Source organism: Zea mays, chromosome 5, assembly GCF_902167145.1.
Source record: "Zea mays cultivar B73 chromosome 5, Zm-B73-REFERENCE-NAM-5.0, whole genome shotgun sequence".
In the NCBI taxonomy this organism is placed as follows: Eukaryota; Viridiplantae; Streptophyta; class Magnoliopsida; order Poales; family Poaceae; genus Zea; species Zea mays.
Window position 1 is genome coordinate 143,999,817 of NC_050100.1, and position 72,089 is coordinate 144,071,905.

General features: G+C 44.1%; 2 protein-coding genes across 2 annotated transcripts; one reads left to right on the top strand and one right to left on the bottom strand.

Moving 5' to 3' along the window:
• Positions 1–24,625: 24,625 nt before the first annotated feature.
• Positions 24,626–29,582, top strand: LOC103626979 (glycosyltransferase BC10). Its single transcript, XM_008647338.3, has 2 exons — positions 24,626–25,606; positions 28,682–29,582. Exons 1-2 carry the CDS (start codon positions 24,857–24,859, stop codon positions 29,324–29,326), a joined length of 1,395 nt encoding a protein of 464 aa, XP_008645560.1. The 5' UTR covers positions 24,626–24,856; the 3' UTR covers positions 29,327–29,582.
• Positions 29,583–31,176: 1,594 nt separating this feature from the next.
• On the bottom strand, positions 31,177–32,235 carry LOC107326008 (E3 ubiquitin-protein ligase ATL41). Its single transcript, NM_001320998.1, has one exon. It carries the CDS (start codon positions 32,059–32,061, stop codon positions 31,429–31,431), a length of 633 nt encoding a protein of 210 aa, NP_001307927.1. The 5' UTR covers positions 32,062–32,235; the 3' UTR covers positions 31,177–31,428.
• Between the last annotated feature and the right edge of the window lie 39,854 nt (positions 32,236–72,089).

Consider the following 72,089-nt stretch of genomic DNA (forward strand, 5'->3'; position numbering starts at 1 on the left):
GGTAACTACTAGATATCGAGTTGCTCACTTCTGTGAACATTACTCTTTTGTTTCCTCTATTGAGCTATACAGGGTAGAGGATGCACTAAGAGATCCGGATTAGGTGCTGGCAATGCAAGAGGAGCTCGACAACTTCACAAGGAATGAGGTATGGCATTTAGTTTCACGTCGTAATCAAAATGTTGTAGGTACCAAATGGGTATTCCACAACAAGCAAGATGAGCATGGTGTGGTGACAAGAAACAAAGCCCGACTTGTGGCCAAAGGTTATTCACAAGTCGAAGGTTTGGACTTTGATGAAACTTATGCACCTGTAGCTAGGCTTGAGTCAATTCGTATATTACTTGCCTATGCTACTTACCATGGCTTTAAGCTCTATCAAATGGATGTGAAAAGTTCCTTCCTCAATGGACCTGTTGGGTGTATGCTTCGTCGCCGAAGGTCTTCAAGGGAGAAGCAGGTATCTTCGGACTTGTATCAGAAAGGGAAAAGCTACAAAGGTTGACACAGCGCCGAAGCTGTGAAGCAGGAAAGCTTCGGCATGTTTGCAGAAAAGGGAACCGACTTAAAGATGAAAAGGCCATTTAGACCTCGATAGAGTGCTATAGAATTATCACCAAATGTAAAGGGCATGAATGTAATTTTGTATGGGTTGTACCCCGCGCCTATAAATAGGTGAACAGTATCCCCGTACTGTTCACGCGGACTTGGCATCTTGCTTTTGCGTCACACTTGTATTTTCATCTCCTTCCAAGCCGAAGGTACATTTATAATTCGATATTGTCTCTATTTCTTTATGATGATATAATAAAGTTAAATGAATGATGTTATATGATTATTCGTGCCACCTTATATGTTTCATATGCTTCGTCTTTCATTAATGTATACTGTGATGATGAAGGTTCGTCCTTCATGACCTTCGTCCGGAGATCGTTATATCCTAAGGGAAATAATGCCTCAAAGGACGAAGGACTTTATCGTTTAACATTCTCTGTGTTGCCTTGTTCTTAACTCATAGCACTTGAGAACAAGTCCCCAACATTGGCGCCCACCTCCGGTGAACTCACTTCCACTTTTTGAGCTGATGGCTTCGTTCAACAACCAAGCTGGAGCTGCTTCGGACCCGAAGCTGGTGCTCCCGATCACAGGTGGCTCGTCCTCAGAGCCAGCTAACAAGAAACAGAAGAAGGAAGCACAGAGAAGGGTACAGCATGTTGGGGTGCAAGGACCCTTCATCAAGTCAAGATGGTCTCACATTCCTATTACCTTCTCCCAAGAGGACCTTCAGCTCAAAGATTACCCACACAACGATGCCATGGTTATCTCTTGTGTTATCAAAGGATTTTTGGTCCACAATGTCTTGGTTGACACAGGCAGTGCAGCTGACATCATATTTGCTAAAGCCTTCAGACAAATGCAAGAGCCAGAAGATAAGATTCATGATGCTACACATCCTCTCTGTGGCTTCGGAGGAAGACAGATTGTAGCACTGGGCAAGATCACCATGTCAGTGACCTTCGGATTCATCAACAACACTAGAACTGAGCAAGTTGTGTTTGACATTGTTGACATGGAATATCCTTACAATGCAATTATTGGTCGTGGTACTCTTAATGCCTTCGAAGCAATCCTTCATCCTGCTTATCTTTGCATGAAGATACCTTCGGATCAGGGACCCATTGCTATCCATGGAAGTCAGGAAGCCGCAAGAAGGGCCGAAGGCAACTGGACTGACTCAAAAGCAATCCATAATATAGATGGAGCCGAAGCTTGTGAACAGTACAAATTCAGAAGGGAGAAAGCAGCTTCAGCAGATCAGCCGAAGCCTATGCTCTTATGTGAGGACATAGCAGAGCAGAAGGTGCTGTTAGGCTCTCAACTATCCGAAGAGCAGGAGAAAACCTTGATAAGGTTTTTGTTCAATAACAAAGATGTTTTTGCATGGTCAGCCAATGATCTATGCGGAGTTAATAGGGATGTTATTGAGCACTCGCTCAATGTCGATCCATCCTTCAGACCCAGAAAGCAAAGGCTTCGGAAAATGTCAGATGATAAGGCCGAAGGTGCTCGCAACGAAGTCAAAAGACTCCTCAGTGCAGGAGTTATTAGAGAAGTGAAGTACCCAGAATGGCTGGCTAACACTGTTATGGTAAAAAAGGCCAATGGCAAGTGGCGAATGTGCATCGATTTTACAGATCTTAACAAGGCTTGTCCGAAGGATGAATTCCCACTACCAAGGATAGACTCTTTAGTTGATGCAGCAGCTTCGTCAGAGCTCATGAGTCTGTTAGACTGCTATTCAGGCTATCACCAAATTTGGATGAAGAAGGAAGATGAGCCGAAGACTAGCTTCATCACTCCAAGTGGCACATATTGCTATCTTCGGATGCCTGAGGGGCTCAAAAACGCTGGAGGAAGTTTCAGCCGAATGACTGCGAAGGTTCTTCAATCTCAAATAGGCAGAAATGTGTTAACTTATGTTGATGACATCATTGTTAAAAGCACGAAGCAGGAGAATCATATTGCTGATCTGCAGGAGACCTTCGCCAGTTTCAGGCAAGCTGGCTTGAAGTTAAATCCAGAAAAATGCGTCTTCGGAGTGAAGAAGGGGAAATTTCTTGGATGCTTGGTTTCAACAAAGGGGATTGAAGCTAATCCAAGTAAAATTGAAGCCATACTTCGGATGGAGCCACCAACTACAAAGAAGGGGGCTCAAAGATTGACAGGAAGATTGGCATCTCTCAATAGATTCATATCCAGATCAGCAGAGAGAAACTTACCATTCTTCGAAGTGCTGAAGTCAGCCGAAGTCTTTCAATGGGGACCAATCCAACAGAAGGCCTTTGAAGAGCTAAAACAGTATTTAATAGATCTAACAACATTGACTCCACCAATGCCAGGGGCTCCTTTGTTATTATATGTGGCAGCTTCGCACTCAGCGGTAAGTGCAGCGCTTGTCCAGGAGAAGCTTGATGGTCAAGTCAAGAGGCAGGCCCCAATATATTTTGTTTCCGAGGTCCTTAGTTTATCAAAGAAAAATTATACAGAGTTGGAGAAGATACTGTATGCTGTCTTGATGGCCTCCAGGAAGCTTCGGCACTATTTCCAAGCTTACAACATAATTGTTCCTTCATCACAACCTCTGAAGGATATTATGAGGAACAGAGAAGCTACTGGAAGGATTGGAAAATGGGCTGTAGAGCTCAATGAATTTTGTATTGAATATGTTCATAGATCTTCGATTCAGTCGCAGGCACTGGCAGACTTTATTGCTGATTGGACACCAGGGGCTCAGGAGGAGGAAACAAATAAAGACAACGAAACCTGGATAGTGTTTTGTGATGGATCTTGGGGAACCTTCGGAGCAGGAGCGGCTGCTGTGTTGGTTTCACCTTCCAAAGTCAAAACCTGTTATGCGGCAAAACTTGATTTTAATTGCACAAATAACATTGCTGAGTACGAAGCATTGATTTTAGGTCTTCGGAAGTTAAAAGCAATGGGAATCAGAAGGGCCATACTTAAAACTGATTCCCAGGTTGTTTCGGGTCATATTGACAAAAGTTGTAAGGCTAAGGATCCGAAGCTTGAAAAATATCTGGATATGGTTCGAAGAGTCGAAGCTTCCTTCGAAGGGTTTTCTGTCAAGAATATCCCTCGAGGACAAAATGAGCATGCTGATCTGCTAGCTAAGTCAGCGGCACAGGGGCTGCCTTTACCTTCGGATGTGTTCTTTGAAACAATAAAAGCACCTTCGGTGGAACTCCTTGAAAGAGCAATTCTTAATATATCTCCTGTTTTTAGCGAAGATTGGAGAACTGAGATCATCTCTTACCTTCAGGGTAAATTTCTTTCAGATGACGAAGCTTATAACAACAGAATAGAGGCAAGAGCTCGTCCATATGTCATGATAGAAGGGGAGTTGTACAAACATGGAGTTTGTGCTCCGTTGCTCAAATGCTTATCCAGAACCGAAGGTATAGAGTTAATGAAAGAAATACATGCAGGCCTGTGTGGATCTCACATCGGATCTAGGCCGTTACTTGGAAAAATTTTCCGTCAAGGATTTTATTGGCCGAAGGCAGCTTCGGATGCAGCAGAATTGGTTCAAAAGTGCGAAGGTTGTCAGAAATGTGCAAGAGATCAAAAACAACCTTCGTCCTTGACACAGCTCATACAACCCACTTGGCCATTGCAAAGGTGGGGCCTTGACTTGTTAGGTCCGTTACCACCGGCCCAAGGGAACCTGAGATATGTTGTGGTAGCTGTGGAATATTTTTCTAAATGGATTGAGGCGAAGCCTTTAGCAACAATAACTTCGGCCACCGTCCAAAAGTTTTTCTGGCAGAATATTGTTTGTCGTTTCGGGGTGCCAAAGGACATCACCGTGGACAATGGGACACAGTTTGACTCCGAAGCTTTCAGGGATTTCTGTGACCAAATTGGTACGAAGATCCATTTTGCATCAGTTAGGCACCCGGAGTCAAATGGACTCGTTGAAAGAGCCAACGGCATTATAATGACAGGAATAATGAAGTTAATCTTCAATCAACCCAGAGGAAAATGGCCAGATCAGTTAATCAAAGTGGTGTGGAGCCACAACACGACAACATCAAGGTCTACAGGCTTCACTCCATTCAAGTTGTTATTCGGTGACGAAGCAATAACTCCAGAGGAAGCTAAAACCGGATCAATAAGGATAGTAGCTTCGGCAGAATCAGATTCCGAAGCTGCTTATTCTATAGAAAAAGATGCTTTAGAAGGGATCAGACTGCAAGCCGTGGAGAATATCAATAAATATCAAGCTGAAACAGTCAAATGGCGGGATAGAAAGGTTCGGCTAAAAAATATTGAGCCAGGGCACTTGGTGCTTCGGAGGGTGGCCAACCCGGAAACAGTGGGCAAATTGCAATTGAAATGGGACGGGCCTTTCTTAGTAGCATCTTCGTCAAGACCTGGTTCATACAGATTGAAAGATATGGACGGCAATGACATTCCTAGGTCTTGGAATGCGGATGAGCTTCGACGATATTATGTATAATTCGATGTAATTTTTCACATTTTTATTTTTTCTTTCATGGCACCCTTTTCCTTTCCAAAGGGGGAGAAAGGTTTTTAATGGGGCCAGCATATGTAATTTCCTTTTTTAGTCTTATAAGAGCAAAATCCCCCAAAGAATGTAAATGTAAAAGCTGAGAGCGCACCATCGAGTGCCAAAAAGTAAAAACGAAGAAGCTCCAAAGACGTTCCTAAGGGAATGCAGAGCTTATACCGCCTAAGTAAAAGGCGAAGAAGCTCCAAAGACGTTCCTAAGGGAATGCAGAGCTTATACCGCCTAAGTAAAAGGCGAAGAAGCTCCAAAGACGTTCCTAAGGGAATGCAGAGCTTACAACGAAAAGTCAACGCTGATTCCGCCAAAAGTAAAGGCGAAGAAGCTCCAAAGTCGTTCCTAAGGGAATGCAGAGCTGAGGTGTGATTGTTTTTAAGAAAATAATGGCTATGAATATGGCTTCGGATACGTGTTTGGCCATTCATTTGCACATCACATTACATCATACCATTTGCATTCATAAACATTCATCTAGGCATATGTAGGATAATCATCTTCATCGCATAAAATGGTTGCTTCGGCAAGAAGAGAAAAAAGAAAGGGAAAAATTTCTATGAAGGAGAACTTCGGAGGAAAGGAAAATGTTGTTTTCTATGAAGGAGAGCTTCGGAGAAAAGGAAAATGTTGTTTTCTATGAAGAAGAGCTTCGGAGAAAAGGAAAATGTTGTTTTCTATGCTTCGTTGCGTACGAAAAGAAGGGAAGGTGTTTTTTCGCCTTCGGCTCAAAAAAGAAAATTTCGTCCACATCAAAGCATTTCTCATACATCAGTGAAAGGTTAAGGATATATTACAAGGTATGAACAGCATACATTAAAAACAAGTTTTTGTTTACATTTACAAAAGTTGTCTCAAAGGTTTTTCAAGTACTGTTTGCAGTCTACCATCTAAATCTCCAAGGAGCTTCGGCTTCAGCATTACTTTTGATCATCAGCTTCGGCTTCGTCATTCTACATGAATAAGGTCGTTGGAAGTAAGAATCAAGTTTACAAGAAAAGGTAAGCACAAGGTATGATTTCTTACTGGATCAAGGTGGCTACGAGCTTCGTCTCCAGCTTTCTCTCGACCACCTTTTGTCCATATCATCTTTACAAATCGATTCGAGATGCTTCGGGCAAGATCAGGGATGTCATCCAGGATTGATGGTGACAAAGTAAAATTTGGCCTATTGACAATTTTCCCATGATCACAGCCAGCCTTCATGAAGGCTGCAGCAGTCCCTCGAGAAGCCACCCAGGCACAGAAGTCACCATGCCCAGCTATGACTTCGTCGAGCTCGTCAATCTCCCCCTCAATGTGTTCGAAGGTTTTTGGTAGATCTTCAGCTGAGGGGGTAAACTTTTCGCTGCTAGCTCCAACCGAGTAAAAAATCTTTCTTAGTCGTTGAATGCACTTGTTGCTAAATTCCAGGCATTTTTCTTGAAGATTTGTCAGTAGTTTTCTCAAATCCGAATTTTGCTGAGCTTCGGCTTCAAGTTTTGCATTGAGATCTTGTCTTTCTTGTTCGAACTGCTCAGACTAGCGGAGAAGCTTCGAGTTCAGTTCTGATATTTTTGCTTCAGCTTCCGCCAGTAAACCTTCGGCTGCCTGGAGTTCAAAGTTCTTTTTCTCAAAAGCATCTGATTGCTCCTTTATTTTGTTTTCCAAATTTCCAATTATAACTTCATGCTTTTTATCTTCAAGATCTTGCTGCATTTGCAAGGCTTTGCTCAATAGCATACTCTACACAAACACAACCTTCGTCAGACATGTTTTTATTAGAAGCAATAAAAGTTAAGGGACAAGTCATTTACCTTGAAGTTGGAGTAAAACAAACTACCAACGACATGTTGTCGTCGGTAGCGGCTGATATCTGCTTCTAGCTTCGGGAATCCAATACTCTTGGACAGAGTACTAATAACTTTGGCCCCTGTTTGGTCCCGAATACACTCTAATTTCTCATCATCAACGCCTCCGAAGAGGAGTGCCCCAGGTTTGTATCCACAGGATTGGGCATACTCTTTAAGCTCTTCTATTTTAGCTTTTGTTAGATGTTCTCCAACTAAGTTTTGGAACGCGAAGGCTTCGTTTTCTGAAGTTTCGTCAGCAATTTCTTTTCCTTCCTTTGACGCTACGGTCACAGTCTCTCCGGCAGCAGTAGCAGCTTCTTCTGCAGCCATGTCTAGCAGCATTTGGTCAATATGTTCAATTGTGCTCTCTAAATTCAAATCTTCAGCTGAAGTAACTTCGGCGGCTGCGGCCTCCGAAGGTGCAATTTCAATATATGCTCCCTCTGCAGCCGCTCGTGTTTTTTGGGCCGAAGCTCTTGGCGGCGTTTTGTCAATTACCTCTGTCACGGTAATGATTCTTTGTTTCCTTGCTTTGATTGTTTTCTTCGATTTCTCGGGCTCCTTGTCCTTCTGAAAAAACTTTGTCAGTTGAGGACCCAGTGGACTTAGCTTCGCAGGTAAAGATTCAGTCATTACCTTCAGAATTTCCTCAACAACAGCAGCAGAAGGTGATGCGGGAGTTTCTTCTGCTTCGGATATTTGTTGCTTCGGAGAAGAAGCTTTCCTTTTCTTCGGAGTTTTCTTCGTTACTGGCTCTTTTTCACCTTCATCTAAGGCTTCAGTTACCCTTTTCCTTTTTTGGCCTCCGGCACCTTTGTTCAGATTTTCGTAGTCTGGGTATTCGAAGCCCAAGGCGTCCAACACTCGATTCAGCCTTCGTTTTGGACGGGTACCGAAGGCTGCGGTCATCAATTGATCTTCCTTTTTTGAATAATTGCCAAGTATCTCGTTGCACATCACTTCAATCGTATTCAGCCACTCTTGGCAAGGAGTTTTAAAGTATTTCTTAAATTTGAAATAGTAAGGCAAACGTACAAGTTCACCTTTTTTCTTCTCCCCCTCCAGCTTCGGCATTTCCCACTCTTTTACACTAGGGAAAACCTTGAAAGCCAAGAATTCCTGGACCAGGTCCCTTGTACTGATATTCTCTGCAATTATTTTGAATTCATACATTGCTTTTTGAGTCGGACCCTCTGGTAACATGTGGCACTGGGGGCGGGTTTCTCCGAAGGTCAGTTCAAGTGGACTCTGCACAAGCTTTTCCTTATCGTCATCAACCTTGACGTAGAACCATTCCGATTTCCACCCTGCTGCCCATTTGCTTCGGTAGCTGATCACAGGATACTTCGTAGTTTTCCGATAAGCAAAATTATAGCAACCAAAATTGTCATGTAATCCATCCTTTCTAGCCTTTGTCTGATAATGTAGTTCATGAACTCGGCAAAAGCTGTCCGCAAACGGTTCCACTGCCTGGCTTCGGAGTGCCCAGATATAAACACTAAGCCTAACGATAGCGTTAGGGGTGAGCTGGTGAAAATAGATTCCAAAATTCTTCAATATCTCTGCAATAATCCCATGAAGGGGGAATCTTAATCCAGCCTTTAGGAAGCTTTTAAAAATAACAATTTCATCTTTCTCCGGTTTTGGGGTAGTCTCTTCTCCCCCGAAGCGCAAAAGCTTCTTCTGATTTTCAGTGAAAAAGCCCGATTTTACCATCTTGGATAGATCACTCTTCGAAACAGTAGATTTCCCGAAGTCCAAATGGCTGGGTTTGCTTGGCGTGGCAAGGTGATAATCATCTTCGGGGTCAGTTTCCTCAGCATCTTCTCCTTCTGCTTCAGCGATTGCCTGTTCTGCATCATCAATAGGAATCTTTTCCGAAGTCACTAGACCCGATCGTTGCATGGCTTCGGAGATGGGAAGAGTCTCCGAAGCTTCAGTTTCCTCCCCCTCGCACTCAACCCTGGCGGTAGAGCGGACTCTGGCCATTTAATTATGAACTTGAGAAACTTTAAAATTTTCTTCCTCCGAAGCAGGTTTCAAACTGGAGCTTCGTTCGTTTCTAACAGACAAGCTTCGGCGATGGTTAAAAATTTTGGCAGGAAAACAGTGCAAATAGCAATGAATGCTGTGGTAACTTCACACCTACTCGTCTGTTTATATAGTGCTGCAGGTAAGAAGGCGAAGCGCCAGAGTTTTTACACCAGGCGCACACCCGCTTGCGCTCGCTGCGCGGTGGACCGCAGGGACAAACAGTAAACTCTGCAAGGTGGGACCGCTGCGTACTGGGAAATTAAATCGTTTCTCGGCAACGAGCTCAGGGAAGGTGTTTTTTGGACCTTCGGCTCCCCGAAGCTTAAGAGACTTTTTTCACGGATCAAGCTCGTTACGAAAAACGATCTAGCACCGCGAAAGGGGCTACTGTTGGGTCTATGCTTCGTCGCCGAAGGTCTTCAAGGGAGAAGCAGGTATCTTCGGACTTGTATCAGAAAGGGAAAAGCTACAAAGGTTGACACAGCGCCGAAGCTGTGAAGCAGGAAAGCTTCGGCATGTTTGCAGAAAAGGGAACCGACTTAAAGATGAAAAGGCCATTTAGACCTCGATAGAGTGCTATAGAATTATCACCAAATGTAAAGGGCATGAATGTAATTTTGTATGGGTTGTACCCCGCGCCTATAAATAGGTGAACAGTACCCCCGTACTGTTCACGCGGACTTGGCATCTTGCTTTTGCGTCACACTTGTATTTTCATCTCCTTCCAAGCCGAAGGTACATTTATAATTCGATATTGTCTCTATTTCTTTATGATGATATAATAAAGTTAAATGAATGATGTTATATGATTATTCGTGCCACCTTATATGTTTCATATGCTTCGTCTTTCATTAATGTATACTGTGATGATGAAGGTTCGTCCTTCATGACCTTCGTCCGGAGATCGTTATATCCTAAGGGAAATAATGCCTCAAAGGACGAAGGACTTTATCGTTTAACATTCTCTGTGTTGCCTTGTTCTTAACTCATAGCACTTGAGAACAAGTCCCCAACAGGACCTATCAAGGAAGAGGTCTATGTTGAGCAACCTCCCGACTTTGAAGATCGTGAGTACCCTAACCATGTTTACAAACTCTTAAATGCGCTTTATGGGCTCAAGCAAGCCCCAAGATCATGGTATGAATGCCTGCGAGATTTTCTTATCACTAATGGCTTCAAAGTCGGAAAAGCCGATCCTACTCTCTTTACTAAACTGTTGCAAAAGACTTGTTTGTATGCCAAATTTATGTTGATGATATTATATTTAGGTCTGCTAACAAGTCAACTTGTGAAGAGTCAATGATGGGGGAGTTGAAGTATTTCCTTGGATTTCAAATCATGCAACTCCAAGATGGCACCTTCATCAGCCAAACAAAGTATATTCAATACATACTTAAGAAGTTTGGAATGAAGGATGGCAAACCCGTCATGACACCCATGGGAACAAATGGGCATCTCGACCTTGACACGGGAGGTAAATCCGTAGATTAAAAGGTATACCGGTCGATGATAGGATCTTTACGCTATTTATGTGCATCTCGACCGGATATTATGCTTTTTGTATGCATGTGTGCAAGGTTTCAGGCAAATCCTAAGGAAGTTCACCTTAGGGCCATGAAGAGAATCATGAGGTATTTAGTTTACACTCCTAAGTTTGGGCTTTGGTACCCCAAGGGATCCACTTTTGATTTAATAGGATATTCCTATGCCGATTGGTCAGAGTGTAAAATTGATAGAAAGAACACATCAGGGACTTGTTAGTTTCTGGGGAGATCCCTGGTGTCATGGGCTTCAAAGAAACAAAATTCAGTAGCTCTTTCCACCGCCGAAGCCGAGTACATTGTCGCAGGCCATTGTTGCGCGCAATTACTTTGGATGAGGCAAACCCTTAGGGACTATGGCTACAAATTGAGCAAAGTCCCTCTCCTATGTGATAATGAGAGTGCAATCCGCATGGCGGATAATCCCGTTGAACACAGTCGCACTAAGCACATAGACATTCGGTATCACTTTCTGAGGGATCACCAACAAAAGGGAGATGTTGAAATTGCTTATCTTAATACCCAAAACCAATTAGCCGATATCTTTACCAAGCCACTAGATGAGGAAACTTTTAGCAAACTTAGAAATGAGCTAAATATACTTGATTCTCGAAACTTTGATTGAAACATTGCACACATAGCTCATTTATATACATTTGATCATGTCTCTTTCATTTGGTGCAAATGCATATTTCTTATTCTTCTTGTGACAAGGCTAAGACTAATGTGTTTTAAAGTGTATTTCTGTACTTAGTCTTAAATTAAAAGGGAAATAGAGTATTCGGCAAAGACACGGCTTCCACTCCAACTCTGACGGTATCATTTACCCTTTGTCGTTACTCCCACACACTCTCAATGGTATAACCCTTCACTCATATTTATATTACCATTTGAGAGAAAGTATTAGGCTCCAAAGGGTGAGAAAGATGCAAAAGGGCTCTCAAAGTCTCCGTTTTTGGCGATTAATGCCAAAGGGGGAGAAAATATTAAGTCGAAAGCAAAAGGACCGCACCACCACCATTTCAAAAAAAATTCAAAATGAAATTTTAATTGGTATTTTTCAAATGGTATTTATTTCAATTGATGTATTCTCAAATTAGTATCTGATATCAATTGGTATCTATGTTTCACTTAATTTGTGATAGTAAAATTTCAAATTGATATCTATCTCAAAACCCTCTTGAAAGCTAAGAGGAGAATTTCATTCAGGGGGAGTTTTATTTAGTCAAAGGAAAAGCATTTGAAACAGGGGGAGAAATTTCAAATCTTGAAAATGCTTTTTGCAATCTTGTTCATATACCTTTTACTATTTGCAAAATACTTTGAAAAGATTTTCCAAAAGAATTTACAAAAACATACATATGGTGCAAGAGTGGTCCAAAATGTTAAATAAAAAATCCATTCATACTCAGTGAGATTTTCAATTAGTTTAACTCCAAGTAACCTATGCACATTCTAAATGCAAACTAGTTACATTTCTGCTCTTTATATTTGCTTTGGTTTGTGTTTGCATCAATTACCAAAAGGGGGGAGATTGAAAGGGAAATTGGGTTAACCATTTCCTATAACTGATTTTGGTGGTTGATAATCAACACAAACATATGGACTAACTAGTTTGTTCTAGAACTCATATATTACAGGTACATAAGATTCAGCACAAACCAATAAAGAAATCAAGTTAGGGACTCAATTTGAAATGGAGCAAAGAACTTGAGTGTGCTGAGAATTGGCGCACCGGACTGTCTGGTGTGCCACCAGACAATGTCCGGTGCACCAGGACCGTACAAATGTCAACCAGCCACTCTCAGGAATTCCAGGGCGCGGCTCCGCTATAATTCACCGGACTGTCCGGTGTGCCACCGGACTGTCCGGTGAGCCAGCGGAGCAATAGTTATCTGCGCCTACGGTCGACTCTACAAAGTGCTACAGTAAGCTACAGTCAAAGCTGCAAAGTCAAAGGGCACCGGACTGTCCGGTGCCACAAGAAGACAAAGCTCCAACAGTCGACCTAGTTCCGAACCCTAATAGTCGGGTGACGTGGCGGTGCACCGGACAAGGAACAGTGTATGTCCGGTGGCGCACTGGACTGTCCGGCGCGCACATCGCTAGCAGCCTTGACCAACGGCTACCAAGGTGGTTGAGGGCTATAAATACCCCCCAACCACCACAACCTTTGGCATCCAAGTTTTTCAGAGATCACATTCAATACAAGAGCTAGTGCATTCACTCAAAGCCACATTTCCAAAGATCAAACCCTCTCCAAGTCTAGAATTCATCTCAACCATTTAGTGACTTGAGAGAGTGTGTGTTCGTGTTCTTTTGCGCTCTTGCTTCTTGTCTTTCTTCCTTTCTCATTCTTGTTCTCAAGTGACTTGTAATCAAAGCAAGAGACACCTAAGTGTGTGGTGGTCCTTGCGGGGTCTTAGTGACCCGAATTATTAAGGAGAAGGCTCACTCGGTCTAAGTGATCGTTTGAGAGAGAGAGAAAGGGTTGAAATAGACCCGGTCTTTGTGACCTCCTCAACGGGGACTAGGTTCTTTGGAACCGAACCTCGGTAAAACAAATCATCCTGTTCACTCGCCTCGATTCTTGTTTGATTTTTTCCCTCTCTTTCGAACATGAATTTAATTCTAACGCTAACCCCCGACCTTAGTGCTTGCTTAAGTTTATAAATTTCAGGTTTTGCCTATTCACCCCCCCTCTAGGCGACTTTCAACCCTCTGGTAATCATGTGGATGACCCCGCGGAAAGGCTGCTCGACAAAGTCCTCTTGTTTGGGTGCTGGTGGTGGAGGATTTTGATGATGTGGTGGTGGAGGGAGGACTTGGATCTCTTGGTGTTGGTGGTACATATGATTAGGCTGGTGAAGGATTGGTTCATTGTGGAATTGTTGTTGGTGGTACTGCTGGGGATGGTAAGTATGTGCGACAACTTGTTGGTTGTCAGTTGGCTGATTTCTGGTCATTCTATCTTTGGTGGCCTTGGTTTTAGGGCAATCCCTGGTGGGGTGTGCGCAGTCTTTGCCATGAAAGAGGAAATAGAACCTTCACGGCTGCGGAGCTCGGCCTCTGCCTCTTCCTCTGGTGTTGGTGTTGCGGCTCTGTTGTGTGGGAGACTCCTGGCAACGAATTGTGTCTCCGGTGGGGTGTTGGTTGGCGATAGTGTTGACTTGTTGCTGGTTGCGGTTTGGCTTGCTAGGTTCGGACTGCACCGGTCTGACCCATGTTCTGCTGGACTGCGGAGTGTCTTTGGGTTTCTGCTGAGACTCTATCTTGCACTGGTGTAGCTCTTTGGACCTGGCATGCTTTTCAAACAACTGATACAACTCTTGCAAGTTTTTGGGTGGGTCTCTTATGCAGTGGTTGAATAAGACACCGACGCGGAGACCATTGATTGCATAGTGGATGGCTATGTGGTCATCAACAGATGGCAATTGTGACTTGAGCGTGAGGAACTTTTTATAGTACTCCCGAAGGGTTTCTTTCTCTTGTTGTCTGCAGAGTGATAGTTCAGCCAAGGCATCTGTGTTCGGCCTGTACCCTTGGAAATTCAACAAGAACTTGTCGTGAAGATCTTCCATGACTCGATTGATAGTGGCGGCAGTCTGGTGTACCATGTCAGGGCTAGGCCCTCGAGTGCGATGATGAAAGATTTGGCCATGGTGGCGTCGCCCCCTCTGAAGGATGCAACTGCAACCTGGTAGCTCATGATGTACTAGGTTGGGTCTATGCTGCCGTTGTACTTGGGGTAAGTACTAGCTCTGAAATTGCTAGGCCAAGGTGAGGCCTGAAGCTGTGGTGCAAGTGGGCTTCGCTCGTCGAGGTAATTAAATCCCTGGAAAGTGGCTGGAGTGATGAGAGGGCCTCGCTGCATGTGGTATGGGCCTTCGCCTTGCATATCTGCGATTTGTTGCTCTAGCTCACATGCCTTGTGTTCCTCATCCAGTATCATTTGCCTGACTTTGGCTTGCATGTTGATGCGATGGCGCTTGACTACGAGTATTTCTTTCTGGTTTTGTAGATGATTGTTCTTGATGTGTAGGTGTCACACCCGGTTTTAGAAGGCAAACCGAATGCGAACCATGTACGTGCCAGGATCAGCAATTCACGTACACAGCAGTTACATAACATGGACATCATCACACAGTGCGCAAATAGTATTAAAAAAGGAAATAATAGTCGATTACATCATGATGTCTGAGACATCCACATAGTCCTTACAATAAATCAAAGTGCGAAAACGAAACGTAGATAACTGCGGCCTTCACAGGCAGCCGACTGGGGGTTGCCGCTAACCCACACCTAGAACTCGTCGTAGTCTTAGAACTCCTGGAAGTCTCCTTCCACAGCTTCATCTTCGCCTGAGCAGTGGTTGCAATGTTGACAACCTGGGGATGGGGGGGTTTGGTGTGTAGAGCAAGAGTGAGTACACATCAACATACTCAGCAAGTATCCTGTTTAGTTGTAGTGGACTAGCTTTATGTGAGGGTAAGTCAAGCAGTTGCTTTTAGTTGGTCAGATTATTATTTACTAGTAGAGGAAGCCAAGTTTTAGAATTAACCCACGTTATTAACCCAAACGTACTCTTTCCAAATGGAAAGAATACCACTTACCATTACCATAGTCAATACTAGAAACCATCGATCTCATTGCCACCTGCAAATCCGAACATCTCTGATCAAGTATCACTAATCACTGGAGCTCCCTTGGCCGCTCATAACCACGAGCACGGCTGATATATCAGTTTTCAAACACTCTGCAGAGGTTGTGCACTTTACCCACAAGCCGTTATTCCCTTTCTGCCTGGAGATCATGACTCTCCATTGATCACTACCAAGGTGACCCAGCAGGGTATCACTACGTAGCCTTTACAAAGATTCCCCGGGGCTGTAGCCGCCGTTAGGTTTCCTAAATGTACCGCACTCCTCCCCAAGGGACAAATCAACCTTGGCAGAGCGAGCCGCATACACCGAGCCCCATTGACGGCACAACGGCTAAGCGAACTACACCCCAGATGCTCTAATTATTCAGCTAAGGGCGTCCCACTCCACCCTCATGGTTGCACTGTTTTCCCGGGTGGTCATCCATAGAACAGGTCCTTACGGAGAGGCACTCGAGAAACCGCTCGAGCCCCCTTAAAGGCCACAAGTACAACATCATAATAAGAAGGGGGAAAACAGCGTATCATATATAATCTCATCATGTTCATTGATTAAGTGGAGCAATAGCATAAAGCTAAACAATAATAATCCAACCCAAATAGGTAAACAAGGATATGGATAACAAAAGCTAGTCAATCCTTAAGTATAAATGTGTAATGCGGGAGGTGAATTAAAGAATGAATAGGACAGAGATAGGTCAAGGGACACTTGCCTCCACCAACCGACTGCTGCTCAGGGGCTTCTCCTGCGAGTTCCTCGGGCTCTTCAACCGGATCGTTCTCTATGCGATTGCAAGCATACATACATCCATCCATTCAAATTAGGAAACAAACAGTACACCATACAAGAGAACAAATAAAGTAAATATGCATAGAATATCACATACGATAATGAATTTACCATGGTTAGAAAGAAATGGGGAAAGGTCTCGCGAGAGTTAAAGCTTATGCCCGAGACGCACTACGGGTAAACGAATAACTAAGCGTTACGTGCTCTAGTTCCAATTGGTTCTAACAAAAGGGTTAGCTACATGCACTAATGTAAACATGACCACTTTTAGTAGATTAACCTTGAATGAGATAGATGATTAGCTATACAAATTAACTAATGTAACCGATTTCCAAATTGAGACTCCTATCTTATTAATATAAACAACGAGATTAGCGCGCATAGGATACGGGGGGGGGGGGGGGGGTAGACGGGGCGTCTGGGGGGTAGACGGAGGCACGGCGGGTCGTGCCAAGGCACGCGCACTACGCGAGCACGCGCGCGATGTCGCACACACACGCCATGAACTAACCGTGCGCACGCCGGGGCCGCGCGCCAGCCGAGCTCAAGGCCGCGCGCCCTAGGCACGCTGGGCCGAACTCGAGGCCACGCCGGGGCCGACACGACGTGAGCAAGGCACGGCGGGGCGAGCGAGCAAGCACGGCGCACGGGCGGGGCGAAGCACGGGCAGGGCGGGGGCACGACCGAGGCCGGGCGTGGGGGCGCGGTTGAGCCAGGGCACGGGGGCGGGCGGTTGAGCCGGGGGGGGCGGCCGAGGCCGGGCGCGGGACGGCCGAGCGGGGCTCGCGCGGGGGCGGGGAACGCCGGGGCGGGGGCGACCGAGCCGGGGCCGAGCTCGCCGGGGGCGGGGCGACCGAGCTCGCCGGGGCCGGGCGGGGGCGGGGCTCGCCGGAGCGGTCGAGGGCGGGGCGGAAGGGCCGGGGCCGAGCGCGCCCATGGCGCGGGGGAGGGCGCCGACGGGAGGGAAGGAGGAGGGAGGGGAGGAGAGGAGGGAGGAGGGGGGGAAGAAGCCTCACCGGAGGGGAGGACGGCGCGGCGGCGGCGCCGGAGAGGGGCGGCGGCGGCGGCGCGGGGGTTGGGAGAGGGCGGCGGCGGCTAGGGTTAGGGTGAGGGAGAGAGAGAGGGGATGACGGGCGGGGCCCGCGGGGAGGATTTTTGGAAAAAAGAGAAGGGGAGGGGGCGGTTGGGCCGGCTGGGCCCAAAGGGGGGAGGGGGGCGCGCGGCTGGGCTGGCGCGAGGCCCACGCGGGAAGGGGGGGAGGGGGGCGGCTGGGCCGCCAGCTGGGCCGGCCGAAGGGGGGGGGGGGGCGGCTGGGCCAAAAGGGGAGAAGGGAGGGGAGAGAGAAAAGAAAAGGCTTTTCTTTTTCTAATTTCCATATTTTTTATATGCCAAGTTCTCCACTTCACTCAACCACAAACAAAAGAGTGCATAATCCGGCATGATGCAACAAACAGAAATAGTTCTAGGTTTTGCTTACACAAGATGTCGAGCTAATTCTCGCTATAACTTTGGAAAAGATCAAGGTTTAGCGAGGGGAAAAAGGGAAAAAGAAAGGGTGACGCCCGAATTTGGTGAGAGAAAAGAAGAAAAAATTCTACCCCCAAATTCAGGGCGTTACAGTAGGGCTCGCAACTTGAGTTGGTCTTTGGCTGAAATGCCTATGATTTCGCTGTCTTCGACGGTGTCTTCGCCTTCTGGGTGGATGAAGCCTGGCGGGGTGCCTGAGGTACCCCCTCGGAACTGCAGGTGCGTGCGGTGCCCTCCAGCGTAGGCAGGTTGTCTTGGCGTTGCCTTTTGCTATTGACTGCTTCATCGTCGAAGGCCTCCTGAGGGATGTCGTCTGCAATGGGAGCCTTGCCTTTCTTTTCAGCCAGAAGGGCCACCTTCGTTGTATCATCGATGGAAGTGGTGGCCTTCGAATTCGCTCTCTTAGGGGGCCATCACGAGAATGTTTTGTCGTAGCCCCACGGTGGGCGCCATGTTGGAACTCACTAACTCGCGGTCAGCCAAGCTCAAACAGTGAGAGAATGTGACACAATGTATTAGGCCAATAATGTTTTTTTCTCTGTCCCTCACAATGGTACAGTATGGGGGCATTTATAGGTAATCGAGGGTCGGCCCTACCCCGCCAAAGACGATTATACCCTTAGTTACCTACGTTATCCCCAGAATATTCCCCCTTAGGGGTTATGGAGGGTCATTACAACGTAATAAATTACAAACATGGGCTGACCCACTACCAGCCCTGCTCGCGTGGTGGCCTACGGTCGGGATCCTATAGCATGGGTCGACTATACACGACCCCCTATTACAATTAGTGGCAGGTTACAATGCGTGGTCTTCACAGTCCTGATTATTTAGTCTCTGGAGTCCTTGATAGTCTTCGCCCCGGCCTATCTGGGCGAAGGTAGCACCTGACTCTTCGCCTGCGCGTTCTCCCCGTGTACTTCATAACAGTGGCGGATGCAAGGGGTGGGCAATGGGGGCCACAGCCCCACCTTGATTTTTATAAACTCTTATACATAGACTTAGATATATAATGAAATAAATAAACTTTTATATAGTAGGTTGGACTAAATTTAATGAAGACGAGACTTTGATCTAACCTTTTCTTGGTGCTTCACTACTCAGCCCACTCCCCACCCAAGTCGTGGTGCTCGTCGCCACACGTCGGGATCCTGCACCAATACAGCTACTTTGCCTTCTAATTCGCACCGACGGATGGGTAGGCTATTAGTGGGATTCTACCTTGGCATCACAGCACCATCTGCCCTTGCTATCTCACAAGGGTCCCGTCGCGCCGTCGCAACGCGACAATGGCTGTTGCTTGCTGCCACCGCCTTTTGCCTTGTCGTCGCCATCTACCGTCGCATCGTCGCCTGCCCTCGCTATCCCACGCCTATTGTCGCCTCACTTTCGTCATTTTGCGGTGGAGTCACTGACTCTCCACACTAACGTGTTGATGCGCCCGCTTCGCCCTAACGTCCAGTCCCCGCCAGTCCACCCCTTTGTTCTCTCCAACTCTCCTTTATGGTGGCCAAAAAAAAGTTTCGATATTGATGTTATTTAGAACACTACTCATATTATCAATTAATCTTCATGTTATTATCATGGAACTATTTTTATCAAATGGTGTAGTATATTGATTTGTCTCCTACGTTATCGCCCCACCTGAAATTTTGTCCTGCGTCCGCCACTGCTTCATAATGTAGCTCAATCTTCAGGCCTTCGAGGTCTCCAATCTTGAATCCTCCGGCACTGGCCTCTCGAGCGAGGGGGAGTTGCGCCTTTGCCCCAACAAACATTATTGTTGGGTAAAGAAGGTTGACCAAGGGCACAGCTTGACTTATACTTGCGAGAACCTTGTAGTCCAGATGCTAACCCAAATGTTGGGCTTCAAGTTCCTTGCACCTCACCTCTATTCGTAGCAATACATACAATCAAGCAAATAATTTATATGTTAACATTACACCAAAGCACATGAACAAACCGCGTAAGATTATTCTACACGTCGCTACAAGGTCGTAGGTTTGAGAACCACTAAAATTGGGGCTAAAATGAGAAAGTTATGGGCTTTCTAAGTTTTAGTTGATTAAGCAAGAGAACTATAATCTAGCTTTGATTAATATACTCATGTGAGAAAAGATATTCCAAATAACTAACTAATTAAATCTTAATCTAAGTTATAACTTGTGTAGAGGTTATAATCATAAACCTATTAATTTTGATTAGCAAGTTTAATATACTAAACATAGATTTAAACAAGTATATGGTTAATAAAGTATGTGTCACGATACAAATTGTGTTGCTATTTCGTAGGTAATTTTACTATGGCTCTAACGCATTCGAACGGATCGAATCAGAGTTAAAACATAAATGTTATGATTTATCTAGGTTTCTACACAATTTTATATTAATTTATACTCTAAAATGGCTTCCAGGGGTTGTTGGGGGCCTTCGTCTTCCGAAGGTCCTCAAAAACATGATTTAACAATGTTTTCCAAGTGTAACACGTGAACAGGTACCTTTGGACTCGGGTTAAAACCATATACGATGTGAAAAGCATGGTCGAGACGAAGGCTGATGTCGCTCCGAAGCTACGCGCAAGGGAGCTTCGGCGCAATGGTGGAAAAAGGAACCGACTTAAAGAGGAAAAGGCTATCTAGTCCCCATTGGGTTGTCCATAAGTCAATAGTAAATATGAAGGGCATGAATGTAAATTTACACAGGCTGCGCCCTGTGCCTATAAATAGATGAACAGTACTGTTGGGGGTCTGCTTCATCGCCGACGGTCCCGTAAGAAGAAACACCTTCGGAAGATCTACACGGAAGCAACGCCGAAGCTACCATCCAGGGAGCTTCGGCATAGTGACGCGCCTTGAGATGAGGGGTTGCACCGACTTAAAGATAAAAAGACAGATTGACCCATGATAATTTGTGTCATGATTGTAACCAGTTGTAAAGGACATGAATGTAATTTCACACAGACTGCACCCTGTGCTTATAAATAGATGAACAGTACCCCTGTACTGTTCACGCTGGCTTGTATTCACTTGTGCATCACGCTTTTGTCTTTGCCTTCTGTCAAGCCGAAGGTATCAATGTAATTCAATATTATTCTTATTCGTAATTATATAATAAAAGATATATTATGATGACATTTGATTATCCATGTTATTTTCCATATTTCATATGCTTCATCTTTCATTGATTTATGTTGTGATGATGAAGGTACGTCCTTCACAACCTTCGTCTGAAGATCATTATATCCTAAGGGAAATAATGCTTCAAAGGACGAAGGGCATTAACAATTAACCTATTTTTGTGTTGCCTTGTTCTTAATGCATAGCATTTGAGAACAAGTCCCCAACATTGGCGCCCACCTCCGGTGAACTCACTTCCACTTTTGAGCTGATGGCTTCGTTCTTCAACCAAGTCGAAGCACCTTCGGCTACGAAGCTAGTGCTTCCGATAATAGGCGGCTCAGGTTCAGAACCGGCTAACAAGAAGCAGAAGAAGGAAGCACAGAGAAGAGTACAACATGTTGGGGTGGAGGGACCCTTCATAAAATTGAAATGGTCCCATATCTGAATCACCTTCTCCCAGGAGGACCTTCAGCTCAAAGATTACCCTCACAATGATGCTATGGTCATATCTTGTGTCATCAAGGGATTTCTGGTCCATAATGTTCTGGTTGATACAGGCAGTGCAGCGGATATCATATTTGCTAAGGCCTTCAGACAGATGCAAGAACCAGAGGATAAGATTCATGATGCTACACATCCTCTATGTGGTTTCGGAGGAAGGCAGATTGTAGCACTCGGCAAAATCACAATGCCAGTGACCTTCGGTTTTGTTCATAACACAAGGACTGAACAGGTTGTCTTCGACATTGTTGACATGGAGTATCCCTATAATGCAATCATTGGTCGTGGGACACTTAATGCTTTTGAAGCAATACTTTATCCAGCATATCTATGCATGAAGATACCTTCGGAACAAGGGCCCATTGCTGTTCATGGGAGTCAAGAAGCTGCCAGGAAGGCCGAAGGAAACTGGACAGACTCAAAGGCAATCCATAACATAAATGGAGCCGAAACCTGTGAGCAGTATAGATACAAAAGAGAGAAGGCTGCTTCGGCGGATCAGCTGAAGCCTATGCTTCTATGTGAAGATATAGCAGAACAAAAGGTACTGCTGCGGTCTCAGTTATCTGAAGAGCAGGAAAAGAATTTGCTAAGATTCCTATTTAACAACAAAGATGTCTTTGCTTGGTCAGCCAATGATCTTTGCGGTGTCAACAGAGATGTCATTGAGCATTCACTCAATGTGGATCCATCTTTCAGGCCAAGAAAACAAAGGCTTCGGAAAATGTCTGATGACAAAGCTGAAGGTGCTCGGAACGAAGTGAAGAGGCTTCTTAGCGCTGGCGTTATCAGAGAGGTGAAATACCCAGAGTGGCTAGCCAACACTGTTATGGTGAAGAAAGCCAACGGTAAATGGAGAATGTGCATTGATTTTATAGATCTTAATAAGGCTTGTCCAAAGGATGAGTTCCCATTGCCAAGAATAGATTCTCTAGTAGATGCAACAGCTTCGTCAGAGCTTATGAGTCTACTAGATTGTTACTCAGGCTACCACCAAATATGGATGAAGAAGGAAGATGAGCTGAAGACTAGCTTCATAACCCCCAGTGGCACATATTGTTATCTTTGGATGACTGAGGGGCTTAAAAATGCTGGAGGAAGCTTCAGTAGAATGACAGCCAGAGTCCTTCATTCTCAAATAGGCAGGAATGTACTGACCTATGTTGATGATATCATAGTGAAAAGTACGAAGCAGGAAAATCACATTGCTGATTTGCAAGAGACATTTGCCAATTTCAGGCAAGCCGTAGATGTGCTCATTGGGGAGGTACTCTGTCGGTGAGGCCATGGGCCCTCAATAGAGCTCCAGCATCCAGTGCGGGGAGTCCGCCACGAAGGGGACCCACCATTCACCGTCCTAGAATACGATCGGCCGTCGACGATGGCCGTGTATGGCCCGCGACACTGAGGGTCGAAGGAGACGCTCTGGGCCGCTGCGCCTCGCCACGGAACTGTACCTCGGCCTCGCGAAGCCTCTCCCTCTCGTCCGCGTGCGGTGGCAACTAGGCGGGATCAGGGAGGACGACGAAGTGCGCCTCGAACCCCAGAACTGTGTCGTGCACGAGGAGCGAGTTGGGGCAGAGACGAGGGGACCACGCGTCGGCAGCGCAGGGCGTGGAGAAGGCAACAATGCAGTGCGCGGGGTCGATGTGGAGCTTGGCGAGGTGTCGCGGCGCGGTTGGCGGAGTGAAGAAGAAGGGCTCCAGGCCATGGCCATGGCAATTTGGGTTCTTGGATGGTGGTGCGGGGCAGAGGGGCGCTTTGGGATGTGGCGGAGCAGGGAAGGAGGTGGCAGAGTGCCTATAGACAGAGCAGGGGGAGAGAGGGCGGCTCGCGCGGACGCCGGCCCCTATACTTATCCAGGAGAGATTGTGTAGGGCTTGGATGCAATGGGACGCGGATGTCGAATGGTTGTTCCGGAGGCCAATGGGTGCGCACGGATGGCGGGGGAGATGACACAGACAGACAGACGGTGCAGATTAATCAGAGGCAGAACCAGGGACCAGCCTACCTCTTATTGTCTCAATAAGTACTCCTCCATTCAAAAATAATATATGACACTGTTGACTTTTTTAAAAAACTTTGACTACTCGTCTTATTAAAAAAATGAGTTATCATTTATTTTTTTGTGATTTGTTTTATCACTTAAGGTATTTTGTGCTTGACTTAAAATTTTATATTTTTGAATAAATATTTTGAATAAGACGAGTGGTCAAACTTTTCGAAAAAATAAACGGTGGCATATATTTATGAACGGGGTAGTAGCAGATATTTATGTTGAAATTGCCACGTCCCTCTACCCGTGCTGTCAGAGACGGTTTTGCAAGACCACGAACACGGGACAACGAGCAAACAGAATGCTGTGCCATACCATACCATGAGGCTATTTGGTTCAGCTTTTTTCTGACCAGCTTTCTAAGAATCTGATTGTAGAAAAAATCTAAGTATCGTGGGGATTACATGCGAAGGAAGATGAAGTGGTCCAAAAGGTTCGAGATCTAGAAAGCGACAAATTACTATTATCGTGGCAACTCGACCGATTCTGTATTTATATTGACTTTAAACGGTTTTTATCAAAGCGATTTTTATACAAACGGGCTGAAAAACTAGAGTATTCGATGGTCCGCTGCAATTTTTGGTGGCTAGAAGATAAAAAAAAAGTCCAAACAAACGTTGCCGATCACGTCATGCGACGAAGCTTCTCACGTTAACGTGGGAGGACGATGTGAGGTGACTGTGCCTCTACCTCTGCCTGCTCGTCATAATATTCCCCATCATTTCATTGTTACGAATACTGCTCTATAATTGATCATTTTATTATTTAATTCAAGTGGTATTACGTCACGTGCGCGCGTACTACTAGATCCTCGCTCCATGCCAAAAATTTATTATTAGTATAAAATGAATGCCTTTAAATAGCTTTTATTTATTTTTAATTTTTTTTTGGAATTTTTGTATTATGATTTGATAAATTTAATTAAGTTTAAGAAACACTGACCTATATTCATTTTAGTACGAGGTTAGAGACTGTTTGGTTTTCATCTTCTAAACTTTAGTGGCTAAGTTTAGTCACTAAAATACATAATACGACAATTAAAATAGATTTTTTAAACTAAAATTTAGTTACTAAAGTTTAAAAAGGTAACTAAAGAAAAGACCATCTCAGAGTATCTCTAATAAACTAGTTAAATGACTCGTTAAGCTAAATTTTAGATATTCAACAGCAAAACAACTCTCTAAAAGACTAGCTATCTGACTTGTAAAGCTATCCGACTATCTAAATTAGCTCCCTTACCATTTAAACTTGGTTACCTACCTGACTAGCCAAATTATATAGATAGTCTGTTGGATTGAGATGCTGTATATAAAGTGTAATCTTTATGAAAAAGCAAATAAAAAGTAAAATAGAGAGTAAAAATGAAGAGTCAAGATGCTCTTGTATACCCATTGCCGTGATCACCGAACCCGAGTTACCGCCCTCACCAGTTGCCCTTCTCGTCTCTAGCCTTCGAAATTCAGTGCCGTGTGAGTGCGGCTCCTCCGCGGCTCCGCCCCAGGCCCCAGCAGCATCTTCTCGTCTCTCTGTCTCTGGCCTTCCAAATTCAATGCCGTGCGGGTGCGGCTCCCCATCTCCAGCAGCTCGCCGCCATTTGTCCCTCTCCCCGCACAGGAACCGACGCGAGACCAGTGACGCACGCACCCCAATCCCAACTTCAACCAAGGCGAGTCGTAGTACAAACAAGTAGTAGTCATGACTACGACCAAGAACCATAAGCAGCAGCAGCAGCAGCAGCATGTGTTGCCCATGGCGGCGGCTGGCATGGCCGCCCCGCCCTGCACCGTCAAGACCAAGCTCCTGCTCTGCGCCGCCTTCGGCTTCGCGCTCGGCGTCGTCGCCACCGCGTGCCTCATGACCTCTTCCTCCTACGCGCCGTCGTCCGTCGCCGCCGCGCTCCGACTCCGGGGAGGAGGAGCCCTCGGCCTCTTCTTACCGCCATCCTCCGCCACCAGGGACGCCGATCAGGACCGGCGACCACCGCCAGCGCGTCCGCAGCCCAAACAAGGCGCGGTCTCCGTGCCGGCAGCGATCCCCCGGTCTCGGTCGAGCCCGCCGGGCGCGGGCGCGGGCACGGGCATTACTAGCGCTGCTGCCCCGCCGCCACCTGGTGTTGGCGTTGGCGAGGGACCAGCGGCGCCTTGGCCTGCTAGTGCCGCCTCTCGCGGCAATGCTAGCACCATCAGTGACGACGGCGACGGCGACGGCGACGAGGAGTTGATGGCCCGGGCGGCGTCGGCGCCGAGGGAGGTGCCGGCCGGTACGACCCCGAGGGTGGCGTTCCTGTTCCTCACGCGCTGGGACCTGCCCATGGAGCCGCTGTGGGACATGTTCTTTCGCGGCCACCGCAGCCTCTACAACGTCTACGTGCACTCCGACCCGGCCTTCAACGGCTCCGAGCCGCCGGAGACCTCCGCCTTCTACCGCCGGAGAATCCCCAGCAAGGTGCGTCCGCGCGAGCCCGTTATTATTACTAGTATTATTCAATGCTTAATTTGCAGACCAAATATCCCTGGCTCACGATCTTTTTTTCGATACTACTAGCAAATACTTGGTATTAATTAATTTGGAATTATATTACCATGTCATCATCATCTCAAGCATTCATATATCCGTCTTGCACATTACTCATACCGTCCGTAAATATAGCATGGTTTAATTATTTATTTGCAAATGACGATGAATGCTTAAAGCTAGCGATGGCCGATGGAATTCTTTGAGCATTTTAATTGTTGTTAGAATAGAGTAATACTCTAGACGGTGCAATCCGGAATCCAGATCCATACGGAAAGTGGTAGTCCTAACTGGATTATGTGTACGCGTTTAGAAATTGACACATGACGGCAAATCCTAGCCTCGTCCTCCTGCCAATTGTGCCAAGACAGCTCCAGGCGCAAGGTGGAATTTTTTGTTTCCGCACGGGATTCCACAGGGGCGGGCGATGGGTTCGAAGCCCACATCGAGAACGATGCCTTTTCCTTTTGTCCGGGCTCGAGTCGAGACTGCATAATTTTCTCTCCTTGTATTGGTCCTCAACTATCTGTCTGAACCCCGAAGCAAACAAAAGTCGAAGCTTCCCTAGACCAATCCACCTTTGCTTGCGACGCGCCTGTGCCTTGTGCATGCACTTGGAAGCTTTTGCAGCTGCTTCGTGCTAGCGATTTGTTAACTTTCTTTTTTTTCCTTTAAAATTTTGTATTTTTATTGATGAGCTGCCTAAACTAAATTTGTTTTTTAGATCTAGGTTACATCTTTTGGTCTATGACGCCAAGACCCAACATAATATGTCTTGGCGTTATAGGCTATAGTGTTGACGGTGAAGGTTAGAATTGGTGTGGCTGTCAACATGACGTTGATATGGCTAGAGCTTGGTGTTATGGTCTGCCTCGGTATCATAAATTATGACACCGACCCTTTAATTTAGTTAAATCTACATATTTTTTGTGCCTTACTCACTTCAATTTAGTCAAATTTTCACTTGGCAAAAATCTGAATTTTTACTATGACCGGAAACTGTTAGAACTAGGATTGCAAATTTGTGACATACGACTACTCTATTCAAAGTCTCTGTATATATGAAGGCATAATTCTTTTACTATCACATTGGCTATTCTTTTGTTTTAGAAAGCCTATTGAGAGGAGTATTTTGCATGCAACCATGATGAAATATATCCCCCCAAAGAATAAGATTACACTTCGATAGTGAAATCTAAAGTGGTAATAGAAAAATAGTAACCGTATAAATGTGTTTCAGAAGCTCCATTCTAATTACTAGTTATCTCTACTCCTTCAAGTGGTAGTATATGTTTTGCAAGGTGCATGATCCTTGAACAACCTTTTTTAAAAAGCCTGACGTTTTAGGCATGATTTCGCTCCAACACATATCAAGGAGAGGGGTGATAGGAGTGCTTATTTCTCATTATATCCATAGTAAATACTATGATATTGTAGCTAGTGTTATATTTAGCCAATGAGAGGCTTGTTTAGAGATTGATGCTTTTAGAGCAACTTCAAAATTTGGTTTCAATCCTTCTTTGTTCATAGAAATAGATATTTTAGTAAAAACAATACTATCTAGTAACTTCTATTAGATCTCTTAATATTGCAAACCTCTATCTAGGTTTCTCGCTATATAAATATAAAGTGTAGTGTTAGCTCTCTAGAGTACACAGGATATAGAAACAAATATTAGAGGGTAAAAAGATATATAGAGTGATTTCTAATAATTCTCCAAATGATGATCTAAAATGTGAATTTAAGAAATATGACACATGTATATTCTCTAACACCTACTAAAATCTAAATAAATAATTATATTTGTTATTGGACAATATTTTTTCAATAAAACCACTATTTCTGTCAATAAAGAAGAATACAAAAAACTCATGGGGTTTCTCTTATAACCTAACACAAATATTTTGGGAGGATCGCTCTGCCTCCTACCCATGCGAGATGGTTGTATGAAGGAGGACAAAAATGTCCCCACCGTAGATGAATGTATTGAGGAAGCTAAATAAAAATAAGAAAAAATGGTCATTAATTCCTTTCCTAACACTATAGCGCCCATGGATATTTGTAGGACACATTCACGAGCACACTAAAATTAAAATAACCTTGAAGCCAACTAGGGGCTTTTGGGGGCGCCTTGGGCATTTCGCTCGCTATCCCTAACTACAAGTTGAGTTTGAGCATTTCGCTTGCTATCACTAAAATTAAAATAATCCTTGAAGACAAATATTACTAGGGGAATATTTGTCTTTTTTTTCTCCACTTACAAGTTGAATTTCAAGTTTATATTTGACTGAGTATATCAAAACGTATGCTAGGAAAATATGTTAATAATAATTTTCATTATTTTATATTTAGTTTTGTACCATTAAAGTTCTGATATTATTTGTTATTTGATCCCTAACCGATCAAAATAATTATGAAAAGTTATAATATATTTTTAGACTAAGTTATGACATTAGCTACTAACCATCAAAATTTGGACTAAAAGTCAGTTTTATAGATAAAAAAATTTAAAAAAATGTTTAAGGTTTAGATTGAACCCACTCAAATAGGTCAAGGGATAAATTAAACTAATAAAATACTTAGGGTCATATGGACATTGTCCATAAGTGAGAGTAGTAGTATAAAATACTAACCACATATGGGCATGTGGCACATGAATGAACTGTTGATGTCAGCTTCGCATGCCTCGTTGATTGAAAAGTACTCTTCTCCTGCATGCATGATTGATGACGGAGACTATAGGTAATACAACAAACCGGCTCTATAATAAGTGATTTTATGCATTTCCTTATCTTGCTTCTCCGTCGCATTCTTTTCCAGAATTGAAATAAAGGGTCCCAACACTCAAATCAGAAATATTTGGCCAATAATTGCGTAGCCCGTCGTCACATTTTGGTCATCCATAAATTAATTACCATCTCTCATGTTTCTTAAGCTGGGTATCTGAAAACGATATGAGTTTGTTTGGAAATTTAGTTTTTAAAAGTATATTCTTTCACAATGCAGGACGTGAAATGGGGCGAGATCAGCATGATGGAGGCGGAGCGTCGGCTCCTGGCGCACGCGCTGCTGGACGACCACGCCAACGCGCGCTTCGTCCTGCTGTCGGAGACGCACGTCCCACTGTTCGACTTCCCCACGGTCTACTCCTACCTCGTCAACTCCACCAAGCTGTACCTCGAGTCCTACGACCAGCCGGGCCCCACGGGCCGCGGCCGCTACAGCCGCCGCATGAGCCCCGTCGTGGCCGCCGGACAGTGGCGCAAGGGCTCCCAGTGGTTCGACCTAGACCGGGGTCTCGCCGTCGACGTCGTCGCCGACCGCGTCTACTTCCCGCTCTTCCACCGGTTCTGCCGGCGCAGCTGCTACGCCGACGAGCACTACCTGCCCACGCTCCTCAACATCCGGCGGCCGGCGGCGGGGGCCAACCGGAGCCTGACGTGGGTCGACTGGTCCCACGGTGGTCCGCACCCCGCACGGTTCACGAGGATGGAGGTCACCGTCGACTTCCTCCGGTGGCTCAGGGGCGGCAGCACGTGCACGTACAACGGCAGGACCACCACCGTCTGCTTCCTTTTCGCCAGGAAGTTCCTGCCTAACTCACTCACCAGGTTCTTGAGATTCGCGCCCAAGGTGATGGGTTTCGGCTAAAACACTTGTCCATATATACACGGCGGAGGGGGCGGCCGACATCAACAATTGAATTGAGGCCTACAGTTTTTTTTAAGGACGGGATGGGATCGGACGTGATTATTTTGAGGAAACTCAACTCCATTCATTCAATCTTGTACAGTATAATTTAATCTTACTCTTTAGTTCAGTAGCCGCGTGTTCAAATTATTTTTGAATTCTTCTTTTGTAAAGACCGAAAATGGAGAAACCAACAAAAGCTCATCGTTGCTGTCAACGTCACTCTGTCAGTAATTGTCTTTCTTTCTATCACGGCTGCAGTTCTTATTTATAGCTGCTTGGCTGTTGCTCCTGCTTGAAAAGGGCAGCGAACCAGCTTCTCGATGATTCTTTTGGCAACCACTACAAGCTTCATACAAGATTTGCTTGCACACCAGTCGTTGCTTTCTTTTGTTTTACTTTTTCTCCAACTATTTCTCTATTTAGTTTCTCCTTACATTTTAACTAAGTTAGTTAAACTTTTAAAACAGTTTCGTAGTTTTTTTTAAAAAATACTACAATAGTTATAATACAATAATATACATTGTTATCAAGTAACTAAATTTTAAAAAAGTTAATTTCGTAGTTAAATGCACTGATAAACAAAGGGCGGAGAATATAGCTCCCCTATTTCACAGGAGGTCGGTGACCGGGAGCGAGGGGGAGTGAACGCGTCAGGGAGCCATTGGAGTTCCCACTCAGCCACATAGATTATTAATCTTTATTTGATCGACACTTCCTCTTTATTCCTTTATAAAGTGCATAAACATATAGAGATTTAAACTTTAAATTTTTGACCACTAGTTTAGCTTATAATTTTTAACTATTATAACATTAATTTGATATGATTAGATTTACAATCAAATATACTATCCAATTACCGTAGATTTATAAACATAAATAATATAAAATAAAAATAGTTAAAATATAATTTAAGAGGCCGTACCTTGTTAAAGCTATGTATTAAAAAGAAAGGAAAAGTCCAAAAATACTCCCTTCACCTATGGACAATATTCACAAAACCCCATAAAGTATTTTTAGTTAGTTTTACCCCACTTCTTTGATTTGGTTCAATTTATCCCTTAACAAAAGTTAGTTCCAATTTTATTGGTTAGTAGCTAATATCACAATCTAGCTTAGAAAAATATATTGTGATTTTTTATAATTATTTCGATAGGTTAGAGATCAAATAAGATAATAACTTTAATGATACAAAACTAAATATGAAATAGCGATGAAAAATTCTTAACATGTTTTTTTAACATAAGTTATGATGTGTTCAATCATTTTAGAAAACATGAACTTGAAATTCATCTTTTACATGGAGAAAAAAATGACCAATCTTCCCTAATAAGATTTTTCTTTTTTTCGTTTCTCCATATACAAGTTGAATTTAAAATTCATATTTTCTGAGGTTATCGAAGACATCATAAATTATATTTGGAAAATATGATAAGATTTTTTCATCATTATGTTATATTTAGTTTGTATTATTAAATTTATTATCTTATCTCATCCCTAATCTATCAAAATAATTATAAAAATCATAATACATTTTTTAGGATAAATTATGTTATAAGCTATTAACCACTAAAATTTAAATTGAAAACTCTATTTTTTACATAAATAAATAAAAATGACAAATTTTGTTAAGAGATAAAATGAAAAGGCACTTTAGGAGGTAATATAAACAATTAAACATTGTCCATGAGTGAGGGGAGTAATTTGGACTTTAAAAAAAACCGAGGTAGGATCATAGAGTTTTTCGTTTGAGGATGATGTGTAGCATTCCAAATGAAAGAGGTGCAACAGTACGTGGCTAAAATGTCATCTGTCAATCTTTATACATTATACATACCTCTTTAGTCGGTGTTGTACATGTATTGTGGAACATTGTTGTATAGACAGTAATTAACGTCCACAACTATCGGGAAAAAGAATAAAAATAGTTATATTTCTACTTTTTTTTTGCGAGAGTTGCGTTTCTACTAATTGTCAATCCATGACGTGCAAAGTGGTTATGTGTGCTGTACGTGCAGAGATTCTTGTGCCGTCTCCAGAATGGTATGGCGAAACACAGACACCTACACTGGTGGCAGGGCTTCGTCAGCCGGCGGTTCCCTAGCGTCAGCTGTCGGCGCGGGAGCCGCTTTGGCACCAACCCTCCGCGGTGGCGGCAAGAGGCTGCACCGGCACACGGGGCAAGTCGGGTGCGAGTGCAGCCACATGTCGATGCACTCGACGTGGAACAGGTGCTTGCACGGCGGCAGCTGCCGCACCATCTCGCCAGCCTGGACGTCCTCGAGGCACACGGAGCACATCTCGCCGCCCGCCTTCGTCCCGGACTCGAGGTCGCCGGCGCCTCCAAGGCTAATAAGCTCGTAGGCGAAGGTCGGCAGCGCATTGACCGCGGCCTTCGGCAGGCCGCCGAACCGGCGCCGCGTCCTCGGTGCGGCCACCGCTGCTGCATGTGCATCCGCGGCCTCGCTCTCGGCGCTCGCGCCGTCGCTGCTGGGCCCCCGTGCGAGGCAGCCGGCGACGCCGAAGGCGACCAGGGCCAGCCCGCCGAACGTGAACGCCATCCAGACGCTGACGGAGACGGCCAGCGCGCAGAACAGGAGCAGCGCCACCGCGCACGCTGCGATGCCGTAGCACGCGCGGTTTCCGCCAGCCCCACCGTCGCTGCCGCGGGACCTCGCGGAGAGCAGGGTCGGCATGGCCAGCAAACTTGGCTTGATGTTGTTGAGATAGGTAGGCACACGCGTGTCCTGTGCCTCCTCTGCTCTGACTCCGTATGATGGGCTTGTCGCTTGCCGCAGGTTGCCGAGTGCCGACTGCGATGCACAAGTTTGCCGTGCCGGGTAGCGCGCGGCGGCAAGAAATTAATAGGTATCGCTGGGGGCTGGAGCTCGTCGAGTGGATTAGTAGCGCGCGGCGTGGCATTCTACTGTGGAGAGCGCCGGCCGCGCGGCAGAGAAATACGGTGGTTGTTTGACGGGAGAAAGAGGATTGAGGCGTCAATTCTGGTAAGGTTTCAGGCGCCCGCCGCCTGGTATTTTTTAGTTATCCTGGTACTAGCTCTCGTCGTGGACGACTGGGATGATAATAAATGATTTGTTAACGGCGCCACGGGCCGGGCCACGGCAGACAGCGAAGGGGAATGCTCGCCGACGACTGCACGCTGCAAGCATTGCCGTGTCGTGTGGTGAAAACTGAAGGCAACATGGACGACCTTGTTTTGTAAAGAAAGATGCAACCGAGAAGACCTAGATTTAGTTAGGAACAAAACAAAATAAGAGTTCTGTTCGCGCTTGTATTGCCCTTTCTCGGAAAAGTGTTGATCATTTATTTTTAATTGCTGTATGATATCAAAATAGTATAACTCAAAGTTGAGAAACAAGAACATTCGTCCTAAGGATAGGATAGTACACCTTCGGTGTAATCATATGAGGACGAAGGTTGATTTCAATCATCTGAAGGTACTGAAAATCAAGTCGATGCGTTAAGAAAACATTCGTCCAGAGGTCGATACTCTTTTAGAGTATAAGTACCAAGGACGAAGGTCTTCAGACAAGAATATATAACAAAAATAAAATGTGATGTGAAGTGAAGGGACAAATGAAATAATACTGTTAGAATTATAGGCATTTTCCGTACCATTTTAATTCTATAAATTAACATTATGATGATGACATATAATAGATAATCAAACATAGATAACATGATCTCAAAAATATCCATAACAATATGGATCATGAGAACACAAAGCATATGAAGCATGTAAATCATATAAATAAAATAAGTATATAAACATGGTTCATGGATTATTGCGGAACAACTGGAAATAAACAGATAATAATATAAATAGGATGACTGTAAAATTAAGACAGACAGATATAACATATTATAATACGATAGAACAAAACTACATACGATATATATAACATGCAGAATATAAAACTGTAATGAACTGAATTGATCATACCCTCCCATGCGCTCCGAGGATCCTGATCCTTGTCCAACTTCTCTTGTCATCCGATCGAGATGAAGACACTAAGAACCAGCGATGAAGACACCGACAGACGTTGGGCAGTCGCGTAGACGCTCCCCAAAAACCTAATTGCCGATCCCCCGTGCAAGGTCTCGAACGGCACTGGCTTCGGAGGCACCTGCCCTCTCGCTTCTCTGTGCGCGCAGAGTCACGAGATGGAAATACCCTCACTTGGCGGCTGAACTGTGATTCTGAAAGTGTTCTCTCGTATACCGAGTGACAGGGGTGCTCCTCTATTTATCCTCTCGCAGAGGGAAGCTGAAGGAGAAAGGTCGCCGAGTCACGCCAAGAGTCGGCCAGCACTAGCCGAGTTATGCCATGAGTCGGCCAGCTCTCGCCGAGTCACGCCATGAGTCGGCAGCTGAAGGAGAAGGGTCACTCGGCTGGCTGACGAAGAGACAGGGTCACTCGGCCGACGTACGCGGTTAGTGAGTGCTAAAAATTAACACAACCACACCACGCCCGCTCGCCTGCCTGCCTGCCTGCCTTGCCTCGCCTCGCCTTGCCTCGCCTCGCCACGCCACGCCCTTGTCCATTTCTTGACTTCTCAAGTTAAGTGGAATAAATCCCACCATATAAGTCAAGGCAAAAGACCCTTGGACTTCCAATGTGGTACTATTGGTATTCTCCACCATTACACACCATAGAGTTTATTCAATAAATGGGCCAAGCCCATAAAAGATCCAACAATCCCCACCAAACTCTAGGGTTTGTAATGATGAAGTATCAGAATCACAATCCTTTGATATACCAGTGTTTCGATGGAGACTGTTAAGTTGAACATCCATCTAGAATAAAAGTTTCACTCATTCACAACTGAACAATGGACTATGCCTTGAATTGACAATTTTGTGCGAAATAAGATTCACTCAAATCCTTTGCTGATACTAGGCTGCAAAAGGGTATTCCCGCTGTTTAGAAGCATATAAGTCACACTTCAGTGCCTTTCATGAGTATTTAGGGATTACCCAAGTCCCATAGACTGTGACTAGCAGTCTGACTCATATAGATGTATTCCTCAGAAGATGTTCTGTAGGACAACATCTCACCTTTATAAGACTCTTGGAATACATTAAGGTAAAAACCATCCTGCCTTACAGATAGGAAAGATGTGCATCAAAAATGAGTTAAAGAAGGGATCTTTCCTCACAATCTACTTCTAGCTTGTTTCTCCACTCTACTTCACGGGATCTCCGATCACATAGAGCAGGTTACCACTAGAGTAGATCTCACATGGGTCTCATACCCATTTCCCTCGATGCACTTTCTATCACATTGCGTGATAGACCCTTAGTGAATTGATCTGCCAGATTATTTGATGTGTGGACATAATCCACAGTTATAACTCCGGAGTTTTTCAACTTTCTGACAGATTTCAATCTCCTCTTAACATGCCTTGTAGACTTCATGTTATTCCTAGAACTGTTAACCTTGGTAATCACCGTTTGGTTGTCACAGTTCATGGAAATAGCCGGTATCGTTTTTTCAACTACCGGTAAGTCCAATAGGAAATCACGAAGCCACTCGGCCTCAGCCCCAGCAGTGTCTAATGCTGCGAGTTCTGCTTCCATTGTAGACTTCGTTAAAATAGTCTGCTTGCAAGACTTCCAGGAAACAGCGCCACCTCCAAACAGAAGCACATATCCGCTTGTGGCATAAAGCTCATCAGCATCAGAAATCCAGTTGGCATCACAATAGCCTTCCAGCACTTTTGGGTTTCCGGTATAATGAATACCGTATGTCATAGTACCTTTCAAATACCGCAACACTCTCTCAAGAGCACGCCAGTGATCATCTCCTGGTTTCGACACAAACCGACTTAGCTTACTCATAGCATAAGAGATGTCTGGCCTTGTTGCACTTGCAAGGTACATGAGCGAGCCAATGATCTGGGAGTATGTCAATTGATCCCTTGCTATTCTCCGATTCTTTCTTAATAGCACACTGGGGTCATAAGGTGTTGGAGCAGGATCACAGTCACTAAAACCAAAGCGACTCAATACCTTTTCCACATAATGGGATTGTAACAAAGTTACCCCACCATCAGCTTCTCTAACAAGCTTGATGTTTAGAATGACATCAGCCTCTCCCAAATCTTTCATCTCGAAATTGCTCGATAGAAGATTTTTAACTTCCTCAATCACATTGAGATTTGATCCAAAGATCAAAATGTCATCAACATAAAGGCACAGCATAACAGACTCACCCCCACCATACCGATAGTATACACACGTGTCAGATTCATTTACAACAAAGCCAGCTGCTGTAAGAGTATTATCAAACTTTTCATGCCATTGCTTAGGTGCTTGTTTTAGGCCATACAATGATTTTATCAACCTGCACACCTTGTTCTCTTGACCATCCGCAATAAACCCTTCTGGCTGATCCATATAGATCTCCTCATCCAACTCTCCATTTAGGAAAGCTGTCTTAACATCCATCTGATGAATGATAAGACCATAAGAGGCTGCCACGGCTATTAATGTGCGAATTGTAGTCAATCGAGCCACTGGTGAGTAGGTATCAAAGAAATCTTCACCCTCCCTTTGGGTATATCCTTTGGCCACAAGCCTTGCCTTGTACCTCTCAATTGTACCATCAGGCCTAAGCTTTTTCTTGAAGATCCATTTGCAACCTATAGGTTGACAACCATAAGGACGGTCAACGACCTCCCAAGTTCCATTAGACATAATAGATTCCATCTCACTCCTTACTGCTTCCTTCCATAAGTCAGCATCAGGAGAGGAATATGCCTCACTAATGGTAGTTGGTGTGTCTTCCACAAGGTACACTATAAAGTCATTACCAAAGGATTTTGCAACCCTCTGTCTCTTGCTCTTTCGAGTGACTATAGTGTCATCCTCCTCAGGGATGTGCACGTGAGAATCCTCAGCATGATCTATAGGAATCGACAGTTCGTGCTCATGGGGAATTATAGTCTCATGACTTGTATCACTAGGTGTATTCTTCATGGGAAACTCATTCTCAAAAAATGTTGCGTCTCTTGATTCCATGATAGTATCAACATACATATCAGGCACATCCGATTTTATAATTAAGAACCTATACCCAGTGCTGTGAAAAGAGTATCCAAGGAATATACAGTCAACAGTTTTAGGCCCAAGTTTACGCTTTTTGTTGATTGGCACATTCACTTTAGCCAAGCAACCCCAAGTGCGCAAATATGAGAGATTTAATCTTCTCTTTTCCCATTCCTCGAATGGTGTGATCTCTTTGTTCTTTGTTGGAACTCTATTCAGGACATGACATGCTGTCAAAATCGCCTCGCCCCACCATGCCTTGGATAATCCCGCTGTACTCAACATGGCATTCACCAAATCTGTTAGAGTGCGGTTTTTCCTTTCAGCAATCCCATTGGATTGTGGTGAGAATGGCGGTGTCCTCTCATGAATAATACCATGTTCCACGCAGAACTCATCGAACACATTAGAGAAATATTCTCCACCTCGATCAGACCTTAACCGTTTTATTTTCCTCTCAAGTTGGTTCTCAACTTCAGCTTTATAGGCCTTAAAATAATTGAACGCTTCATCTTTTGTTTTTAAGAGATACACATAACAAAATCTAGTGGAGTCATCTATAAAAGTGAGAAAGTATCTTTTACCACCTTTGGTCAAAATTCCATTCATCTCGCACAGATCAGAATGAACAAGTTCTAGAGGTGCCAAACTCCTCGCCTCAGCAGCCTTGTGAGGCTTGCGGGGTTGTTTTGATTCAACACACACATGGCACTTAGACTTTTTGACCAAGTTAAATTTAGGAATTAAATTTATATTTGCTAACCGCATAAGACAGGCAAAGCTTGTATGACAAAAACGTGAATGCCATAAATCTGACTCATCAGAAAAATGAACAGAATTCACCAGTTTATTACACACATCATGCAGTGATAAGCGGAACAGGCCTCCGCAGTCATATCCTTTACCAACAAAAGTACCATGTTTCGACACAACACATTTATTAGACTCAAGAACAACTTTGTATCCATCTCGACATAGCATAGAAGCGCTAACGAGATTCTTCTTGATAGAGGGCACATGCTGCACGCTCTTCAATGGCACCGTCTTTCCCGAAGTAAACTTCAGAATGACCGTACAACACCAAGAACATGAGCACGCGACCCATTTCCCATTAACAAGGCGCCAGACCTCCCGACCTGATAGGAAGTGAACATAGAGGCATCAGCACACACATGAATGTTTGCACCACTGTCCATCCACCACTCAGGTGAATTACAGACTGAAAGAACAAATGGTAAAGAATTACCATACCCAGATGTTCCTCCTTCAGTTTCAGTGGTTACAACATTAGCTGATTTCTTGTCTTGAGTGAACTTGCGATCAGGGCACTCTCTTGCCCAATGTTGATCACTGCCACAGACAAAGCATCCTCCCTTTCCCTTGTTATTGTTGTTCTTCTTTTTAAACTGTGCTGTTTGAACAGGTTTATTCGCGTTCTCTGGTTTGTTCTGGTTTTTCTTCTTGTTAAACTTGCGGAAGTTTCTCTTCTGCACCACATTGGCAGTAGAGGTCTCCACACCTTTTCCATTGTCTTTTGTTCTAGCTCTTTCCTCAACATCAAGAGTACCAATGAGCTCTTCCACATTGAACTCTTGTCTCTTATGTTTGAGAGAGGTAGCAAAGTCCTTCCAAGAAGGTGGTAACTTGGCGATTATACCGCCAGCCACAAACTTGTCAGGCAAAGGACAAGGAAAAAGTTCGAGTTCCTTAGCTAGTGCCTGAAACTCATGAGCCTGTTCCACTACAGATCGGTTCTCAACCATCTTGTAGTCATACAGCTGCTCCATGAGGTACAGCTCGCTACCAGCGTCAGTTACTCCAAACTTTCCGACAAGTGCATCCCACAGCTCTTTCCCTGTGGGAAGGATGATATAGCTTTTCTGGAATTTTGTATCCAGTGCGCTAATTACTGCTCCTCGAAAGAGGTTGTCTTCAGCCTTAAACTTAGCCTCATCCTCAGGAGGTAAGTTGGCAGGCTTGCCCTCAGCGGCATGAAAACAAGACATTGCAGTTAGCCACAATTCCATCTTAGCTTTCCATATCAAGAAGTTTTTACCATCAAAAGGATCAGGCTTTAGCACAACAGCAAAACCTCTGACAGAAAAATGCCTAACATTAGGTTTTTGGATTGTTAGAATTATAGGCATTTTCCGTACCATTTTAATTCCATAAATTAACATTATGATGATGACATATAATAGATAATCAAACATAGATAACATGATCTAAAAAATATCCATAACAATATGGATCATGAGAACACAAAGCATATGAAGCATGTAAATCATATAAATGAAATAAGTATATAAACATGGTTCATGGATTATTGCGGAACAACTGGAAATAAACAGATAATAATATAAACAGGATGACTGTAAAATTAAGACAGACAGATATAACATATTATAATACGATAGAACAAAACTACATACGATATATATAATATGCAGAATATAAAACTGTAATGAACTGAATTGATCATACCCTCCCATGCGCTCCGAGGATCCTGATCCTTGTCCAACTTCTCTTGTCATCCGATCGAGATGAAGACACCAAGAACCAGCGATGAAGACACCGACAAACGTTGGGCAGTCGCGTAGACGCTCCCCAAAAACCTAATTGCCGATCCCCCGTGCAAGGTCTCGAACGGCACTGGCTTCGGAGGCACCTGCCCTCTCGCTTCTCTGTGCGCGCAGTCACGAGATGGAAATACCCTCACTCGGCGGCTGGACTGTGATTCTGAAAGTGTTCTCTCGTGTACCGAGTGACAGGGGTGCTCCTCTATTTATCCTCTCGCAGAGGGAAGCTGAAGGAGAAAGGTCGCCAAGTCACGCCAAGAGTCGGCCAGCACTAGCCGAGTTATGCCATGAGTCGGCCAGCTCTCGCCGAGTCACGCCATGAGTCGGCAGCTGAAGGAGAAGGGTCACTCGGCTGGCTGACGAAGAGACAGGGTCACTCGGCCGACGTACGCGGTTAGTGAGTGCTAAAAATTAACACAACCACACCACGCCCGCTCGCCTGCCTGCCTGCCTTGCCTCGCCTCGCCTCGCCACGCCACGCCACGCCACGCCCGGCCCGGCCGGCGGCGGCGGCGCGCGCGCGCGTGTGGCACGCCCTTGTCCATTTCTTGACTTCTCAAGTTAAGTGGAATAAATCCCACCATATAAGTCAAGGCAAAAGACCCTTGGACTTCCAATGTGGTACTATTGGTATTCTCCACCATTACACATCATAGAGTTTATTCAATAAATGGGCCAAGCCCATAAAAGATCCAACAAATACACGAGAGCTTATCTCTGTTGCCTTGGCATTTTCAAGATGTCTCTCATTACACGAGCATACCTTTGGCTTCTGGCCGATAGGATACATGATGGTTCTTCGAAGGTTAAGCACTCCGAAGCTAGGGGGTCTCGAAAAAGGTACTTTATACATGATACTGTTCATCTATTTATAGGGGAGATGAATTGACTTTGCATAGATTTACAATAATGCCCATCAGGGCTCTCATATGTTTTTTACAAAATGATATAAGGATAATATCAAATATTTTCTGCCTTCGTCTTTGTGGGTTTCAGCCTTCGTTGTTCATTGACTTCCTTTTTGGCTCGCGCGCGAAGCCACTCGCCTTTGTTTGCCGTTTCTACTGCTTACTCATAGACGAAGCGAATTTGATTACTGCTCTTGGTCGAAGGTCAGCTTCGTCTATAAGTGACCTTCGACATAGCTTTTTGTTGTACCCTTAAGGCAATCATGTGACATAACTAATCAAAGGATCTTCGGTAATGTAGACCCCCAACATTAGCCCCTTGCGGAATGAGTTCGTTATTTTATGACGAGCTTAGATTGTAGAAATTTATAATTGGGTGGTCTTTTGCCAAAGGTCCGAAAACACCTTTGAAAGAAACATGTGACGCCTAAGAGGGGGGATGAATTAGGACTTCTAAAGCTTTCTCTAAACTAGGCCACAAATAAATCCCTAGAGCAAAACCTATGCAATTAATCAAACTAGAATGTGCAAAATATGTTTTGTCTAAGTGTTTGCTATCTCTTCCGCAATGGCTAAGTTTTAATCTACAACAATATAAGTATAAAGACAAGATTGAAACTTAAATGCTTAATATAAATGCGGAAGCTAAAGAGCGAAGTAGAGATGCAAACCCTCGTGGATGACGCCAGTATTTTTACCGAGGTATCTGGAACCACGCCAGGTCCCGACTAATCATCGTTGGTGCCCCTATGCAAAGGGAGGCCCATGCGAGGGCCAAGCACCTCGGTCGAGTAACTCCGTAGAGAGCCGCAGGCCTTCTCCACGCGCAAGTGGTGCTCCGCTTCCGGCTCCTCTTGGACGCTCCCCGTCGTCTCCACTATCGAGCTTACGGCCGAAGCGCCGCGGGCCTCGTTCCCTCCGGTACACGATGGCGGCTGTGACACAAACGTGGTTATCACGGTCTCACAAGACTCTCTCCCCACTCGTTATAATTACAATGGCTCGCGCAAGAGCCGAGGGGTTGTGTGGTTTATCTAAACTCACCCAACTAACTAGGGTTTACCTAGAGCAAGTGCTAAAACGGTCTAACTAACCTAAGCACTTTGCAAAGCACCTAAGCTAATCACCGAGTGATTCGATTAAGCAATTGGGTGTATGAGCACTTGGGAATGTCTACTATATGCCTTGCTATGTTGCTTGGGCTCCCACACCTTGGAATGGCCAGTTGGAGGTGTATTTATAGGTCCCAACACAATTCTAGCCGTCGGAGAAAAGCTGCTGCTCTGCGGCACACCGAACAGTCTGGTGGTGCACCGAACAATGCACTGTTCACTGTCCGGTGCGCCTAGCCGTTGGTCTGACACTGCAGTCGACCATTGGCGCGCATGCTTTTTACACCGAACACTCTGGATGTCACACCGGACAGTCTGGTTGTCTTCTCTCCACACTGCCACCTAGAACTAGCCGTTGGGGCTAATGTTCCCTAGTGCACCGAATAATATTGTGGTGCACCGGACAGTCCGTTGTGCCACCGGACAGTCCGTTGTGCCACCGGACAGTCCGGTGCTCTAGACCAGACAGTCCGCAGGCAACACTTCCTTTGTTTCTTGGACTTCACTTGATCTTCATAATGTCTTCTTTTGAGATGTTGCTTTCCTCAATGCCTTGGTCTATGTAACTTTAGCATCCTGTGAACTACAAACACAAACACAAACACAAACACTAGCAAACACATTAGTCCATAGGTTATGTTGATCATCAAACACCAAAACCTATTGAGCCAAATGGCCCGGGGTCCATTTTCCTTACAATCTCCCCCTTTTTGGTGATTGATGACAACACAACCAAAGCAAGCAAATATAACAAACATTTGAAAATATGCAATCTACTTGCTAGGATGCATGTTTGTCCCCATGATGTGATATTATGGACTTAAGCCTCCCCCTAACTCCATGAATCATTTACTTCCTATTTTAGACCAAAGAACCAAAACCACTTGAAGGATCAAGTATTGATTTTTTTTAATTTATTGCTTTGGTCCCTAAACTTCTCCCCCTTTGGCATCAACCACCAAACAGGAAGACATTAAAAGCATGTAGGAAGCAAATAAGGACTTGCCCTCATAATAGATTTATCAATCAAAACCAATTGAAGAACTTGACATTATAACTCCCCCTAAATGAGTGTTCTCCTTCAGAAATAATTTTCTCCCCATTAGAGACGAAGAAATACTCCCCCTGACAGAGATCTTCTACTTTAGGAAAAAGCATGTGAAGAATAGAGGTGCAAGACATGATTTGATTAGACTAACTTCCCTTATGCATAGGTAACGGAATATGATTTAACCACTTATGCATGTGTAGCAACATGGGAAGTATAAGATATGAAATATAGTCTAACCAAATATTGGAGAAGACATGTAAGTGATGCCAAATGTAGTCTCAAAATTACCAATTGAAAATCAATGGCAGACCATTTGAAGACAAATGGTAGGCTTGTGAGACGTAAGAACTCTTGCAGATTTGCAGTGGAAGCTTGTTGTCTTTCTCCGGGGACTTCATTTTCCTTACAATGAGACTACTACATGAAATAGACTCGAAAAAGGTATTAGTCTCAAAGTCTTAGATTATAGAGTAACCTCCCCCTGAAAGTGTGCATACAAGTTTTGAATACTTGTAGGAGACATGCACTTTGATTTGATATCAAGAGGGGCAAATTATCTATAATCCGAGCTTTGGCACATATAAGTTAAATGATACCAATTGTAGGATATAAGCTTTTGAAGCATTAGTGTCATTTACTTAGGGATATTAAATAAGCTATGTGTCGTGCTTAATTAAACATTTTAATTCATGTAGGTTTGCTTAAGATTGAAAACAAGCAATCCTACCATGTGATTTACCTAGTATGCATGCATTGTTAATCTAAAATAAGTACCAAATGAAATACTAGGTATGAAAGGTAAAACTAGATACAAGAAAATAGATACGCATATCTAAAAGCAAGAAATACAATCAATCTAGTTACCTTAGTCATGGGTGGGGAAATTTGGGTCCAAAATATTCTCTAACCCACTTGGAAATAAACTTGGTCCAATATGATGCATCCCATGATATACATCCCAATTTTGCCAAGTCTCCAAATTCCTCGACGTCTTTTGGACTCCTCACTTCCCTTTCGGGATCCAAACCTTCTTGGTGCTTTTCATGGTTGAAATTATTTCCTTTGGCACCCAGATGCGTTTGGCCCCTTTTCTTTTGTTGGCTTGCTTGTTGGCCTTTATTGCTATCACCTTTACATTCTTTTCCTTCTTGATCAAATATGGTGTAGTAGCCTTTTTATCCACATTTTTTATGTAGGTGTTGGAGATTTTGCTTGTTGGATTTTGCTTGAGCTTTTGCTTTTTCTGATCCCCGGTCTTCGCCTTGCATTGGAAAGACTTGTGGCCTTCTTTGTGACATAGCCTACAAATCACAGTTTTGCCCTCCACAGGCTTGTTCACTCCCGCAGTGGTGTTATCCTGTGGAGGTTGGATTTGTTTGGTTTTGCCTTTCTTGTCATACAAGGCTTTTCCAAGGCGAGCCACTTCTTGCATTAATTGATCATTTTCTATTGCAATCTCATCCGAACAAGTTTCTATAATAACATTCTTAACAAGAACTTAATTGCAGGGGTTAGAATCATCAATTAAATCAAAGCAGGAAGTAGAAGCATCTTTCTTTATAATTTCAGATACTTCAACCAAAGATACTTCTAGGGTGCTACCAATGTTTTCTAGCTTAGTAGTTAGCTCATTGTTGTGTATGCTAAGAGTTTTCATTTTCCCCAGCAAATTTTCAATAACTTCTTGGGAGCTAGCTAACTTAGCCTTAAGTTTTTCATTCTTTTTAATAAGGCCATCATCAGTAGCTGTGGATGTAGCACTAGACTCTCATTGCTCAATTTTAGTTGATAACTCACAATTTAAATTTGCAAATGCTTCAAAATTTTCTAGCAAACCTTTATAATCAGTTTGAGAGCTAATCAACTTATTTTTCAAAGTTTTAAGTTGAGCTTTTTGTTTAGTGCATACATCTTGAAAAAATTTAATGGCTTCCACAAGCTCATCTATAGAGGGCTTTCCCTCACCTTCATCATCACTACTACTTTCATCACTAGAGGATGGAATACTCATTTTACCTCTTGCCATAAGGCACTTGCGTGATGATCGTGATGAGCGTGATGAGGATCGGTGGCTGCGTGTCTTTGGAGGTTCAGCTTCGCTTGAAGAATCGTCCCAAGTTTTAACACTTGTTAGTGCCTTGCCTTTGCTCCTCTCCTTTTTGGGTTCAGTCATTGTTGGACAGCTGTCCCTGAGTGGTCCTTCTCCCCGCATGCGAAGCATCCTCTCTTTCTTTGCTTTTTCCTGTCAATGTTAAAGAGAAGATCCTCTACCTGCAGGGGCACACCCATTAGATTAATCTTGCGGATCATCCACATTACCTTTTCGACGCGTCGGATTGTTTCTTCGTCCTCCGAGTATGATGTTGATGGTTGATTATCTTCTTCATCATCACTTTCTTTTTCTTCCTCTTCTTCACTTGAGGAACTTGGAGTGGGAGCTTTCTTTTTACCCTTTCTTTCATCACATGCAAAAGCATATGGCTTTGAGGAAGTTGGCTCCTCTCCCTGACACATTTTTCGCGACATTTCAAAGGCCGTGATTTTCCCAATCACGATGGTCGAGGTTATTGTACTCAAGTCCTCCATATTGTGAAGAATGGTGATGATGCTCCCATATCTTTGTTGTGGTAGCAGGGAGATAATCTTCCTCACAATGTCCGCATCACCTAGCTTATTAATGCCAATGGAATTGAGCTCATTAATGATTATATTCAAACGTGAATACATATCTCTAACAAGCTCATTATCTTTTATAGCAAAATAATTATACTCATTTAAGACTATGCAATGTTTTTGCTCACGGACATTGGATGTGCTGTCATGGAGCTCATGTAATTTTAGCCAAATCTCATTAGCAGTTTTCAATGTAAAAACTTGATTAAAAATATCCATGCTAAGAGATTCATACAAGAAATTTTTGGCTCTAGCATTTAAATGAATTTATTTTTCCTCACTCGTGGTGGGTTTCTCGGGATTTTTGGGTGGTTTCATCCCGTCACGATTGACTCTCCAAACACCTAGATCAACGACCTATAGGTTACAAGCCATTCTAGCACTATAATATGGGAAGTTAGTGCCGTCAAAATGTGATGGCCTATGGGTATCCACACCTTTCTCTAAAAAGCGTTGGCTGTTTTAGCGATGAAGCTAAAGTGATTCAAATGAGCCAAACTAGGCTTTGATACAAATTGAAAGAAACATGTGACGCCTAAGAGGGGGGTTGAATTAGGACTTCTAAAACTTTCTCTAAACTAGGCCACAAATAAATCCCTAGAGCCAAGCCTATGCAATTAATCAAACTAGAATGTGCAAACTAGGTTTTGTCTAAGTGTTTGTTATCTCTACCGCAATGGCTAAGTTTCAATCTACAACAATATAAGTATAAAGACAAGATTGAAACTTAAATGCTTAATATAAATGCGGAAGCTAAAGAGCGAATTAGAGATGCAAACTCTCGTGGATGACACCGGTATTTTTACCGAGGTATCCAGAACCACGTAAGGTCCCGGCTAATCCTCATTGGTGCCCCTACGTAAAGGGAAGCCCACGTGAGGGCCAAGCACCTCGATCGAGTAACTCCGTAGAGAGCTGTGGGCCTTCTCCACGCGCAAGTGGTTCTCCGCTTCCGACTCCTCTTGGACGCTCCCCGTCGTCTCCACTATCGAGCTTCCTATCGAAACACCGTGGGCCTCGTTCCTGAACTTCGCCTAGAGGGGGGGGGTGAATAGGCGAAACCTGAAATTTATAAACTTAAATACACACTAAGGTCGGGGGTTAGCGTTAGAATTCAATTTAATTCCGAAAAGAGGGGAAAACAAATCAAACAAGAATCAAGGCGAGTGAACACGATGATTTGTTTTACCGATGTTTGGTTCCAAAGAACCTAGTCCCCATTGAGGAGGTCACAAAGACCGGGTCTATTTCAACCATTTCCCTCTCTCAAACAGTCACTTAGACCGAGTGAGCCTTTCCCTTAATTACCAGGGTCACTTAGACCCCGTAAGGACCACCACACTCTTAGGTGTATCTTGCTTTGCTTACAAGCACTTAGAAAAGAGGTGAGGAAGGAAGAAAGGCAATCCAAGCAACAAGAGCGCAAATGAACACGAACACACTCTCTCTCTTAAGTCACGAAGTGGTTGAGATGAATTTGGCACTTGGAGAGGGTTTGATCTTTGGAAATGTGTCTTGGAGTGAATGCACTAGCTCTTGTATTGAATGTGATCTCTGAAAAACTTGGATACCAAAGGTTGTGGTGGTTGGGGGTATTTATAGCCCCCATCACTTTGTAGCCGTTGGCCAAGGCTGCTGGCGATGGGCGCACCTGATAGATACTGTCCGCTGTCCGGTGTGCCGCCACGTCAGCCAACCGTTAGGGTTCGGAGCCGGTCGACCATTGGAGCTTTTGTCTTCTAGCTGCACCGGACAGTCCGGTGCCCCTCTAACTTCGCTGCTCTGACTTCTGCGCGACACTGTGTTGCACTGTTCATCCTGTCAGTCGATCGTTGGCGCACAGAGAGCCGTTGCTCTGCTGGCTCACCAGACAGTCCAGTGAATTATAGCGGAGCACGCCCTAGAATTCCCGAGAGTGGCTGGTTCGGAGTTGTACGACCTGGTGCACCGGACAGTCCGGTGCGCCATTTTTCAGCACACTCAATTTCTTTTGCTCCAATAAAATTGTGTCCCTAACTTGATTTCTTTCTTGGTTTGTGTTGAACCTTATGCACCTATAATACATGAAATCTTGACAAACTAGTTAGTCCATTTGGTTGCGTTGACCATCAACCACCAAAATTAATTATAGGAAATGGTTAACCCGATTTCCCTTTCAATCTCCTCCTTTTTGGTGATTGATGCCTGAAAGGGAATTATGCTTACACCTAGTTCCTAAATAATTTTGGTGGTTGAATTGCCCAACACAAATAATTGGACTAACTAGTTTGCTCTAGTGTATAAGTTATACAGGTGTAAAAGGTTCTCACTTAGCCAATAAAAAGATCAAATATTGGATTCAACAAAGGAGCAAAGGAGCAACCGAAGGCACCTCTGGTCTGGGGCACCGCACTGTCCGGTGTACACCGGACAGTGTCCGGTGCACCAGAGGACTCCAACTCAAACTTGCCACCTTCGGGAATCTCCAGAGGCACTCGCGCTATAATTCACCGGACTGTCCGGTGTACACCGGACAGTGTCCGGTGCTCCAAGGAAGAGCCGCCTCCGGAACTCGCCAGGCTCGGGAATTCACTTCAGTCGCTCCGCTATAATTCACCGGACTGTCCGGTGTACACCGGACTGTCCGGTGTAACAGCGGAGCAACGGCTATTTCGGCGACCAATGGCTACCTACGACGCATTAAATGCGCGTGCTGCGCGCGCAGACGTCAGGCGTGCCCATACTGGCGCACCGGACAATGAACAGGACATGTCCGGTGTGCACCGGACATCCAGGCGGGCCCAGAAGTCAGAAGCTCCAACGGTCAGAATCCAACGGCATTGGTGACGTGGCTGGGGCACCGGACATGTCCGGTGTGCACCGGACTGTCCGGTGCGCCATCAAACTGACAGCCTCCACCAACGGTCAAGTTTGGTGGTTGGGGCTATAAATACCCCAACCACCCCACCATTCATTGCATCCAAGTTTTCCACTTCCCAACTACTTACAAGAGCTCTAGCATTCAATTCTAGACACACCAAAGAGATCAAATCCTCTCCAAATTCCACACAACGCCCTAGTGATTAGAGAGAGAGATTTGCTTGTGTTCTTTCGAGCTCTTGCGCTTGGATTTCTTTCTTCTTTCTTGATTCTTTCATTGCGATCAAACTCACTTGTAATTGAGGCAAGAGACACCAAACTTGTGGTGGTCCTTGTGGGAACTTCGTGTTCCAAGTGATTGAGAAGAGAAAGCTCACTCGGTCCGAGGGACCGTTTGAGAGAGGGAAGGGTTGAAAGAGACCCGGCCTTTGTGGCCTCCTCAACGGGGAGTAGGTTTGCGAGAACCGAACCTCGGTAAAACAAATCCGCGTGTCACACTCCTTATTCTCTTGTGATTTGTTTTGCGCCCTCTCTCGCGGACTCGATTATATTTCTAACGCTAACCCGGCTTGTAGTTGTGATTATTTTTGAGAATTTCAGTTTCGCCCTATTCACCCCCCTCTAGGCGACTTTCAATTGGTATCAAATCCCGGTGCTTCATTAGAGCCTAACCGCTCGAAGTGATGTCAGGAGATCACGCCAAGAAGGAGATGGAGACCGGCGAAAAGCCCACTACAAGCCACGGGAGCACTTCATCGGAAGAGTCCCGCACCAAGAGGAAGGAGAAGAAGAAGAGCTCCTCCAACAAAGGGAAGGAGAAGAAATCTTCTTCTCACCACAAAGAGAAGAAGGAGAGATCTTCCTCTCACAAGCCACATCGGAGTGGGGACAAGCACAAGAGGATGAGGAAAGTGGTCTACTACGAGACCGACACTTCATCAACATTGACCTCCGGCTCCGATGCGCCCTCCGTAACTTCTAAACGCCAAGAGCGTAAGAAGTTTAGTAAGATCCCCTTGCACTATCCTCGTACATCTAGACATACTCCATTACTTTCCGTTCCATTAGGCAAACCGCCAACCTTTGACGGTGAAGATTATGCTAGGTGGAGTGATTTAATGAAATTTCATCTAACCTCACTCCACAAAAGTATATGGAATGTTGTTGAGTTTGGAGCACAGGTACCATCCGTAGGGGATGAGGATTATGATGAGGACGAGGTGGCCCAAATCGAGCACTTCAACTCCCAAGCCACAACCATACTCTTGGCCTCTCTAAATAGAGAGGAATACAACAAGGTGCAAGGGTTGAAGAATGCAAAGGAAATTTGGGACCTCCTCAAGACCGCGCACGAGGGTGATGAACTAACAAAGATCACCAAGCGGGAAACGATCGAGGGGGAGCTCGGTCGCTTTCGACTTCGCCAAGGGGAAGAGCCACAAGACATGTACAACCGGCTCAAGACTTTGGTGAACCAAGTGCGCAACCTCGGGAGCAAGAAGTGGGATGACCACGAGGTGGTAAAGGTTATTCTTAGATCACTCATTTTCCTTAACCCCACTCAAGTTCAATTAATTCGTGGTAATCCTAGATATACTCAAATGACCCCCAAGGAAGTTATCGGGAATTTTGTGAGCTTTGAATGTATGATCAAGGGCTCCAAGAAGATCAACGAGCTTGATGAACCCTCCACGTCCGAAGCACAACCGGTGGCATTTAAGGCGACGGAGGAGAAGAAGGAGGAGTCTACACCGAGTAGACAACCAATTGACGCCTCCAAGCTCGACAATGAGGAGATGGCTTTAATCATCAAAAGCTTTCGCCAAATCCTCAAGCAACGGAAGGGGAAGGATTACAAATCCCGTTCCAAGAAGGTTTGCTACAAGTGCGGTAAGCCCGGTCACTTTATCGCTAAATGTCCATTATCAAGTGACAGTGACAGGGATAACGACAAGAAGGGAAAGAGGAAAGAAAAGAAGAGGTACCACAAGAAGAGGGGCGGCGATGCCCACGGGTGCCGCGAGTGGGACTCCGACGAGAGCTCCACCGACTCCTCCTCCGACGAGGACGCCGCCAACATCGCCATCACCAAGGGACTCCTCTTCCCCAACGTCGGCCGCAAGTGCCTCATGGCAAAGGACGGCAAAAGGAAGAAGGTTAAATCTAAATCCTCCACTAAATATGAATCCTCTAGTGATGATAATGCTAGTGATGAGGAGAATAATTTGCGTACCCTTTTTGCCGACCTAAACATGCAACAAAAGGAGAAATTAAATGAATTAATTAGTGCCATCCATGAGAAGGATGATATCTTGGACTCCCAATAGGACTTCCTAATCAAGGAAAATAAAAAGCATGTTAAGGTTAAAAATGCTTATGCTCTACAAGTTGAAAAATGTGAAAAATTGTCTAGTGAGCTAAGCACTTGCCATGAGACTATTGACAACCTTAGAAATGAAAATGCTAGATTAATTGCTAAGGTTGATTCTCATGTTTGTGATGTCTCAATTCCCAATCTTAGAAATGATAATGATGATTTGCTTGCTAAGATTAAGGAATTGAATGATTCTCTTGCTAGCCTTAGAGTAGAAAATGAAAATTTGATTGCTAAGGCTAAAGATTTTGATGTTTGCAATACTACTATTTCCGACCTTAGAACTAAGAATGATATGTTGCATGCTAAGGTTGTTGAATTAAAATCTTGCAAACCCTCTACATCTACCGTTGAGCACACTTCTATTTGTACTAGATGTAGAGATATTGATATCAATGCTATTCATGATCACATGGCTTTAATTAAACAACAAAACGATCATATAGCAATATTAGATGCTAAAATTGCCGAGCATAACTTAGAAAATGAAAAGTTTAAATTTGCTAGAAGTATGCTCTATAATGGGAGACGCCCTGGCATCAAGGATGGCATTGGCTTCCAAAGGGGAGACAATGTCAAGCTTTATGCACCTCCTAAGAATTTGTCTAACTTTGTTAAGGGCAAGGCTCCCATGCCTCAGGATAACGAGGGTTACATTTTATATCCTGTCGGTTATCCTGAGAGCAAAATTAGAAAAATTCACTCTAGAAAGTCTCACTCTGGCCCTAACCATGCTTTTATGTATAAGGGTGAGACATCTAGCTCTAGGCAACCAACCCGTGCTAAGTTGCCTAAGAAGAAAACTCCTAGTGCATCAAATGAGCATGACATCTCTTTTAAAACTTTTGATGCATCATATGTTTTAACTAACAAATCCGGCAAGGTAGTTGCCAAGTTTGTTGGGGGCAAACACAAGGGGTCAAAGACTTGTGTTTGGGTACCCAAAGTTCTTGTTTCTAATGCCAAAGGACCCAAAACCGTTTGGGTACCTAAAATCAAGAACTAAAATTGTTTTGTAGGTTTATGCATCCGGGGGCTCAAGTTGGATACTCGACAGCGGGTGCACAAACCACATGACAGGGGAGAAGAAGATGTTCTCCTCATATGAGAAAAACCAAGATCCCCAACGAGCTATCACATTCGGGGATGGAAATCAAGGTTTGGTCAAAGGATTGGGTAAAATTGCTATATCACCTGACCATACTATTTCCAATGTTTTTCTTGTAGATTCTTTAGATTACAATTTGCTTTCCGTTTCGCAACTATGTCAAATGGGCTACAACTGTCTATTTACTGATGTAGGTGTCACTGTCTTTAGAAGGAGTGATGATTCAATAGCATTTAAGGGAGTGTTAGAGGGTCAGCTATACTTGGTAGATTTTGATAGAGCTGAACTCGACACTTGCTTGATTGCTAAGACTAACTTGGGTTGGCTCTGGCACCGCCGACTAGCCCATGTTGGAATGAAGAATCTTCACAAGCTTCTAAAGGGAGAACACATTTTAGGACTAACAAATGTTCATTTTGAGAAAGACAGGATTTGTAGTGCATGCCAAGCCGGAAAGCAAGTTGGCACTCATCATCCACACAAGAACATCATGACTAGTGACAGGCCACTGGAGCTCCTACACATGGACCTATTCGGCCCGATCGCTTACATAAGCATCGGCGGGAGTAAGTACTGTCTAGTTATTGTGGATGATTATTCTCGCTTCACTTGGGTGTTCTTTTTGCAGGAAAAATCTCATACCCAAGAGACCTTAAAAGGATTCTTGAGACGGGCTCAAAATGAGTTCGGCTTAAGGATCAAGAAAATTAGAAGCGACAACGGGACGGAGTTCAAGAACTCTCAAATTGAAGGCTTCCTTGAGGAGGAGGGCATCAAGCATGAGTTCTCTTCCCCCTACACCCCACAACAAAATGGTGTAGTGGAGAGGAAGAATCGAACTCTTTTGGACATGGCAAGAACCATGCTTGATGAGTACAAGACACCGGATCGGTTTTGGGCCGAGGCGGTCAACACTGCCTGCTACGCCATCAACCGGTTATATCTACACCGAATCCTCAAGAAGACATCCTATGAACTCCTAACCGGTAAAAAGCCAAATATTTCATATTTTAGAGTTTTTGGCAGCAAATGTTTTATTCTTGTTAAAAGAGGTAGAAAATCTAAATTTGCTCCTAAAACTGTAGAAGGCTTTTTACTAGGATATGACTCAAACACAAGGGCATATAGAGTCTTTAACAAATCCTCAGGACTTGTTGAAGTTTCTTGTGACGTTGTGTTTGATGAGACTAACGGCTCTCAAGTAGAGCAAGTTGATCTTGATGAGATAGGTGAAGAACAGGCTCCGTGCATCGCGCTAAGGAACATGTCCATTGGGGATGTGTGTCCCAAGGAATCCGAAGAGCCTCCACATGCACAAGATCAATCATCCTCCTCCACGCAAACATCTCCACTAACCCAAAATGAGGACCAGGCTCAAGTTGATGAAGGAGAAGATCAAAGAGATGAGCCACCTCAAGATGACGGCAATGATCAAGGGGGAGATGCAAAAGATCAAGACAAGGAGGATGAACAACCAAGGCCGCCACACCCAAGAGTCCACCAAGCAATCCAACGAGATCACCCCGTCGACACCATCCTCGGCGACATTCATAAGGGGGTAACCACTCGATCTCGTGTTGCCCATTTTTGTGAGCATTACTCTTTTGTTTCCTCTATTGAGCCACACAGGGTAGAGGAAGCACTACAAGATTCGGATTGGGTGATGGCGATGCAAGAGGAGCTCAACAATTTCACGAGGAACGAGGTATGGCATTTGGTTCCACGTCCTAACCAAAATGTTGTAGGAACCAAGTGGGTCTTCCGCAACAAACAAGACGAGCATGGTGTGGTGACAAGGAACAAAGCTCGACTCGTGGCCAAGGGGTATTCACAAGTCGAAGGTTTGGATTTTGGTGAAACCTATGCACCCGTAGCTAGGCTTGAGTCAATTCATATATTATTGGCCTATGCTACTTACCATGGCTTCAAGCTCTACCAAATGGACTTGAAAAGTGCCTTCCTCAACGGACCGATCAAGGAGGAGGTCTATGTTGAGCAACCTCCCGGCTTTGAAGACAGTGAGTATCCTAACCATGTCTATAAGCTCTCTAAGGCGCTTTATGGGCTCAAGCAAGCCCCAAGAGCATGGTATGAATGCCTTAGAGATTTCCTTATTGCAAATGGCTTCAAAGTCGGCAAGGCCGATCCTACTTTGTTCACTAAAACTCTTGACAATGATTTGTTCGTATGCCAAATTTATGTTGATGATATTATATTTGGGTCTACTAACGAATCTACATGTGAAGAATTTAGTAGGATCATGACAAACAAATTCGAGATGTCTATGATGGGGGAGTTGAAGTATTTTCTAGGATTCCAAGTCAAGCAACTCCAAGAGGGCACCTTCATTAGCCAAACGAAGTACACTCAAGACATTCTAACCAAGTTTGGAATGAAGGATGCCAAGCTCATCAAGACACCCATGGGAACCAATGGGCATCTCGACCTCGACACGGGAGGTAAATCCGTCGATCAAAAGGTATACCGGTCGATGATTGGTTCATTGCTCTATTTATGTGCATCTCGACCGGACATTATGCTTTCCGTTTGTATGTGTGCAAGATTCCAAGCCGACCCTAAGGAATCACACCTTACGGCCGTAAAACGAATCTTGAGATATTTGGCTTACACTCCTAAGTTTGGGCTTTGGTACCCTCGGGGATCCACATTTGATTTGATTGGTTATTCGGATGCCGATTGGGCGGGGTGCAAGATTAATAGGAAGAGCACATCGGGGACTTGCCAGTTCTTGGGAAGATCCTTGGTGTCTTGGGCTTCAAAGAAGCAAAATTCGGTCGCTCTTTCCACCGCCGAAGCCGAGTATATTGCCGCAGGCCATTGTTGCGCGCAATTGCTTTGGATGAGGCAAACCCTGCGGGACTACAGTTACAAAATAACCAAAGTTCCTCTTCTATGTGATAATGAGAGTGCAATCCGCATGGCGGATAATCCCGTTGAACATAGCCGCACTAAACACATAGCCATTCGGTATCATTTTCTTCGGGATCACCAACAAAAGGGGGATATCGAGATTTCATACGTTAACACTAAAGATCAATTAGCCGATATCTTTACCAAGCCTCTTGATGAACAAACTTTTACCAAACTTAGGCATGAGCTCAATATTCTTGATTCGAGAAATTTCTTTTGCTAATTTACACACATAGCTCTTAAATATACCTTTGATCATGTCTCTTTTATATGCTATGACTAATGTGCTTTCAAGTATATGTCAAACCAAGTCATAGGTATATTGAAAGGGAATTGGAGTCTTCGGCAAAGACAAAGGCTTCCACTCCACTCTACTACTCATCCTTCGCCGTCACTCCGAGCTTCTCTCCAACTTTGGTATAATCTTCACTCATTTATTTTATGACCAAAGGAGGAGAAAGTGCTTCGTTGGGCTCTAATGATTCCGTTTTTGGCGATTCATGCCAAAGGGGGAGAAAATATGAGCCCAAAGCAAAAGGACCGCACCACCACCTAATTTTTAAAATTTGGAGATTTTCAATTGGTCAATTTCAAATTGGTATCTTATTATGTTCTAAAGGGGGAGGAAGTAGTATTTCAAAAATGATAAATCAAAACCCTCTTGAACACTAAGAGGAGGATCTCATTTAGGGGGAGTTTTGTTTAGTCAAAGGAAAAGCATTTGAAACAAGGGGAGAAAATTTTAAACTTGAAATTGCTTTGAAAAATCCTATTCATTTACCTTTGATTATCTTGCAAAAGGACTTTGAAAAGAATTTACAAAAGAGTTTGCAAAAACAAAACTTGTGGTGCAAATGTGGTCCAATATGTTAAAAACAAAGAAACAATCCATGCACATCTTGTAAGTATTTACATTGGCTCAATTCCAAGCAACCTTTGCACTTACATTATGCAAACTAGTTCAATTTTGCACTTCTATATTTGCTTTGGTTTGTGTTGGCATCAATCACCAAAAAGGGGGAGATTGAAAGGGAATTAGGCTTACACCTAGTTCCTAAATAATTTTGGTGGTTGAATTGCCCAACACAAATAATTGGACTAACTAGTTTGCTCTAGTGTATAAGTTATACAGGTGTAAAAGGTTCTCACTTAGCCAATAAAAAGATCAAATATTGGATTCAACAAAGGAGCAAAGGAGCAACCGAAGGCACCTCTGGTCTGGGGCACCGGACTGTCCGGTGTACACCAGACAGTGTCCGGTGCACCAGAGGACTCCAACTCAAACTTGCCACCTTCGGGAATCTCCAGAGGCACTCGCGCTATAATTCACCGGACTGTCCGGTGTACACCGGACAGTGTCCGGTGCTCCAAGGAAGAGCCGCCTCCGGAACTCGCCAGGCTCGGGAATTCACTTCAGCCGCTCCGCTATAATTCACCGGACTGTCCGGTGTACACCGGACTGTCCGGTGTAACAGCGGAGCAACGGCTATTTCGGCGACCAACGGCTACCTGCGACGCATTAAATGCGCGTGCTGCGCGCGTAGACGTCAGGCGTGCCCATACTGGCGCACCGGACAATGAACAGGACATGTCCGGTGTGCACCGGACATCCAGGCGGGCCCAGAAGTCAGAAGCTCCAACGGTCAGAATCTAACGGCATTGGTGACGTGGCTGGGGCACCGGACATGTCCGGTGTGCACCGGACTGTCCGGTGCGCCATCAAACTGACAGCCTCCACCAACGGTCAAGTTTGGTGGTTGGGGCTATAAATACCCCAACCACCCCACCATTCATTGCATCCAAGTTTTCCACTTCCCAACTACTTACAAGAGCTCTAGCATTCAATTCTAGACACACCAAAGAGATCAAATCCTCTCCAAATTCCACACAACGCCCTAGTGATTAGAGAGAGAGATTTGCTTGTGTTCTTTCGAGCTCTTGCACTTGGATTGCTTTCTTCTTTCTTGATTCTTTCATTGCGATCAAACTCACTTGTAATTGAGGCAAGAGACACCAAACTTGTGGTGGTCCTTGTGGGAACTTCGTGTTCCAAGTGATTGAGAAGAGAAAGCTCACTCGGTCCGAGGGACCGTTTGAGAGAGGGAAGGGTTGAAAGAGACCCAGCCTTTGTGGCCTCCTCAACGGGGAGTAGGTTTGCGAGAACCGAACCTCGGTAAAACAAATCCGCGTGTCACACTCCTTATTCTCTTGTGATTTGTTTTGCGCCCTCTCTCGCGGACTCGATTATATTTCTAACGCTAACCCGGCTTGTAGTTGTGATTATTTTTGAGAATTTCAGTTTCGCCCTATTCACCCCCCCTCTAGGCGACTTTCAATGCTAACACAAACCAAAGTAAACATAAAGTGCAGAAATGTAACTAGTTTGCATTTAGAATGTGCATATGTTACTTGGAGTTAAACCAATTGAAAATCTCACAGAGTATGAATGGATTGCCTTTTCTTTTATTTACTATTTTGGACCACATTTGCACCACTTGTTTTGTTTTTGCAAATCGTTTTGGAAAATCTTTTCAAAGTCCTTTTTGCAAATAGTCAAAGGTATATGAATGATATTGCAAGATGCATTTTTAAGATTTGAAATTTCTCCCCTCGTTTCAAATGTTTTTCCTTTGACTAAATAAAAACTCCCCCTGAATGAAATTCTCCTCTTAGCTTTCAAGAGGGTTTTGAAATAGATATCAAATTGAAATTATACTTTCATGAATCAAGTGAAACATGGATACCAATTGATACCGATTTGAGAATACATCAATTGCAATAAATACCAATTTGAAAAATACCAATTAAAACTTCATTTCGAATTTTTTTTGAAATGGTGGTGCGGTCCTTTTGCTTTGGGCTTAATAATTTATCCCCCTTTGGCATTAATCGCCAAAAATGGAGGACTTGAGAGCACTCTAATACTTTCTCCCCCATTGGTAAAAAAATATGAGTGAAAGATTATACCAATTGAGAGTTTGTGGAGTAACGGCAAAGGGTAAGTGATACCGTTAGAGTTGAGTGGAAGCGCTGTCTTTGCCGAATACTCCATTTCCCTTTCAATCTAAGACTAATACAAGATATACTCATAGAAGCAGATTAGTCTTAGTGATGGCACAAGAAAAATAAGAAATATGCATTTGTACCAAATGAAAGAGACATGATCAAATGCATATAAATGAGCTATGTGTGCAATGTTTCAATCAAAGTTCCGAGAATCAAGTATATTTAGCTCATTCCTAAGTTTGCTAAAGGTTTTCTCATCTAGTGGCTTGGTAAAGATATCGGCTAATTGGTTGTTGGTGTTAACATAAGCAATTTCGATATCCCCCTTTTGTTGGTGATCTCTCAGAAAGTGGTACCAGATGTCTATGTGTTTAGTGCGGCTGTGTTCAACGGGATTATCCGCCATGCAGATTGCACTCTCATTGTCACATAGGAGAGGGACTTTGCTCAACTAGTAGCCATAGTCCCTAAGGGTTTGCCTCATCCAAAGTAATTGCACACAACAATGGCCTGCATCAATGTACTCGGCTTCGACGGTGGAAAGAGCTACTGAATTTTGTTTCTTTGAAGCCCATGACACCAGGGATCTTCCCAAAAACTGACAAGTCCCTGTTGTGCTCTTTCTATCAATCTTACATCCGACCCAATCGGCATCGGAATACCCAATTAGATCAAAGGTGGATCCCTTAGGGTACCAAAGCCCAAACTTAGGAGTGTAAACTAAATATCTCATGATTCTTTTTACGGCCCTAAGGTGAACTTCCTTAGGATTTGCCTGGAACCTTGCACACATGCATACTGAAAGTATAATATTTGGTCGAGATGCACATAAGTAGAGTAAAGATCCTATCATCGACCGGTATACCTTTTGATCTACCGATTTACCTCCCGTGTCAAGATCGAGATGCCCATTGGTTCCCATGAGTGTCTTGATGGGTTTGCCATCCTTCATTCCAAACTTCTTAAGTATGTCTTGAATGTACTTTGTTTGGCTGATGAAGGTGCCATCTTGGAGTTGCTTGATTTGAAATCCTAGGAAATACTTCAACTCCCCCATCATAGACATCTCGAATTTTTGTATCATAATCCTACTAAACTCTTCACAAGTTGACTTGTTAGTAGACCCAAATATGATATCATCAACATAAATTTGGCAAACAAACAAGTCTTTTGCAACAATTTTAGTAAAGAGAGTAGGATCGACTTTGCCGACTTTGAAGCCATTAGTTATAAGAAAATCTCTCAGGCATTCATACCATGCTCTTGGGGCTTGCTTGAGCCCATAAAGTCCCTTTGAGAGCTTGTAAACATGGTTAGGGTACTCACTATATTCAAAGCCGGGAGGTTGCTCAACATAGACCTCTTCCTTGATAGGTCCATTGAGGAAGACACTTTTCACGTCCATTTGATAGAGCTTAAAGCCATGGTAAGTAGCATAGGCAAGTAATATCGAATTGACTCAAGCCTAGCTACGGGTGCATAAGTTTCAACAATGTCCAAACCTTCGACTTGTGAGTAACCTTTGGCCACAAGTCGGGCTTTGTTCCTTGTCACCACACCATGCTCATCTTGCTTGTTGCGGAATACCCATTTGGTACCTACACCATTTTGATTAGGACATGGAACTAAATGCCATACCTCATTCCTCGTGAAGTTGTTGAGCTCCTCTTGCATTGCCACCACCCAATCTGGATCTCTTAGTGCATCCTCTATCCTGTATGGCTCAATAGAAGACACAAAAGAGTAATGTTCACAGAAATGAGTAACTCGAGATCTAGTGGTTACCCCTTGTGAATGTCACCAAGGATGGAGTTGATGGGGTGATATCGTTGAATTTCTTGGTGGACTCTTAGGTGTGGCGGTCTTTGATCTCTTATTTCTTGATCATCTTCCTTGTCTTGATCATCTTCATCTCCCCCTTGATCCATGTCCTCCTTTTGAGGTGGCTCATCCTCTTGATCTTCATTTTCATCATCTTGAGCCTGAACCTCGTTTTGAGTTGGTAGAGATGCTTGCATGGAAGATGATGGTTGATCTTGTGTTTGTGAAGGCTCTTCGGATTCCTTAGAACACACATCCCTAATGGACATGTTCCTTAGTGCGACACATGGAGCCTCTTCATCATCTAATTCATCAAGATCAACTTGATCCACTTGGGAGCCATTAGTTTCATCAAACACAATATCACAAGAAACCTCAACTAATCCAGTGGATTTGTTGTAGACTCTGTATGCCCTTGTGTTTGAGTCATAACCAAGTAAAAAGCCTTCTACTGCTTTAGGAGTAAATTTAGATTTTCTACCTCTTTTAATAAAAAAGCATTTACTCCCAAAGACTCTAAAATATGAAACATTGAGCTTTTTACTAGTGAGGAGTTCATATGATGTCTTCTTGAGGATTCAGTGAAGATATAACCGGTTGATGGAGTAGTAGGCGGTGTTAATCGCCTCAGCCCAAAACCGGTCCAGAGTCTTGTACTCATCAAGCATGGTTCTTGCCATGTCCAGTAGAGTTCTATTCTTCCTCTCCACTACACCATTTTGTTGAGGTGTGTAGGGAGAAGAGAACTCATGCTTGATGCCCTCCTCCTCAAGAAATCCTTCAATTTGAGAGTTCTTGAACTCCGTCCCATTATCGCTTCTTATCTTTTTGATCCTTAATCCAAACTCATTTTGAGCCCATCTCAAGAATCCTTTTTAGGTATCTTGGGTCTGGGATTTTTCCTGCAAAAAGAACACTCAAGTGAAGCGAGAATAATCATCCACAATAACTAGACAGTACTTACTCCTGCCGATGCTTATATAAGCTATTGGGCTGAATTGGTCCATGTGGAGGAGCTCAAGTGGCCTATCCGTCGTCATTATGTTTTTGTGTGGATGGTGGACTCCAACTTTCTTCCCTGCTTGGCATGCGCTACAAACCCTGTCTTTCTCAAAATGAACATTGGTTAGTCCTAAAATGTGCTCTCCCTTTAGAAGCTTGTGAAGATTCTTCATCCCAACATGGGCAAGTCGGCGATGCCAGAGCCAGCCCATGTTAGTCTTAGCAATTAAGCAAGTGTCTAGTTCAGCTTGATTATCATTAAAATCAACTAAGTATAGCTGACCATCTAGCACTCCCTTAAAAGCTATTGAGTCATCACTTCTTCTAAAGACAGTAACACCTACGTCAGTAAATAGACATTTGTAGCCCATTTTACATAATTGAGAAACAGAAAGCAAATTGTAGTCTAATGAATCTACAAGAAAAACATTGGAAATAGAATGGTCAGGAGATATAGCTATTTCCCCCAAACCTTTGACCAAACCTTGATTTCCATCCTCGAATGTAATAGCTCTTTGGGGATCTTCGTTTTTCTCATAGGAGGAGAACATCCTTTTCTCCCCTGTCATGTGGTTTGTGCACCCGCTATCAATTATCCAACTTGAGCTACCGGATGCATAAACCTACAAAACAATTTAGGCCTTGTTCTTAGGTACGCAAACAGTCTTGGGTCCTTTGACGTTAGAAACAAGCACCTTGGGTACCCAAACACAAGTCTTGGGACTCTTGTGTTTGCGCCCAACATATATGGTAACTATTTTGCCTGATTTGTTAGTTAAAACATAAGAAACATCAAAAGTCTTAAATGAAACATTATGCTAATTTGATACAACAGGAATTTTCTTTCTAGGCATTTTAACATGTGTGGTATGCCTAGAGCTAGAAGCCTCATTTTTGTACATAAATGCATGGTGAGAAACATTATGAGGTTTCCTATCATGAATTTTCCTAATCTTATGTTCGGGATAGTTTGTAGGATATAAAATGTAACCCTCACTATCCTGAACCATGGGAGCCTTGCCCTTAACAAAGTTAGACAATCTTTTAGGGGCATTAAGCTTGACATTGGATTTATTTCCTTGTTGGAACCCAATGCCATCCTTAATGCCAGGGCGTCTCCCATTATAGAGCATGCTTCTAGCAAATTTAAACTTTTCATTTTCTAGTTCATGCTCGACAATTTTAGCAGTTAACTTAGCTATGTGATCATTTTGTTGTTTAATCATGGCATGATGATCATCCATAGCTTCAATATCAATATCTCTACATCTAGTACAAATAGTAACATGATCAACAATAGATGTAGATGGTTTGCATGCATTCAATTCCTTTATCTTAGCATTTAGTTTAATGTTCTCATCTCTAAGACAGGAAAATGAATCATTGCAAACATTCAATTTTTCAATCTTAGAAACTAAACTAGTATTTTCAGTTCTAAGACTTGAAATTGAATCATGACACATGCTAAGCTCCTTAGATAAGTTTTCACATTTTTCTATTTCCTAGGCATAAGCATTTTTCAATTTAACAAATTTTTTGTTCTCTTTAATGAGGAAGTCCTCTTGGCTTTCCAAGAGATCATCCTTTTCGTTAATGGCTTCAATTAGTTCATTTAGTTTTTTATTTTGTTCCATGTTAAGATTGGCAAAAAGAGCAAGTAAATCGTCTTTATTATCGCTAGAGCTACCCTCATCACTAGATGTTGTATATTTGGGGGTGGATCTAGAGTGTACCTTCTTCTTCTTGCCATCCTTAGCCATGAGACACTTGTGGCCGACGTTGGAGAAGAGGAGTCCCTTGTTGACGACAATGTTAGCGGCATCCTCGTCGTCGGAGTCGGTGGAGCTCTCGTCGGAGTCCCATTCCCGGCATATGTGTGCATCGCCGCCCTCTTTCTTATAGTATCTCTTCTTTTCCTTCTTCCCTTTCTTGTCTTCGTCCCTGTCACTTTCACTAGAAATTGGACATTTAGCAATAAAGTGACCAGACTTACCACACCGGTAGCACACCCTCTTGGAGCGGGACTTGTGGTCCTTCCCCCTTCTTTGTTTGAGTATTTGGCGGAAACTCTTGATGATGAGCGCCATTTCCTCGTTGTCGAGCTTGGAGGCATCGATCGGAAGCCCAAGTGGTGTAGACTCCTCCTTCTTCTCTTTCGTCGCTTTGAATGCGATGGGTTGCACCTCGGGTGTAGAGGTGGCGCCTTGCTCTAAGTTGACGATATGTTTGGAGTCTTTGATCATAAGTTCAAAGCTCACAAACTTGCCAATAACCTCATCGGGAGAGATTAGTTTCTATCTACGATCTCCACGTATTAATTGAACTTGAGTGGGATTACGAAATACGAGAGATCTTAGAAAAACCTTGACTATTTCATGGTCATCCCACTTGGTGCTCCCGAGGTTGCGCACTTGGTTCTCCTTTGTTGAGGACGAATTGACCGAGCTCCCCCCGATCGTCTCCCGCTTGGTGATCATGGTCACCTCGTCCCCTTCGTGCGCGGTGTTGAGAATGTCCCAAATTTCTTTGGCGTTCTTCAACCCTTGCACCTTGTTATACTCTTCTCAACATAAAGAGGCGAGGAGTATAGAAGTTGCTTGTGAGTTGTGAAAGGGAAATAGGGTTAACCTTTTCCCACAATTAATTTTGGTGATTGAATGCCCAACACAAATACATGGACTAACTAGTTTGCTCTAGAATATATGTTCTACATGTGCATAAAGGTTCAACTCAAACCAATAAATATTCAAGTTAGGGATCAAATACAAAGGAGCAAAAGAAACCAGAGTGTGCCGAGGAATGGCGCACCGAACTGTCCGGTGTGCCACCGGACAGTGTGCGATGTGCCAGGACCATACAGATCAAACCAGCCACTCTCGGGTTTTTCCAGACGCCCTCCGCTATAATTCACCGGACTGTCCGGTGTGCCACCGGACTATCCGGTGTGCCACTGGACTATCCGGTGCCCCAGTACAGCAACGGCTATCCAGCGCAACGGTTGACTGCAACGGTGCACTGACAGCGCTACAGTGGAAGACACTTTTCACGTCCATTTGATAGAGCTTAAAGCCATGGTAAGTAGCATAGGCAAGTAATATCGAATTGACTCAAGCCTAGCTACGGGTGCATAAGTTTCAACAATGTCCAAACCTTCGACTTGTGAGTAACCTTTGGCCACAAGTCGGGCTTTGTTCCTTGTCACCACACCATGCTCATCTTGCTTGTTGCGGAATACCCATTTGGTACCTACAACATTTTGATTAGGACATGGAACTAAATGCCATACCTCATTCCTCGTGAAGTTGTTGAGCTCCTCTTGCATTGCCACCACCCAATCTGGATCTCTTAGTGCATCCTCTATCCTGTATGGCTCAATAAAAGACACAAAAGAGTAATGTTCACAGAAATGAGTAACTCGAGATCTAGTGGTTACCCCTTGTGAATGTCACCAAGGATGGAGTTGATGGGGTGATATTGTTGAATTTCTTGGTGGACTCTTAGGTGTGGCGGTCTTTGATCTCTTATTTCTTGATCATCTTCCTTGTCTTGATCATCTTCATCTCCCCCTTGATCCATGTCCTCCTTTTGAGGTGGCTCATCCTCTTGATCTTCATTTTCATCATCTTGAGCCTGAACCTCGTTTTGAGTTGGTAGAAATGCTTGCATGGAAGATGATGGTTGATCTTGTGTTTGTGAAGGCTCTTCGGATTCCTTAGAACACACATCCCTAATGGACATGTTCCTTAGTGCGACACATGGAGCCTCTTCATCATCTAATTCATCAAGATCAACTTGATCCACTTGGGAGCCATTAGTTTCATCAAACACAATATCACAAGAAACCTCAACTAATCCAGTGGATTTGTTGTAGACTCTGTATGCCCTTGTGTTTGAGTCATAACCAAGTAAAAAGCCTTCTACTGCTTTAGGAGTAAATTTAGATTTTCTACCTCTTTTAATAAAAAAGCATTTACTCCCAAAGACTCTAAAATATGAAACATTGAGCTTTTTACTAGTGAGGAGTTCATATGATGTCTTCTTGAGGATTCAGTGAAGATATAACCGGTTGATGGAGTAGTAGGCGGTGTTAATCGCCTCAGCCCAAAACCGGTCCAGAGTCTTGTACTCATCAAGCATGGTTCTTGCCATGTCCAGTAGAGTTCTATTCTTCCTCTCCACTACACCATTTTGTTGAGGTGTGTAGGGAGAAGAGAACTCATGCTTGATGCCCTCCTCCTCAAGAAATCCTTCAATTTGAGAGTTCTTGAACTCCGTCCCATTATCACTTCTTATCTTTTTGATCCTTAATCCGAACTCATTTTGAGCCCATCTCAAGAATCCTTTTTAGGTATCTTGGGTCTGGGATTTTTCCTGCAAAAAGAACACTCAAGTGAAGCGAGAATAATCATCCACAATAACTAGACAGTACTTACTCCTGCCGATGCTTATATAAGCTATTGGGCTGAATTGGTCCATGTGGAGGAGCTCAAGTGGCCTATCCGTCGTCATTATGTTTTTGTGTGGATGGTGGACTCCAACTTGCTTCCCTGCTTGGCATGCGCTACAAACCCTGTCTTTCTCAAAATGAACATTGGTTAGTCCTAAAATGTGCTCTCCCTTTAGAAGCTTGTGAAGATTCTTCATCCCAACATGGGCAAGTCGGCGATGCCAGAGCCAGCCCATGTTAGTCTTAGCAATTAAGCAAGTGTCTAGTTCAGCTTGATTATCATTAAAATCAACTAAGTATAGCTGACCATCTAGCACTCCCTTAAAAGCTATTGAGTCATCACTTCTTCTAAAGACAGTAACACCTACGTCAGTAAATAGACAGTTGTAGCCCATTTTACATAATTGAGAAACAGAAAGCAAATTGTAGTCTAATGAATCTACAAGAAAAACATTGGAAATAGAATGGTCAGGAGATATAGCTATTTCCCCCAAACCTTTGACCAAACCTTGATTTCCATCCTCGAATGTAATAGCTCTTTGGGGATCTTCGTTTTTCTCATAGGAGGAGAACATCCTTTTCTCCCCTGTCATGTGGTTTGTGCACCCGCTATCAATTATCCAACTTGAGCTACCGGATGCATAAACCTACAAAACAATTTAGGCCTTGTTCTTAGGTACGCAAACAGTCTTGGGTCCTTTGATGTTAGAAACAAGCACCTTGGGTACCCAAACACAAGTCTTGGGACTCTTGTGTTTGCGCCCAACATATATGGTAACTATTTTGCCTGATTTGTTAGTTAAAACATAAGAAACATAAAAAGTCTTAAATGAAACATTATGCTAATTTGATACAACATGAATTTTCTTTCTAGGCATTTTAACATGTGTGGTATGCCTAGAGCTAGAAGCCTTATTTTTGTACATAAATGCATGGTGAGAAACATTATGAGGTTTCCTATCATGAATTTTCCTAATCTTATGTTCGGGATAGTTTGTAGGATATAAAATGTAACCCTCACTATCCTGAACCATGGGAGCCTTGCCCTTAACAAAGTTAGACAATCTTTTAGGGGCATTAAGCTTGACATTGGATTTATTCCCTTGTTGGAACCCAATGCCATCCTTAATGCCAGGGCGTCTCCCATTATAGAGCATGCTTCTAGCAAATTTAAACTTTTCATTTTCTAGTTCATGCTCGACAATTTTAGCAGTTAACTTAGCTATGTGATCATTTTGTTGTTTAATCATGGCATGATGATCATCCATAGCTTCAATATCAATATCTCTACATCTAGTACAAATAGTAACATGATCAACAGTAGATGTAGATGGTTTGCATGCATTCAATTCCTTTATCTTAGCATTTAGTTTAATGTTCTCATCTCTAAGACAGGAAAATGAATAATTGCAAACATTCAATTTTTCAATCTTAGAAACTAAACTAGTATTTTCAGTTCTAAGACTTGAAATTGAATCATGACACATGCTAAGCTCCTTAGATAAGTTTTCACATTTTTCTATTTCCTAGGCATAAGCATTTTTCAATTTAACAAATTTTTTGTTCTCTTTAATGAGGAAGTCCTCTTGGCTTTCCAAGAGATCATCCTTTTCGTTAATGGCTTCAATTAGTTCATTTAGTTTTTTATTTTGTTCCATGTTAAGATTGGCAAAAAGAGCAAGTAAATCGTCTTTATTATCGCTAGAGCTACCCTCATCACTAGATGTTGTATATTTGGGGGTGGATCTAGAGTGTACCTTCTTCTTCTTGCCATCCTTAGCCATGAGACACTTGTGGCCGACGTTGGGGAAGAGGAGTCCCTTGTTGACGACAATGTTAGCGGCATCCTCGTCGTCGGAGTCGGTGGAGCTCTCGTCGGAGTCCCATTCCCGGCATATGTGTGCATCGCCGCCCTCTTTCTTATAGTATCTCTTCTTTTCCTTCTTCCCTTTCTTGTCTTCGTCCCTGTCACTTTCACTAGAAATTGGACATTTAGCAATAAAGTGACCAGACTTACCACACCGGTAGCACACCCTCTTGGAGCGGGACTTGTGGTCCTTCCCCCTTCTTTGTTTGAGTATTTGGCGGAAACTCTTGATGATGAGCGCCATTTCCTCGTTGTCGAGCTTGGAGGCATCGATCGGAAGCCCAAGTGGTGTAGACTCCTCCTTCTTCTCTTTCGTCGCTTTGAATGCGATGGGTTGCACCTCGGGTGTAGAGGTGGCGCCTTGCTCTAAGTTGACGATATGTTTGGAGTCTTTGATCATAAGTTCAAAGCTCACAAACTTGCCAATAACCTCATCGGGAGAGATTAGTTTCTATCTACGATCTCCACGTATTAATTGAACTTGAGTGGGATTACGAAATACGAGAGATCTTAGAAAAACCTTGACTATTTCATGGTCATCCCACTTGGTGCTCCCGAGGTTGCGCACTTGGTTCTCCTTTGTTGAGGACGAATTGACCGAGCTCCCCCCGATCGTCTCCCGCTTGGTGATCTTGGTCACCTCGTCCCCTTCGTGCGCGGTGTTGAGAATGTCCCAAATTTCTTTGGCGTTCTTCAACCCTTGCACCTTGTTATACTCTTCTCAACATAAAGAGGCGAGGAGTATAGAAGTTCCTTGTGAGTTGTGAAAGGGAAATAGGGTTAACCTTTTCCCACAATTAATTTTGGTGATTGAATGCCCAACACAAATACATGGACTAACTAGTTTGCTCTAGAATATATGTTCTACATGTGCATAAAGGTTCAACTCAAACCAATAAATATTCAAGTTAGGGATCAAATACAAAGGAGCAAAAGAAACCAGAGTGTGCCGAGGAATGGCGCACCGAACTGTCCGGTGCGCCACCGGACAGTGTGCGATGTGCCAGGACCATACAGATCAAACCAGCCACTCTCGGGTTTTTCCAGACGCCCTCCGCTATAATTCACCGGACTGTCCGGTGTGCCACTGGACTATCCGGTGCCCCAGTACAGCAACGACTATCCAGCGCAACGGTTGACTGCAACGGTGCACTGACAGCGCTACAGTGGAGAACAGTGCGTGGCAGAGTCAGAGGCGCACCGAACAGTGAACATGACCTGTCTGGTGTGGCACCAGACTGTCCGGTGCCGCATGTGGACAAATGTGACAGAACCTCCCAAGTCATTAGGCCCACCTATAGTTGTCCTTGTCCAACGGACCTCAGACAACCCTGCAGGTGCACCTGATCACTTGACAAGTTCGGTATCTGAATTCCTTACCTTCCCAAGAGCGTTTCACCCATCACGCAGACATTACAATACATCGGAGATACGGAAATGCAGAAGCAGTTACAATAACTTACTTTATTGAAAAGTAAGACAGAGTTATATAGTTACAGACCAGAACCAAATATATGAGTGCTGAGTATTATTATTACAAAACATGGGAGGCAAAAACCCCTCCCGAATAAGTAGTAAAAAGTTTTTAACGGAGGGCCTTTCTGAGAGCACCTAGGGGGGGGGGTGAATAGGTGATCCTGTAAAACTTAAAAAACTTAAGCCACAACACTTGGTTAATCGTTAGCACAATAATTGCCAAGTGGCTAGATAGGAATCCTCAACAAAACACAATAACCAACAAGGATCAATCACAGAGATGACACGGTGGTTATCCCGTGGTTCGGCCAAGACCAACGCTTGCCTACTCCACGTTGTGGCGTCCCAACGGACGAGGGTTGCAATCAACCCCTCTCAAGCGGTCCAAAGACCCACTTGAATACCACGGTGTTTTGTTTGCTTTACTCAATCCCGTTTGCGAGGAATCTCCACAACTTGGAGCCTCTCACCCTTACACTTTAAGATCACAAAGAAACACGGAGCAAGGGAGGGATTAGCAACGCACTCAAGACAAGAAATCACAGCGACACCACGCACACAAGTCGCAACGAGAGCTCACAACACAACTCAATGAGTTCACCACTCAACTAGAGCTCTAATTGCTATCGCAAAGAATCAAAGGCGCGGAATCGATGTCTTGGTGCTTAGGAATGCTTAGGAGATGCTTGGTGTGCTCCTCCATGCGCCTAGGGGTCCCTTTTATAGCCCCAAGGCAGCTAGGAGCCATTGAGAGCAATCTAGGAAGGCTGATCTTGCCTTCTGTCGACTGGCGCACCGGACAGTCCGGTGCACACAGGACACTGTCCGGTGCCCGATTTCTTTCCAAAAATGACGCAGTCGACCGTTGGCAGCCTGAGAGCCGTTGGCGCACCGGACATGTCCGGTGCACACCGGACAGTCCGGTGCCTTCTTCTAGCCGTTGGCTCGGCCACGTGTCTCGCGCAGATTGCGTGGCCGACCGTTGGCCCGACCGACCGTTGGCTCACCGGACAGTCCGGTGCACACCGGACAGTCCGGTGAATTATAGCCGTACGTCGACGATGAATTCCCGAGAGCGACGAGTTCGCTCGAGCCAGTCTGGCGCACCGGACACTGTCCGGTGCACCACCGGACAGTCCGGTGCTCCCAGACTCAGCAGATTCTTGGCTGCTCGAGCCAAGACATTTTCAATTGGATTTTTCCTGTTTCCAGCACTTAGACACAATACATTAGTCCATAAAACAATGTACTAAGTCTGAGAAACATACCTTTATCCTTGATTTGTACATTGTCCACCTTTTTACACTTAGGCACTTGTGTTGGACACTAAATCACCAAAATACTTAGAAATGGCCCAAGGGCACATTTCCCTTTCAATCTCCCCCTTTTTGGTGATTTATGCCAACACAACATAAAGCAAGTAGAACAAGTATAAAATCAATTCAAATAAGAACTCAAATTGTTTTGATTCGAATTTGACATATATGAATCACTCTTTGCCACCACTTGGTTTGTTTTTGCAAATCAAACTCAAATTTCTATCTCTAAGTCAAATACACATGTTAAGACATAAAGAGAGTCATTCCAAGAGAAATTGATTCAAGATTTCAAAAACTCCCCTTTTTTTCCATAATCAACACTTCTCCCCACAAGAGGCCAACTTTTGACACAGGAGACAATAAAAGAGTTTTGACAAACCAAAAGCTCTAATCTACTATTTTCAAAATTTCTCAAGTGGTAGTTGATCCATCTATCACTTTGGCCTTTATTTTCTCCCCCTTTGGCATCAAGCACCAAAACGGGATCAATCTTGGCCCTTTAACCCCATTGCCTCACCAAAATCTTCAAATAAGAACACAAAGGCAATAAGAGTATAAAGATGAACTTGGAAAAGTTACTCTTTTCATCGGAGTGCAGTGGAAGTCTTGCATGGTCCAAGTCCACCTTTTCCCTTTCAATCCTCTTTTGAGACTAAAAACAGCCAAACTCAAGTACATGATTAGTCTCAAGGGGTCAAGTTGTAGCACAGCTCCCCCTAAATATGTGCATCACTTGCAAAAAGGACTTGTGAGGTCCAGGGAGTGTTTGTACAACTTGAGCACCACAATAAGCAACAAAATGCAGAATGAACATGATCAAGGGCATAAACACATGTATGCTACAATTCAATCCAAGTTCCGCGAATCTAGGACATTTAGCTCACTACGCAGCCTGCAAAAGGTCTTTTCATCTAAAGGCTTAGTGAAGATATCGGCTAGCTGGTTCTCGGTGCTAACATGAAACACTTCGATATCTCCGTTTTGTTGGTGGTCTCTCAAAAACTGATGCCGGATGTCAATGTGCTTTGTGCGGCTGTGCTCAACAGGATTTTCCGCTATTCGGATAGCACTCTCATTATCACATAGGAGTGGGACTTTGCTCAGATTGTAGCCAAAGTCCCGGAGGGTTTGCCTCATCCAAAGTAGTTACGCGCAACACTGTCCTGCGACAACGTACTCGGCCTCAGCGGTGGATAGGGCAACGGAAGTTTGTTTCTTAGAATTCCATGACACCAGGGACCTTCCTAAGAATTGGCACGTCCCCGATGTACTCTTCCTATCGACCTTACATCCAGCATAGTCGGAATCTGAGTACCCAATCAAGTCAAAGTTAGACCCCTTTGGATACCAGATCCCGAAGCAAGGCGTAGCGACTAAATATCTAAGAATTCGCTTCACAGCCACTAAGTGACACTCCTTAGGATCAGATTGAAATCTAGCACACATGCATACGCTAAGCATAATATCCAGTCTACTAGCACATAAATAAAGCAATGAACCTATCATGGACCGGTATGCTTTTTGATCAACGGACTTACCACCTTTGTTGAGGTCGGTGTGTCCGTCGGTTCCCATCGGCGTCTTTGCGGGCTTGGCGTCCTTCATCCCAAACCGCTTCAGCAAATCTTGCGTGTACTTCGTTTGGGAGATGAAGGTGCCGTCCTTGAGTTGCTTCACTTGGAACCCAAGGAAGTAGTTCAACTCGCCCATCATCGACATCTCGAATTTCTGCGTCATCACCCTGCTAAACTCTTCACAAGACTTTTGGTTAGTAGAACCAAATATTATGTCATCAACATAAATTTGGCATACAAAAAGATCACCATCACAAGTCTTAGTAAAAAGAGTTGGATCGGCTTTCCCAACCTTGAAAGCATTAGCAATTAAAAAGTCTCTAAGGCATTCATACCATGCTCTTGGGGCTTGCTTAAGTCCATAGAGCGCCTTAGAGAGCTTACACACGTGGTCGGGGTACCGTTCATCCTCGAAGCCAGGGGGTTGCTCCACGTACACTTCCTCTTTGATCGGCCCATTGAGGAAAGCGCTCTTCACATCCATTTGGTACAACCTGAAAGAATGGTGAGCGGCATATGCTAGCAAGATACGAATTGATTCTAGCCTAGCCACAGGAGCAAACGTCTCCTCAAAGTCCAAACCTGCGACTTGGGCATAACCTTTTGCCACAAGTCGAGCCTTGTTCCTCGCCACCACCCCGTGCTCGTCCTGTTTGTTGCGGAACACCCACTTGGTTCCCACAACATTTTGCTTGGGACGAGGCACCAGTGTCCAAACTTCATTGCGCTTGAAGTTGTTGAGTTCCTCCTGCATGGCCAACACCCAGTCCGGATCTAGCAAGGCCTCTTCCACCCTGAAAGGCTCAATAGAAGAGACAAAAGAGTAATGCTCACAAAAATTAACTAATCTTGAACGAGTAGTTACTCCCTTGCTAATATCACCCAATATCTGGTCGACGGGATGATCCCTTTGAATCGTCGCTCGAACTTGGGTTGGAGGTGCCTGAGATGCTTCTTCCTCTTCAATTTGAACATCCTGTGCTCCCCCTTGATCATGCGCCTCCACTTGAGGTACCTGTTCGTCATCTTGGGTTGGGGGATTCACCATAGTTGAGGAAGACGGTTGATCTTGCTCCAAATGTTCCTGAGGCCGTACATCTCCAATCGCCATGGTGCGTATCGCGGCTGTTGGAACGTCTTCTTCATCTACATCATCAAGATCAACAACTTGCTCTCTTGGAGAGCCATTAGTCTCATCAAATACAACATCGCTAGAGACTTCAACCAAACCCGATGATTTGTTGAAGACCCTATACGCCTTTGTATTTGAATCATAACCTAATAAAAACCCTTCTACGGCTTTGGGAGCAAATTTGGAATTCCTACCCTTCTTCACTAGAATGTAGCATTTACTCCCAAATACACGAAAGTACGATACATTGGGTTTGTTACCAGTTAGCAGCTCGTATGAGGTCTTCTTGAGGAGGCGGTGAAGGTAGACCCTGTTGATGGCATGGCAAGCCGTGTTCACGGCTTCCGACCAAAAGCACTCGGGGGTCTTGAACTCTCCAAGCATAGTCCTCGCCATATCTATGAGCGTCCTGTT

Bases quoted from the DNA above. Each gene is read 5' to 3' on its own strand.
- LOC103626979 (XM_008647338.3), top strand. From the start codon at position 24,857: ATGACTACGACCAAGAACCATAAGCAGCAGCAGCAGCAGCAGCATGTG. The intron at 25,607-28,681 runs GTGCGTCCGCGC...TTCACAATGCAG, and splicing joins GCCGGAGAATCCCCAGCAAG to GACGTGAAATGGGGCGAGAT.
- LOC107326008 (NM_001320998.1), bottom strand. From the start codon at position 32,061: ATGCCGACCCTGCTCTCCGCGAGGTCCCGCGGCAGCGACGGTGGGGCT.